At 34.1% G+C, this 72,089-nt stretch overlaps 6 protein-coding genes across 9 annotated transcripts in view; 3 read left to right on the top strand and 3 right to left on the bottom strand.

Moving 5' to 3' along the window:
- The window catches only part of LOC147410310 (uncharacterized), a 5,439-nt gene extending 2,891 nt beyond the window's left edge, over positions 1–2,548 (bottom strand). Inside the window, exons 1-3 of the mRNA XM_086419415.1 lie at positions 2,457–2,548; positions 440–2,357; positions 1–394 (exon numbers count right to left, since the gene is read on the bottom strand). The exon at positions 1–394 is cut by the window's left edge and continues 184 nt beyond it. Coding sequence (XP_086275541.1) covers positions 1–394; positions 440–2,357; positions 2,457–2,548 — 2,404 coding nt within the window. The remainder of the gene's footprint in view (positions 395–439; positions 2,358–2,456) is intronic.
- A 6,800-nt stretch (positions 2,549–9,348) lies between these two features.
- Positions 9,349–23,528, top strand: LOC147410311 (putative disease resistance RPP8-like protein 2). 2 transcript variants are annotated; one of them, XM_086433771.1, is made up of 3 exons: positions 9,349–9,695; positions 20,337–23,176; positions 23,270–23,528. In XM_086433771.1, the coding sequence occupies exons 1-2, from the start codon at positions 9,433–9,435 to the stop codon at positions 23,152–23,154; spliced, it is 3,081 nt and encodes a 1,026-aa protein (XP_086289897.1). In that variant the 5' UTR covers positions 9,349–9,432; the 3' UTR covers positions 23,155–23,176; positions 23,270–23,528. The 2 variants fall into 2 exon arrangements, with proteins under 2 accessions (XP_086289897.1, XP_086289893.1); XM_086433767.1 differs by having other exon boundaries at positions 20,337–23,528.
- A 4,993-nt stretch (positions 23,529–28,521) lies between these two features.
- LOC147410312 (disease resistance protein RPP13-like) lies at positions 28,522–31,686 on the top strand. The gene is made up of 2 exons (XM_086433782.1): positions 28,522–31,356; positions 31,450–31,686. Exon 1 carries the CDS (start codon positions 28,544–28,546, stop codon positions 31,331–31,333), a length of 2,790 nt encoding a protein of 929 aa, XP_086289908.1. The 5' UTR covers positions 28,522–28,543; the 3' UTR covers positions 31,334–31,356; positions 31,450–31,686.
- A 14,424-nt stretch (positions 31,687–46,110) lies between these two features.
- LOC147410313 (retinoblastoma-related protein-like) lies at positions 46,111–47,926 on the bottom strand. Of its 2 annotated transcripts, none has more exons than XM_086433792.1 (5): positions 47,890–47,926; positions 47,136–47,530; positions 46,712–46,874; positions 46,536–46,608; positions 46,111–46,379 (listed from the first exon to the last, which is right to left on the bottom strand). In XM_086433792.1, exons 2-5 carry the CDS (start codon positions 47,227–47,229, stop codon positions 46,287–46,289), a joined length of 423 nt encoding a protein of 140 aa, XP_086289918.1. In that variant the 5' UTR covers positions 47,230–47,530; positions 47,890–47,926; the 3' UTR covers positions 46,111–46,286. The 2 variants fall into 2 exon arrangements, with proteins under 2 accessions (XP_086289918.1, XP_086289924.1); XM_086433798.1 differs by having other exon boundaries at positions 47,126–47,530.
- A 7,107-nt stretch (positions 47,927–55,033) lies between these two features.
- LOC147410314 (beta-galactosidase 15-like) lies at positions 55,034–59,964 on the bottom strand. The gene is made up of 17 exons (XM_086433811.1): positions 59,762–59,964; positions 59,154–59,249; positions 58,912–59,024; positions 58,767–58,833; positions 58,565–58,657; positions 58,322–58,465; positions 58,094–58,182; positions 57,877–57,982; positions 57,710–57,797; positions 57,485–57,603; positions 57,213–57,374; positions 56,899–57,095; positions 56,707–56,810; positions 56,502–56,614; positions 56,176–56,400; positions 55,871–56,082; positions 55,034–55,578 (listed from the first exon to the last, which is right to left on the bottom strand). Exons 1-17 carry the CDS (start codon positions 59,927–59,929, stop codon positions 55,188–55,190), a joined length of 2,487 nt encoding a protein of 828 aa, XP_086289937.1. The 5' UTR covers positions 59,930–59,964; the 3' UTR covers positions 55,034–55,187.
- A 5,593-nt stretch (positions 59,965–65,557) lies between these two features.
- Positions 65,558–70,310, top strand: LOC147410315 (uncharacterized). 2 transcript variants are annotated; one of them, XM_086439912.1, is made up of 3 exons: positions 65,561–65,817; positions 69,081–69,434; positions 69,524–70,310. In XM_086439912.1, exons 2-3 carry the CDS (start codon positions 69,081–69,083, stop codon positions 70,004–70,006), a joined length of 837 nt encoding a protein of 278 aa, XP_086296038.1. In that variant the 5' UTR covers positions 65,561–65,817; the 3' UTR covers positions 70,007–70,310. The 2 variants fall into 2 exon arrangements, 1 of the variants encoding a protein (XP_086296038.1); XR_015177706.1 differs by lacking the exon at positions 69,081–69,434 and having other exon boundaries at positions 65,558–65,817.
- Positions 70,311–72,089: the final 1,779 nt, after the last annotated feature.

Below are 72,089 nucleotides of genomic sequence, written 5' to 3' on the forward strand. Positions count from 1 at the left end.
TGCACACTCTCACCCTTCCATCCTTCTTCGGCACTGCTACTATGTTCGCTATCCATTCTGGGTACTCTACTTCCCTGATAAACCCGGCCTTCAAAAGCTTTTCGATTTCCTCATTCACCCCCTGCCTGAGGCGCGGCGACAGCCTCCGTGGCTTCTGCCTAATAGGTCGGAAGCTTTCATCAACATTTAATCTATGGCACGCCACCGACGGGTCTATCCCAGGCATGTCCTCCAATGACCATGCGAATACATCCTTGTTTGCCCTCAGAAGTTGGAGTAGTGCTGCCCTCTCCTCCTGCAACATCGTGGTACCAACACTAACTATCTGTCCTCCATCGCCCCCGAGATCCACGGCTTCGACTTCCTCAACTGTTACTCGCTGCTCGCGCAGCGGCTGCTTCTGTAGTTGCTACGAAGATTCATTAACAGTTGGAGCTACCTTTCTCTTCTTCGGTGGGACGGCCTCGGGGCCTCGGTCTTGCTTCAAAGCCAGGTGAAAACACCTCTGCGCCATCTCCTGATCTCCCCTGATTTCCATTATTCCTTCCTTACCCGGGAAACGAATAACTTGATGATAGGTTGACGGGACTGCTTTCATCTCGTGTATCCATCTCCGGCCCAAGATCGCGTTATAAGCCGAGTCTGCATCTATCACCACAAATCTTGTCATTACCACTTTAGACCCTGCTGAGATCGGGAGTGTGATTTCTCCCACCGAGCTGCTAGCGGCACCGTTGAACCCATATACGAGGGTCGGCGTTGGCTCCAAACTTCCCGAAACCCCCATTCTCTTGGCTGCGCTTAGGAAGAGAATGTCCACCGCGCTCCCCGGATCCACGAGTATTCTTCGGAGCTCGACGTTTCCCACTGGAAGCGCGATTACTAACGCGTCCTGATGGGGCCCTGCCGTCCCCCTTAGGTCACTCTCTGTGAATACGATTGCCCGGGGATCTGCTCCGTGGTTTGTCGTTCCAACTACCCGTACTCCTGTCGTCACACTGTTAACCCCGACCATATGTCGGATCTTTTTTACCTTCTCCCGAATCTCACGCCTAGACGGCACTTCGGCCCCTAATAATCCTGTGATGGTATGAATTATCCTGCGCTCTTCCGTCTCTCGACGCCCTCCTTTAGCTGGCCTTCTTTGCTCGGGCTTTCGTTCAGCTCTCTCAGTAGTCTCCCCACTTCTCCTTCCTCCCGCGGAAACATAACCTTTGAGCTTCCCTGCTTCGATCATATCCTGGATGATATGGCGCAGCCTGTAGCAGTCCTCAGTAGGGTGATCTTCAGCCTCATGATACTCGCAGAATGGTTTTCCGGGTTTCCCCTTATACCCTCGTGGCGGCTGAACGAAATCGGGCTCCCTCCTTATGTGCCTCAGTATTACGGATAGTTTTTCGTTGAGCGGGGTGTACACCCGGCCTCTTTTCCACCACGACTGCTCGTTCGAATCTCTCCGCCTTTTCTTACTCCCTTCCACTCCGGGGTGGGTCGGTACCTTTGAGGCGTCTACTCCTCCTTCGCTGTTAGCCACTGTCTGGGTGCTTCTTCTTCTGCCCTTCACAGATTCTTCCACCAGGATGTACTTTTCCACCTTCGCATACAAATCTTCTAGACGAGTAGGATCAGACTTGATCAAGGACTCATGCAACCGTGTTCCCGGGATCACCGCAGCGATGCACGCCGCGCATGCTGTGGCCTCGTCCATGCCCTCTACGTCCAGGGCTCTCGTTCGAAAACGGGTTACGAACGACCTAATACTCTCCCCGGGCTCCTGTCGAAGGTTAAATAGAGTGTTAACTCCGACCTTCTTCCTTCGCAGGTGCACGAACTGCCCAACGAACGTTTCTTCCAGCTCGGAAAAATTCGTGATGGACCCAGCTGGTAAGGCCTGGAACCACATCATGGCCCCGAGCCTCAAGGTTGACGGAAACAGCTTGCATAGCAACGGATCATCATTTTGGTACAGCACCATTTGACTTCTGTAGTGCAGTATATGGTCCATGGGATCTCGCGTCCCGTCATAAGTTTCAAACTTTGGCATGTGGAACGACCTGGGTGGTTCTGACTTCATTATCGCCTGCGAGAATGGTGTCCCCTTGAGTTCCCGAATTGCGTTCCGTACCTTTTGCGCGGGATCCTTTCCTCGCGCGAATTCCTCATCCCTCCTTTTGAGCATCTCCTCCACTTCCTTCCTCGTCATGGTTTCTTTAACTTCGGAGCTTCCCTGCTGCGTTTTTACTGCTGCTGAATCTTCAGTCCAATCTACCTCCGTTCTTGCCGCTCGAACAGGATGGTCGCTGCTCTGCTCTGCCCCTGGGCCTTCCTCGGTCTCCGCACGCTCGCCTAACCTTTGCCTGAGCTCTTCGTTTTCCTTTCTTATTTTCACTATCTCATCGTTTTGTTTCTCCAACCCCCTGCGCATTTCCTCTCTCATCTCTGTGAGTAAGTTGTACATTGCTAGCATTGGATCCGGCGCGTTTGGGGGCGAGTCTGCTGGTAGTGGATTTGATGGCTCTCCACGATTTTCGCTTCTAGCTCTTCCCATATTGGTCGTTTTTCTCCTTGTAAGCTTCCCACAGACGGCGCCAAATTGTAGATGCACGAAATGGCTCTACACTTTCCTTCTCTTTAAGCTCGGGGACCTGCAAAACAGCCCACTCCGACGATCAAGTTAGCCAATTGATCAGTGTAATGTGCTTAGAGAAGAAGAATTCCAACCTCTTTTGCTCATAATTTTCTTCCTTATATAGGTGTTCAACTTCATCGTTTTCTGGGCCATCCCTTGAGGTGACCTGGGGTAGTTAGCCCACTCTCTGACATGTCAGCTGCAGGAGTTGTTTCAACTGCCCTATCACTTCTGAGAAATTCAGAGTGGTTTGTTATGACGTGGTTGTCAGAACTGGCTGTCTATTGCAGGCTCATCTGTCAGACCCGTCATACCGACCTACGAGTTGATGGCACACTTCCGAGTTTCGAATACATGCATTCGTCGGGGTTAATAAACCGAGCAAAGAGTCGTTGTTCTCCCTGACCTCGAAATCATTAATCCTGGCCCCTGATCGAGCCACGTGTCCGTGCTCAAGAATTTCCCCCACAAATATATTCAAGTTCTCTTCTTTCTTTTTCTCTCTCTTTTTAAGTAGATTCGTTCTTTTCATTTATTTTTTCTTTGTCTCTCTGTTCTAGGGGATGGGAATTTTTATTTTATTTTTTAATGTTATATTTCAATTCAGATAGAAATTTATGACTTGATGTTGTATTAATTTTGCTAGTTTTATTATAGGCAGATTTACCAAAACATGCACAACTTTTCGTTTATTTATCAAAATAGTACACTGTAACAAATAATTTCGAAAACGGTAAATTTACCGTTTTCGGAATTAATTTTTTTTACCAAAACGGTAAAAACAGTAAAATGTATTTTTTTATACCGAAAATGCCCTTTTTTTTTTTTTTGACTGAAATTACAAAAATAAAATTGATTTCGGTAAAAACAAAATTATAAATACATATGATTGTTGGATTACTGAAAGAGAGTGAATCTTTTTAGTTGGATTTTCATTTTTTTAAGGTTAAAATTGCAAATATATATGTAAAACAAAAAAAGGGTATTTTCGGTATATAAAAAAAATATTTTATTGTTTTCACTGTTTTGGTAAAAAATATTAATTCCGAAAACGGTAAATTTACCGTTTTCGGAATTATTTGCTACAGTGTACTGTTTTCGGAATTAATTTCGAAAACTCTACCATTTTGGTAAATTATTCTTTATTATATAATATTGGTTAAATAATTGACTCACCCGGAAAAGGAAATTATTTTGATTAGTGATAAATCAACATTCTGTTTCAGCTTTATTTCTCTTCATGGGCTTTAAGCCCATCAATTGACATAGTTCAGAAAGCCCATGATGAAGAAAAAACCATAATGACTGTTCTTGAAAGGTAGGTCTCCATGGGTCAATGCACCTGAAAATAGTGCAAGGTGTGTCACACAAGAGAAGCAAGAAATTGACCTGCTCAGATTGAATATTTTTTTTTTACTTGATCAAACTTTTTTAAAATGAATGGCCAGTGAACTCAGGAATTTAGAAATCAAATTTATTTGTGAAAATTATCTTCTTTTTTTAATAATTTATTAAAATTTTGTGGTCTACATCCTTGCGGCATCTCATCATATTTTACTACTTTTTGATGTCACAAGGAGGTGCAGGAACATTCTTGACTAATTTTGGTAGGAAAGTTTTCAATCTGAGTAATTTTAATTTTAAAATGAAGATATTATTTTAACATATATTGACACTAACAAGCATTATAAATAACTTGAGACTTTTATTGGGAGGGCCAAAAGTATGCTTTAATCTCCCCCCATGGGACAAAAACATTTGAGTGGATCTAGGATGCTTGAAAAGATAGGAATATGATTGACATTATGTCCAACTTTATAAATATGGATGAATCTAAGGAAACTATATGGTAGTCAATGATAGAAAAATATTAATAGGGGTGCTATCAATCTTAATTGCAAAAAAAAAAAAAAAGGATTCAATTATGATCTCTAGATGAAGTAGTCAGATTTAAGATGAATCCCGTAAACAAATCACTTGGTATTCTTTTCCTTGTTTCTCTGTAATTTATGTTTTGTATGTATTTAATCATTTGGGATTTGAATTAAATATGAGATTATTGGAGGGATTCAGAAGTTAGACCGACGACCTTCAAAAAAAATATTTCTACAATTTAACATCATTTGCGAGATTGAGCAAGTCATGTTCCTCCAAAGAACATGGGGACTAGCCTAAAGATGTTGCATTAGTCAGAAATTAGAGAATTGAAGATCAACTTGACCTTTAAATCCTATTGTTCTCAATATGCTTATTGCATCATTAGCATTTGTAGTAGATCTATTCTCCTGGGGATTATTACGACATTTTCATCCTTCAATATGGCCTAGTTGATCGTGGTGTGGTGATGCACGGTGGGATTCTTATTAAATGAAATGGGCATAATGGTACAATATCATTCCAATCTTTAAAAAAGAAAAGTAAAATAGGGAAAAAGTTAAAAATTAAAAGTTCCTTGATTATTCGACCAAAATTGAATATGAATATGGTCTTAGTTAGAAAGATCTAAGTCTTGATGAATCAGATTTTAGAAATCTGAATCAGAATATTGATATATTTAAATCCAACCTGGATCCAACCATTTTATGGTCTAGGTTTTGTGCTCCATCATCTCAATTGGTAAAAAGTGAAGAATGGTAAAAGCAAAGGGTAAGGTTATATGATTTTGCTAGAATATGTGGTGACATACACATCAATGTTTGATACATACGCATTGAAATCCTTATTTCTAAAAGAAAAACAAAGGTGAAATTAAAGATAAAAGATTAATGATAAGAGGGGGAATTATCAACAAAAAAAAAATCTAATTAATAATTATTTATAAAAAATATTATTTTTTGTAAAATTACAAAATAAATCAAAATTGGCACTTGAAGTGACGCAATTTAATTTTTCGAATTTTTTAAAAATTTCCATTACTTCAATAGGCACAACTTTTAAAAAAAAAAAAAAAAAAAAACCTTCATCAATTAAAGTGGCACAATTTTTATTAATTTTTTTTTTAAAATTTCGGCACTTAAAGTGGCACAAAAAACGAGATTAATATTGAACGACAAAGGTAAGAGAGAAAGAAAAGGGGATTCAAGAACAATCAATGGAGGCAATGATCCCTGCTACTCAATATAGGGCACGGCCAAATGCAAGGGGGGGAAGAATCTCCATGGGAGGTCCATAAGCAAGGAGAATACTCTAAGCTTTCAAAACCAAATATCGAATTCCCTCATTTTGATGGCATGAACGACAAAGATGCGAGAGCAAAGAAAAGGGATTCAAGAATAGTGAATGGAGGCAATAATCCCTGCTTAATGACAATGAATTTCTTTGGCATTCAAAGCTCTTACAAGTCATGAGATACCTCTTTCTATCTATTTCTTAAGTGGGATCAGAACATTCTAAGCTCTCAAGAGCATGAGAACTTTTGATTCCTGACTTTTAACTATTTCTTAAAAGGAATTGATACATTTCAATCTCATTAATTAGGGATGCTTACAACACCCTGCCAGATTCCTATTCATTTCCTAAGAGGGCTCGAAACATTCTAACCCATCACAAGTTAGAAGAACTTTCGATTCTTGACTTCTATCCATTTTTAAGGGGTCTTGTCAACGTGTGCCCTTAAAATGCAATAAATACACTATAGAATTTAGAATCTTAGGCCATTTTGGTAAAAACTAATGTTTTAAGGGCATTTTTGGTACAAAATCCAATTTCCAAAGTGTATTTATTGCACTTGACACGTTAACAAAATCCTTTTTTAAGAGAGTCGTGATAATCTCATACCCCATTTGGCATACTCCTTCGATGCCCCTAATGTGACATGTGCAAGAATTGTAGATCTGTACTCCTCAGGATACACAATTGCACAACTACAGGGAATACATATCTATGGTTCTAGCACATGTCATGCCAGGGGGACTCGATTGAGTATGCCACGTGGAGTCATTTTATTCCGATTTTTTTAAAAGAGGGATTGAAACATTAAAATTCCTCAGAAATTAGGGAGACTTTTGGCACGCACTGAGTCCTATCAATTTCTTAAGAGAAAATGAAACATTTTGACCTAGGGATTTTGGAGAACTTTCAATTCCTACATCTCCAATCCAAAGTGAAGAAAATAGCAGGTGCCAACTAGCTTAGTTGGTAAAAGTAAATGGGTGATGGTACCATAGACATGTGTTCATTTTCCACAAGCATCGATTTATTGATCCCATTAAAAATAGGTTTTAACGATCTAAGAAAAAAAAAGTGAAGAATTTACAAATGGGAGTTTGTGATAATATACAACCAAAACAAAGATCATTCAATTTCATGAATTGGTGTGTTATGACTAAAATTTGGTGCGGCAATAGAAGTTCTCTCATTCTCTCTGGTTGTCCAATGGCTCAGTAGATGATTGATGAAAAGCCTCATGCAGTTCACGTGAATAATCCCATACCGTGCCTGACCATTTGAACCAAACTCAATTGGTTCTTATAACCATGGGGGGAAACAATGACCAAGTAAATATTGAGATCAGGTGTAATCAATCAACTAGAAGGGTAATAAAGTCTTCCAGTCCAATCCTCTGTTTTGTGGTAAGATCTTGAAAATTACAAAATTTTGAGAAAAAAAAAGAGTGCACAAGTCAAGGAATTTATAATTTTGCTAATTAATAAAAGATTGAAATCAAATTTAGGAACACGCATAACATTATTAAGACATATTTTATTTAAAAGAGTGAAACGTCCAAGGTAGGAAATACCTGTTTATAAAATTTGAAATAGTTTTTTTTTATACTATGATTTTAGTGTGATATGATCATTACTTTTATAAAGCAATGTGATCGTCACTTTTAGAATGGTAACAACAATCTTGATAGTTTTTAGCGAGATCATCAATTTCATAAATCAGCGATATTGTCAGTTTTCAAATTAAAATCAGTGATCTCGCTATCTTTTAATTGTCACTGTGACTGTAACTTTAAAATATCCATGTAATCTTGTTCTTCATGTTTTGGGAATTAAAATGAAAAGTGAGCCGGAGTGGGATTGTCTTCAAAAGTCGAGCACATTTTTGAAATTTTCTCTTTCTCCAATGTAGATGAATCAATTGAATATTTTTCTCGTCGAATTCAATGATGTTGAAGATGAGGATTAGGTATTAGTCGGCTTCAATTTAAAACCCTTGAAGTCTTTCCCAAGTTGTGTAAAAGTTAGGTATTAGTCGTCTTCAATGGTGAAAATATTAAATTTCAATTTAATGCCCTTTAGATCTTTCCCAAATTGAGTAAAAGTTAGGTTTTAGTCGGCTTCAGTTGTTTACAAACAAGTTGAAGTATAAAAGATATTATTGGATGATCACCAAACAACAATTATGTACTATTTAGATTGAGATTATTAATTAGACTCCGAGTCATGGTTTCTAAACTCTGTATGTTTTAAGTTTTATTATTATTAATTATTATTTTTTTTAATTATTATAATTATTTTTTATTTTTTATTTTTTATTATATTTTATTTTCTCATTACTCTAATAAAATAGTAATATATGATTTATTATTATTATTTATTTATTTTATTTATTGTTATTTATTTTATAAAAGTATATATTTATTATTATAATTATTTATTAATTTTATTATTTTCTTTATTTACCTTAATTTTGTGGAATATCATTTAAAGATGTAGGGTGGTTCGGTCATTTTAGTTGGAACTGTCTTTAGCTTTGCATAAGAGCTCCTTCGCGGAGCACCTCAAAGAAGAGTCATTTCAGACTTTAATTTAAAGCTCCATAAGTCTATAAAGTTCAAACGAAAATCAACTTGTGGGTTTTTCCCGCTTAAAAGCTCTAAAGTCAAAGAAACGTAGCGTAGAAGCCCAAACGAACAGGCCCTTAGCTTTTGAGTTCATTTTTTTTTTTTTTCAGTTTAATTGATAAGTAACAAGCGTGAAAATAAATTTGAAAAAAAAAAAAAAAATCATACATTAAAAGGAACAAATGAATTTTTGATTTTTTTTTATAATTTTTTTTGACAAAAAAAAAAAGTATTAGTTACCAAAAGCACTTCTATGTTTGTGAGACCAAATCTATCAAGTGGGTGAAAAGGTTACTAATGTAAAGTAGAAAATTTCTCTTTTGAGATGTTAAATAACATCATAGACCAAATCAAAAATTAAATTTTTTTATATGATCAATCTTACCACTTTAGATAATATCCTTATCTGGTCCAATCGACATAAAAAAAATTTATAAATAGGTCTCTCATGAATATTGTAAAGGCAACCATTAAGTCCTGCAGGAAACCTATCTAAATTAGTTCCGTTCAATTCTGGGACCTAACTACCTCGAAATCCAAATGGAATCCGAGTCCACATGGCTGAGTCTCGAGTCAACTCAGACGAGTTTTAAAACTGGGGATTTTTATTTCTTTATTTTGCATTTTTGTGCACGTTTGTCCAATGAAAAGAAGAGTCGTTCCTCTTCTTCTTTATTACTTTACTGGCATCTTTGTAAATATGTTTGTCGGTGGGCACGATAAGTGATGTCTCAAAAGTCAGTTGTTGATCACAAATACTGGTCTTTTGTGTTTGTCATGCAAATAGTGCCACGGAAGACTAGTATTCAATTCTACACCCAAAAGTCAAAAAGCTATGATTATTAAAAATCAAGTTTTTTTTTTTTTTTTTTATTGGAAGTTAATCAAGTACAAATCCCGGCCCATGATTTCAAATCATCTTCTCTAAACAGATTTTTTTGGGAAAAAAAAAAAGTGTGAACTCTGAACAGTGATGCATAGAAACTATAATTTCTAGAGTCGACAAACTCCGATGGGTACGCCAGAGACTATAATTTCTAGAGTCGTGATATTCTGTCAATCCCACGTGGCAAGTTCAGGAATCATAGATCTGTGCTCATCAGGACACATGATTACCTTTAGATACTCAGTGAATTTAATATTATCTATCATAAACCTTATCTGGAAACCTATAACCATACAAACTCTCACGCTCTCAATACCAATCAAATTCTCTAGATGCAAAATATCCCAATTTGTGAGGAATTTGGAGTTTGAAATTCTCGTTGTTTTCAAGTAAGTCATATTTTCTTCTCCATTAATTTCTTGCATATTATCTTGGTTACATTAATTATTAGTCTTTTAGTTCTTTAAATCATGTAATTAGATTTCTTCACTTAATTACTTTTAAATTTGCATAATTTATTGATATTAGTAGTTTGTACCTAGATTGCATCGAATTTTGATTTTAGAGATTTTTTTTGCTTCTTAAAATAAGCTTCATGCAACCATGATCTACGTTTCCCATCTATGATTCTGTTCGGAATGATATTCATGATGCAATGTCAAACGTTGAATTGTGGAACAAATCCAATTCATAAAAAATGATTTTTATGCCTTCCATGAAATCAGAAATTCATTAAGATTGCAACCCATCGGTTAATGTGAAATGATAGGCTTGCTTTATTGTTTGAGCAACATTGTTTCGATTTTTGACATTGTTACTTCATGCATGATCTGATCTATGCCTTGTTTTCGGCAGATCAATTACAGCCTTATCACCATTTTAATGATATTGGTCATACATGACATCATATATGTGTGTATGTGAATGTGTTTTGAATATTTGAGATTTACAAAATAAGAATTGAGAAAGCTGTGCATTTATTATTATGTTTCTATGTAAAAAGGCTACAATATATACACATATACAGGATCAAATCATGATCTGAACAGCAAAGAAATAAAATAAAATCTCAACTAATTCCCTTGAATGAAGGGATTACAAATTCCTAATTATGTGTAGTAAAGATTATCTCCAAATTTAACGTCAATCAAATCTCAACAAATCTTGACACTCCCCCTCAAGTTGGAGCATGTATATCCAGCATGTTCAACTTGCTTCTTAAGTCTTTAAACACGTTTCCTCCAAGAGCTTCTGTAAAAATGTCTGCCAACTACAAATGGGATAGAACAAATTCTTTAACAATCTGACCTTCTTGTATCTTTTCTCTTACAACATGGAAATCGAGTTCTATGTGCTTGGTGCACTCATGATATACTGGATTTGCTGCTATGTGAAGTGCAGCTTGATTATCACATAATAACTTTGCTAGTCCTGTGGAAATCTACATATCATTAAGCAAAAATTTGAGCCAAGTTAATTCATAAGTTGTAACTGCCATGGACTTGTACTCAGCTTTCGAGGATGATCTTGAGACTGTTTTCTACTTCTTGGCTTTCCATGAAATCAGTGAATTTCCCTAGCACACACAATAACCTGTAGTTGATCTTTGAGTCATAGGACAATTCGCCCAATTTGCATCATAATAAGTCTTCAAGTTGAAAGAATTGCTTAATGAAAATAACAAGCTGAGATTGGACTTCCTTTAAGGTACTTAATAATGCGAGGAGTAGTATCCCAATGAGGCTTTCTTGGTGCATGCATAAATTGGATTAGGATATTAACTGAGTATGTGATGTCTGGTCTTGTGATTGTGAGATAGATTAATTGCCCAACTAATCTCGTATAGCGCTTTGGATCATGTAACAAATCATCTTGAGCATCCGTGAGTTTTAAATTTACTTCCATTGGGAAATTGGAAGGTTGAGCACTCAAGTAACCAATATCATTTATAATCTCTAAGTTATATTTTCGTTGAGAGATTACAACGCCTGTTTTGGACCTTGCAACTTCCAAGCCAAGAAATTTTTTTAGATAACCGAGATCTTTGATATGGAATTGTTGATGCAAAAATTCTTTGAGACTTTGTATAGCAGTTGCATCATTGCTTGTTATCACCATGTCATCTACATAGATGAGCACCATAATTGTAGACGGACCTTTAGTCTTCACAAATAAAGAATAATTTGAATGTGATTAAACAAAATCAACATTTTTGATAGCATGAGAGAATTTTGCAAATTAATTTCGAGGGACTTGTTTAAGCTCATAGAGAGACTTATGCAATCGACATACAAACTTCTCCCCTTATCGACAAAGACTCGGTGGTGGAGTCATAAATACCTCTTCCTCTAAATCACCATAGAGGAAGGCATTGGTCACATCCATTTGATGTAAGGGCCACTGTTTGGCAGTAGCAACAAGAAGAATACATCGAACAGTTGTTAACTTGGCAACAGGTGCAAATGTTTCAGTGTAATTCAAGCCTTCTTGTTGAAAAAATCTTTTAACTAACCTTGCTTTGTAAGGTTCAATCGTGCCATTAGAATTATATTTTATACAATATACCCATTTGTTGCCAATGGGACGATGACTAGTAGGCAAAGGAACCAAAGACCGTGTTTTTAAGAAGTAAGGGCATCAAGTTCACGTTGCATGGCCTCTTGCCATTTCAGATCTAATACAGCTTGTGCATATAAGGTTGGTTTGAGAACACTTGAAATAGGATTGACAAAGTGTTTATGATTAGAAGATAAAGAATCATATGAAATGTAGTTACTTAAAGGGTACGAAGTATCTGACTTACTTGAAAATACCTGGTTGGAGATTGCATTTGATGGCATTTGTTCGATTGTACATTACAGATTTAAAAATGAACAAATACTATAAAACTTTGGTGAGCAAAATTCGTTCCACAGGGACAATAGTGATTCGGATCTTCTTTCGATTCAAAACCAAAACAGATTTTAAAAATCAAATTAAAATTGAGTATAGAGAAATTGCAGCTAAGAGGTAGAATAAAATTAAAGCAAGAATTGAAACTAAAGCAATGTAAAAATTAGAAAAATCAAATCAACCTTTGCAAATTATCTTCAAATTCTTAGCAATTTTAATTCGATCTTAATCCACGCAACAAAACTCTTATTCATGGATCGAAGGACAAGTCGGGTTATTCTTTTAGTTGAATTCAAAATATGTGTGAATCCTAAATCAGGATGGGATTATCAAATTTGTATCTCAAGTTTGTTACTGAGCATCATTAAGCTTGACCTTATCTAAGCATGAATCATTAAATTGAGGACAATGAATATAAATCGAATAATCCCATACTTAATAGTCTTTACATTAACACAGTTAAAACATGTGTAAATAGAATTAATTAACAAGATCAAGATAGACTCGCTCTTACATCATTGACCTCTCTATGGAGAGTCTAGCTGATCATTGAGAGGAACAAATTGCAATAAAGTAAAATAGAGAAAGTATTGTGGAAAAGAGAACGAAAAAATTCTTTACTGCACTTTGATTCCAAGCTTGAAAGTATGATCAACTACAATGGTGTTACAAGAAAGAAGAAAAGGGAAATAGATGATTCTTGAGATCTCACTTCTACAAGGATTTTCTCTCTAAACAAAAATAGAAAATAACGGAGTATAATTAGGAAGAAGAAAAGGGACCCCTTCCTTTGGGACAACCCCTCAATTTATAGCATTTCTTTTCGAGTTTTGGGTCAAATTTTCTTTAGTTGGTTCGAGAAAGATCTACCACTACAATGGCCAAAAGGTCTAGAAACTTCAACTCAAATCTCGAGGCATAATTCATTGAGATCACCGTGGAGTACCACAAGGATGTCCCGGCCCAATGACGTGGTGGAATTGAACTCTGGTCTTTGGTTGGCTGCTCCATTTTGGCTTGAGCATTGTAACAAATTTGTTTCAATATTATTTGTCTCCAAATTTTTTCCTTTTTACCTGTAATTAGTAAGAAATTTTATTAGCTCAATGATTTTGACATTTTTATATAATTTGTTTTTATTTAAGGAGAAATAACAATCACATGTCAATAATCCTTGTGTAATTATGATCCCAAAAATGACTTTATGGGACCTTATTAACATTGTACTCACCTGTTTACAATGAAAATCTTGAAGAAGAATGGATGGTTTCTTGGTGCGTTTACTTCTATGAAGAGTAGGTTCTGGGGATGAGACAAGAGATGAGGAATTTTCTATGGAAGTGGTCTCGGGTAATGGAAAAGTAAAGGGATTTATAAGAAAAGGTGACTCAGTGGGGTATTTAGTTATCTGAGGTTGAGAAATGTTTGTAGCTGGTAAAGGTTCTGTGGTATGAAAAGGAAAATTTTCCTCATGAAAGATGACATATTGGCTTGAGAAAAATTGGTGAGTTTTGAAATCATATAAGCGATAAGCTTTTTGACCAATGGGATAACCAACAAAGATGCATTTTCTGGTGCAAGAGTCAAATTTGTGAGTGGGGTACAAATTTGTTGCATAACAAAGACATCCAAAAACTCGCAAGTTAGCGTAAATGGATGGCTTGTTATACAACATTTCAGAGGGAGATTTGTGTTGTAGCATAAGGGTAAGAAGACGATTAATAAGGTAGGTGGTGGTAAGCAATCTCTCCCCTCAAAACTGCAATAAAAGATTAACATAAATTCTTTAGGCCCTGCCAACCTTTAAGAGATGTCGATGCTTTCGTTCAATTACATCATTTTGTTTAGGTGTAGATGGACAAGAACTTTGAAATGATATACCAAGATTGGAAAATATGATTTCATGGATATGAATTTTGAGCTATTATCACTTCAAATACATTTAACTTGGCAATTAAACTGAATATTGACAAAAGAGATGAAGGTTTTTAGTAACCCTTGTATTTCGGACTTGAATTTAATTAGGAATATCCAGGTGAATCTAGTATAGTCATCAACAATGGTTAAAAAATAATGTGCCCCTGCATGAGTTGCAGTACGAAGGGGTCCTCAAATGTCACGGTGGATAAGATCAAAAGAATGTAAAGTTTGAATAGTACTAGAAAGAAAAGGTAGCCATGTTTACTTAGCCAAATGACAAGTTTCACACGAATGTTGAGAATTAAATACAAATGAAGGAATAACTTGACTCACAAATTGTGAGGGTGCCTTGGAGGAATGTCCTAACTACTAGTGCCCTGGAATTTTTGGAGTGGAATTCACATGAAAAGTGATTGGTTTGGTAGGTGATGCATATTTTATTGATGGCACAAAGTAGTACAAGCCATTAAGTTGCTTCCCCAAACCAATCATCTTCTTCGAAGTTGGGTTCTGAAAAAAGTGAATAAAACAATTTAAGGTAGTTGTGAATTGGCTAATTGATAGTAAATTGACATGGAAAGATGGAGCACAGAGTATGTTTTTAACATGCATATGGTCTGAAAGTTGGGTGGAACCTATACCAGTTATGGCAGAGCAAGCACCATTGGGCAAGGTTACTTGAGAAGAGAGAGGAGGGGTGATTGAAACAGATGTGGCTATGTGATTAGTGGCACCATTGTCAAGGATCCAATGGCTCAAGGTTGTTTTTTGTGTAGTAAAGGAAGAACAGAAAGGAATAGAAATACATGTATAGTTTGCTTGGGCAGATTGTTTACCATTAAAAAAGGCTTTGATTTGAGCAAGTTCCTTAGGGGTGAATTGAGGTGTAAGTTTGATAGAGGGCTTGTGTGAGTCTGAAATTATTTCTGCACTGGCTTGGTGAGCAGGGGGTTTTCTACTTCAATTGGGTGGCTGAACTTCTTTGCCATAAAGTTTGTGATCAATTGAGAAAGTAACATCGATCCACATTGTGTGAGTAGTGCCTTCATAATAAGAGCAATGAAGAGGTTTTCAATTGCCTTGAGGCTTGGAATAAGAGAATGACCACTGTTTTTGTTATCTTGAAGCCACAGGTTGTGACTCCTTGGAATTTCCATAAGTATTGATACTTATGGCATGAATAAGATCACAGTTCTTTGTTTCAGTAAGGCCTCACTGCTTTTCTTCTTCACATAAAAGTGAATATGCCTTTTTGACAGTTGGTAAATGATGCATGGGTATAATCTGTCCTCTTGCAACAAAGTATGTCTCATTGAGTCTCATAAGAAATTGACCAGGCTGAATTCCTTCTTTCTTTTCTTTTAGATCTTTTTGTCCTCTACATGTGCATGTGATTGAAGGGTTGCAAGTAGTTAGCTCATCCTACAACATTTTCATCTTTGTATAGTGAAAGCGCCCTCGATCCGCGGGGTGCGCAGATCCGCTTTTGACCCTTGAGGTTTGGGAGTCGCCACCTAGTTATTGTGGTCTAGGAATCAAACTGACTCTAACATGGATAAAAAGAATTAATCTACCACAAAAAATCTGAATTCGGGGATCATGTTACAGGGTTGGAAGGTGTTAGGCACCAACCCCGCCCGGCCAATGCCGGTCTCTACTTATCCCAAATAAATCTACATCGCTAATGACAAACCTAAAAAAAAAATAATAAAAAAGCTTACCTTTGATCTGCAAAAGTGCTATTCCCTCAGATCTGGTGAGAATGGCTCCTTGTACCGTATTCCTTACTTAGTTCTATCTCCGGATCTGATTTCTGATCTCCGAGGTAAAGTATCTCCTTCTTGGATCTGGGTGCTTCGAATTTGTTGTGGATTTTTGGGATGTTTTTGAGAGGTTTTTGGGTATTTTTTAGGCTAAAATCGGAGTATGGGTGTTAGGGAAGGAGTTGGGACTCCAAAATTAGGGTTTTGGAGGGGTTGTGGAGGCTTCTTCACCTACTTTTTCTAGGGTTTTTTCTTTGATACGAAAATAAGGTGTGGAGGCTCCTATTTATAAAGTTTTTAAAAGCATTAGGGTTTGATTAGGGTTTCTTTTAGGGTTTTGACTTAGTCTTTAGGGTTTTAATTTAGGGTTTTGACTTTAGTCTTATGAGATTGACTTGATTAGTTTATATTAGGGTTTTGATTTAGGGTTTTGACCTTAGTCTTATGAGATTGACTTGATTAGTTTAGATTAGGGCTTTGATTTAGGGTTTTGACCTTAGTCTTATGAGATTGACTCGATTAGTTTAGATTAGGGTTTTAATTTGAAGTTTTGACTTTAGTCTTATGAGATTGACTTTAATACTTGACTCTAGTCTTACTTAATTGACTTTAATTTTGACTTTAGTCTTATTTGATTAACTTTAATATCTTGACTTTAGTCTTTCTTGATTGACTTTAATTTTTTGGAGAACCCCCTCTATTATATCTTTGATTCTTTGGACACCCAATGGAGGGGTCCTTAAAGAAATATCTTGCGAACCATCAACAATTTTTCTTGAAAGCCTGATTGATCAATTTTTTGGTTTAAATTTTATAATTAATTTTATTAATGTTTCACTTTACATTATTTAATGATTTATTTATTAATTTCGAAATTTTTAATTATTAAAATTATGAAATTACCATTTTGCCCTCGGAGAGGATTTTTTACATTTTAAGTCGTTTTTCAATGTTCCAGGATGTTTTGGAATCCGTTTTTCGTAAGGAATTCAATGGGAATGTTGGTTTTTATCATTTATGAAGTTTTTTGTATGAAATGATCGTGAACTTTATGAGGGGTATTTTCGTAATTTTGTCAAATTTTGTGAAAATTGGCGAAATGGTTTACTTGGTTTCGATTTGTTATTTTATGTGTTTGAGTGGGTTTTCCTAAGCGTAATGCAGGCTCTAGGGTTGTTTTGATGTTAGGGGTTTTTTGGTAATTTTAGTGATTTTTATCGTGAAGCTTCTTTTTGGTTTGCAAGATGATGATTTCTATGTTTCTGGGGTCATATTTTCCTAGTGTAGCGTGGTTTCTAAGTTTTGTCAGTTCGAGATACCTCATCCGGATTTCTGAAACATATCTGGTAACAAAATAAAGCATTGGAATAAACATCCATCATTGGGAACCTTTGCGATCGGGTCGACGACTTGATTAATCAGGCGGATGCAAAAATGGGGTGTCTACATATAGTAAAAAAAATGGATTCTTGATTTAGTTTCAGTTCAACAATGGATCATTGAGTTTGATAATGATGAGAAAAATCACCTTGAGAGAATCGTTCTTGAAGATCTATCCAAATTTCTGAGAGAGTTTCAACATAGAGAACACTGTTTGTAAAGTCCTGACTTAGAGAATTGAATATCCAAGAGAGTGTTATATCATTGCAACGCTGCCATAAAGAGTATTTGGGATCCTTTTCATTTGTAGTGGTAACGGTTCCTTTGATGAATCCCAATTTGTTTTTGGCACTAAGGCTGATCAACATCGATCATTTTCACATGGTATAATTTGTTCCATCTAAGACTTTTGGAACAAGGATCATGTCGGGATGATCAGAAGGGTGAAGAAACAGAGGATCTACTGAATCAATCGCAGATGTAGACATGTTTAGTCAATGTATGCGAAAATTTATAGAAGTAATATGACCATTACTCTAATACCATGACAAAATAAGAATTGAGAAAGTTGTGCATTTATTATTACGTTTCTGTGTTAAAAGACTATAATATATATACATACAAGATCAAATCATGATTTGAACATCAAGGAAATAAAATAAAATAAATATGTACAGTAAATATTATCTCCAAAATTAACGTTAATCAAATCTCAACAAAACACCCTTCTATTTTTTGTCAATATTAGAGATATTCCCTCGTATTTTTAAACTTATATATGACGTGCCCCCTTTGACCTATTGCTCTCTCAATGTTTAGGGTGATTTAAACATCTCTCTATTTTTGGTGAACATTTAAGATATCCCTATGTTTTTAAACATGCTCCCTTTAACTTGTTAGTTGTTGCTGGGTGATTTTGACGCCCCTCTATTTTTGTGAATAATTGAGATAGTCCTTTAATTTTCCCCTCAATTTTTTTTGGATAATTTACTTACACTCGTCTAGTTTGGGTGAATTTTTGAGATAACTTGAATCCTCTCTCTCTCTTTTTTTTTTTGTGTGTGTGACATAGGCACCAAAATTTTGGTGAATATTTGAAATATAGTATGTTTTAAAACTAGTGACAAACCATGTTAGACCTTGTTCTTCTTTTTCTACACTAACAAAAATATAATCTAAATAACCTCATTATCACATTGTAACAAAAAAAAAATTAAAAAAGAAAAACTTTAATTTTTGTTGCTAAATCCATATATCTTCAACTTCTATAGTAAATTAATTTTTAATCTATTTAAACTCATATTCAATCCATCATTTTTGAACCTTGGCTTACTACCTTGTAGAAAATCCTAAAATTTCTTTTATATCAATCCATGAATTCTTGTGCTCAAAGTTTGAAGGTTTTGATGTCATGTTGTATTAGTCTATTAGATAAGATGTCAAGGGGGCATGTTGGTTTTTTTCTAAGATATTTGAGATATACTACGTTTCAAACTTCTGACATTATCAATTGACTTAGGTCTTCTCCAATAGACTAGTAAGAAATTGTATAAATGCTTTTTTCTTCATTTTCTAACAAAAGAATCCTTGAATTTTCTCCCCAAAATCAGTCATATTAACTATAGTTTGACCGTTGACTTAGGTTTTCTCTCATATATAGGTTAATAAGAAATGATATAAATGCCCTTTCTCTTCAATTTCTAAAAAAAAAAAAAAAAAAATCCTTGAATTTTCTCCCCAAAACCAGTCTTATTCCAGTTACACAAAAATCCTGCCTCGGCCCCAGTATGTCTGTGTTCTATAAATCCTTCTAAGTAAAAAATCTCTCTCTCTCTCTCTCTCTCAAATAATGAAAGATACATATTTTTTATTAAAAGAAAAGTAATTGGGATAGAAACAGTTTTTTAATAAATAAAGAAGATTAGAGAAGTGTGCTTATTAAAATATTTTTGTTATTTTGAATATTTTTCTTAGTGTTTCTTACCTTGTACAAAATACTTACAGTATAATTTAACAATGAATAAGTATTACATAAAATATGTATTTTTAATATAATACATTTTTTTTTTTTTTGAGTTTCTTAAGTAATAAATTATTTTTTCAATGTTTTCTATTACTTAAAATATCATTTTTAATTAAATTGTATTGAAATTCATGTTTTAAATAAAAAACAACAGACAAAAAATTGACCTATATTTGCTTTTAGGGTGAGTTAGTGGATGCTAGGGGTGCAACTTGGTTCAGTTTGAGGTCAAATTGGAACCGAACTCACATAAGTCAGTTCCCTGAAAGAAGAATAAGAACCAAACCAAATTCCATTGGAACCAAACCAACCCAAATCGAATTAAAGTCAATTTGATTCTACGGATTGCCAATATTCTATAAATTGTACGTAATATTTTTTAATAAAAAAATAAACATAAAATTTCATACAATAAATCTCAAATCTATTCATAAAAAGTCATTAGTTTATCCATAAAAAACTACTAATCTATGTCTTAACTCCTAAAATAATTCATAATAATTATATATATATATATATATATATATATATATATATATATATATATAGAGAGAGAGAGAGAGAGAGAGAGAGAGAGAGAGAGAGAGAGATTTATTTATAATTTTCCCTTTTTCATAAATGGAACCAAAATCTCCACTCACATATAATACCCCAAATCAGGAAAATTATTCTCCTTATATAGACACACATCAAGACTTCATTGACACAGAAGACTGGGAGGTTTGCGAAAGTAGTCCAACCTGACATCATCACTAGATTATCAGAATTTGTATCCTTAGTGGACCATCACATCAATTTGTTTGATCTGGAAATATTTTCATCAGGAATCAGAATTGTAGGTGAAAACATAAGACTCAAATAAATATGTGTTTGAATGTTATTCAAAAAGGTTCTTCGAATTACAATGGATCCCATATACAATGATTTATATTTTCCTGAAAGAGAAGCTTATTAGTGTTATACTATTCCATTACTTTAATAAAGTTCATGGATTATTGATTGGCTTCTTTTCCTTTTAATTAATTGAATTTTTTTTTTTCTAACTTGACTAGGAAGGGGAAGGAGAACAAGAGAGGATCAATGGCTGCTGAGGCTGTTGTTTCTACGGTGGTGCACAAACTCGGTGACTTTTTGATTCAGGAAGCACCCTTCCATCGTGGCGTGAAAGACAAAGCCGAGTGGATCCAAAGAGAACTGAGGAAAATACAGCGCTTCTTACAAGATGCAGAAGAAAAACAAAAAAATGACTTGAATGTGAAGAACTTGGTGGATGATATTAGAGATGTGGCTTTTGATGCAGAGGACGCTTTCGAGATGTACGTCCTTCATAAAACACAACAGAAGGAGAGGAATTTCCTAAAGAAGTGTGTTTTCATCTTCTATGATCTATATACCCGGCGTATGATTGGCATGGAGATCGAACGGATCAAGATTAAGATCACTGACATCTCCAATAGTCGATCCATTTATGGTTTTGAAACAATCGGAGGAGGAAGCAAAGAAGCATCAAGCTCTTCAACTGAACGGTTGCGTGAGAAGAGACGAACTTCTCCTCATCAGGCAGATGATGAAGCCCAGGTTGTTGGTTTAGAGAAGGATATAAATGAATTAAAAGCTCGACTAATTGGGCAATCCCCACAACGATGTGTGATTTCTATCGTAGCAATGGGGGGTCAAGGTAAAACTACACTTGCTAAAAAGGTTTATAACTGTGATGTTGTTAAGAACCATTTTAAAGTTCGTGCTTGGGTTTTTGTATCTCAAGAATACAATACAAAAGACCTTCTGCATGACGTAGCGAAGAAGTTCATGGGTCTCGGGCCACAAGAGATGAATGAAGAAGATCTTAAAGAACATATCAAGGGGTTCTTAAAAGAGAAAAGATATTTAGTAGTCATGGACGATGTTTGGAGAATTGATGTCTGGGATCTTCTTAATGATGTCTTTCCTAACACAAAGAATGGGAGCAGAGTTGTCTTTACCACTCGCAACAAAGAGGTAGCCTTGCACGCAGATCCAGTGAGCATCCCACTTGAACTAGCACCTCTGAGTGAAGATGATAGTTGGGTGTTGTTTACTAAGAAAGTTCTCTTGGTAGATGAAATTACCCTGGAACAATGTTTTCTTCCAAAAGAATTAGAGGAAGTTAAGACAAAAATCGTGAAAAAGTGTGGGGGTTTACCTCTTGCAATCGTAGTATTGGGGGGTTTCTTATCAAGGAAACGCAGAAGCATCGGTGAGTGGACAAAAGTACTTGACCGCATAAACTGGCAGCTTAATCAAGACCAAACACCATGCTCACAAATACTAGCTTTGAGCTATAATGACTTGCCTTTCGACCTGAAACTGTGCTTTCAATATCTTGGCATTTTCCCCGAAGACTATGAAATCTCCACAGGAAATTTGATAAAGTTGTGGATAGCAGAAGGATTTGTACAAAAACGAGGTGAAGAGGTAGCCGAAGACATTGCAGAGGACTACTTAGAAGAGTTGGTGGATAGATGCATGGTTCAGGTAGCAAGAAGGAGTCTTAATGGGAGTATCAAAACATGTCGTGTTCATGATCTTTTGAGAGACCTTGCAATATCAAAAGCCCAGGAAGTAAAGTGTTTTCAAATTCATGGCAGTGGAAATTCTTCTTCTACATCTTATACAGCCTTTAACAAGGTTCGTCGAATCGTTTTTCATTATAATATTGGCAACTTTTCTGTGGAGCAATTTTATGATAAGCATATTCAATCTTTGTTTTCCTTTGACTCAATGAGCCGAATACTTCTCAATAGACATATTCATATGGGTTTTGGAATGCTTAAAGTTCTTCATCTTATTAACCGTGGTTCACCTCATACTGAGTTGCCTAAGACAGTAGGAAAACTTATTCATTTAAGGTACTTACTATTAAGAGGGATTAGAGTGCGAAGGTTTTCATCGACCATAGGCAACCTCCGAAACCTACAAATCCTAAATATAGTTAGTGATGATCTAATCAAATGTGGTCGTGATGCGATGTCGAATATGGTCCACTTGCGACATTTTAAAGTTCGGTACTCTCCAGATTGGAAGGAACTATATAAGAAATTAACATTGCGAATAGATCCGCCAAGATGGAATGGGAATGGCTCTTCTTATTTTTCTTCTATAAGAAATCTTCAGACGCTGTGGGGAATAGAAATAGATAACAAGAGTCTTGTGAAGGATGGGTGGGAAAAGTTTACAAACCTCAGAAAGGTGTCCTTGTACGTAAATGTTGATTTAGAGTCACAAATGGAGGCATTTGCAGGGTGGATTACCAAATTGGACCATGTCGAATCCTTGCGTTTGGATTTTATAGAAAAATACGGAATGGAAAGGGAACCTATAGAAAAGTTAAACATATTTTCGAGGAATCACTTCAATCTCTACAAGCTCTTTTTGAGAGGTATAGTGATAGAAAAGCTCCTGTTCGGCCCTTGTGAATTCCCATCCAACCTCTCCCACCTGACATTGAGTAGATGTATTCTTGGAGAAGAAACATGGTCAATCTTAGGAAATCTGCCAAAACTCAAGTTCCTTTATATGGAGATATCTCATCTTAAAGAAAAGTGTGTGATTTTTCTTTCTGGAGGGTTCCCTCAGCTTGAAAAATTGGATTTGAATTGGCTACTTAGTTTGGAGGAATGGAAGATTGAGGAAGGAGCACTACCTTGTCTTAGAGAGTTGTCAATTAAACATTGTGATAATTTGAAGGCACTTCCAGATGGATTGCAGCGAGTAACCACACTCCAGAAATTAACATTACAGGAGATGACTGTCGAATTCGAGGCACGAGTCAAGCCAAATAAAGGAGAAGATTGGGGAAAGATTGCCCACGTGCCCAACATTCAGTTCTAGCAGATGATCTAACAAATTCAAGGTAAGTCTTTTATCAATAAGTTTATTTTTGGTAATTAAACATTTGTTCATTGTAAGCTTCTCAATTATATTGAATATCTTCTTTTATTTTTAGGTGGGTGTGGGAGTGGTGTTATATTGTACCAGCCATTCTTTTGATCTCCCTTTTTTACTAGATTCTTTCCTTTCATTTGTTTTTTCTTTGTCACTTTGTTCTAGTGGATGGGAAGTTTTTTTTTCTTTTTTTCTTTTTTTCTTTTTTTTTTTCTATGTTATACTTCAATTCAGATACAAATTTATGACTTTATGACTTGATGTTGTATTAGTTTTGCTAGTTTTATTATATAATATTGGGTAAATATGAAATTCAAACATTCTCTCGATCAGAAACATTTTAAACCCTTCATTTCTTTTCAATGACCTATTATTATTTAACTAACTGACTCACCGGAATAGGAAATTATTTTGATTGGTGATAAATCAACATTGTGTTTCAGCTTTATTTCTCTTCATGGGGTTTAAGCCCAACAATTGACATAGTTCAAAAACCCATGATGGAAAAAAAAAAATGACTGGAAATGCTTTAGATCTTCGAAAGGTAGACCTCCATGGGTCAATGCACCTGAAAATAGTGCAAGGTATGTCACACAAGAGAAACAAGAAATTGAGGTAACTACCTTAATTGAAAAGAGTTAGGCTAGTTTGACCAGCTTAGATTGAATTTTTTTTTATTTGATCAAAGGTTTTAAGAATGTATGGCCAGTGAATTCACGAATTTAGAAATCAAATTTAATTGTGAAAATTATCTTCTTTAATAATTTATTAAAATTTTGTGTTCTACATCTGATCGTATTTTACTATATATGTTAGGAAAGTTTTCAATCGAGTAATTTTAATTTTAAAATGAAGACATTATTTTAACATATATTGACACTAACAAGCATTATAAATAACTTGAGACTTTTATTGGGAGGACAAAACATTTGAGTGGATCTAGGATTCTTGAAAAGATAGGAATATGATTGACATTATATCCAACTTTATAAATATGGATGAATCCTAAAAGAACTATTAGGAGACACATCAAAGAGTTTAAGGAAACTGTGTGGTAGTCAAGGATAGAAAAATATTAATAGGGGTGTTATCAATCTTAATGCAAAAAAGGGATTCAATTATGATCACAAGATGAAGTAGTCGGATTTAAGATGAATCCCGTAAACAAATCACTTGGTGTTCTATTTCTTATTTCTCTATAGTTTATGTTTTGTATGTATTTAATCATTTGGGATTTGATTCAAGTATGAGATTGTTGGAAGGATTCAAAAGCTAGAACGACAGCCTTTAGAAAAATATTTCTACAATTTAACATCATTTGTGCGATTGAGCAAGTCATGTTCCTCCGAAGAACATGGGGACTAGTCCAAAGAGGTTGCATTAGTCAAGAAGTAGAGAATTGAAGATCAACTTGACCTTTAAATCCTATTGTTCTCAATATGCTTATTGTATCATTAGCATTTGTAGTAGATCTATTCTCCTGAGGATTATTACGACATTTTCATCCTTCAATATGCCCCAATTGATCGTGGTGTGGGGATGCACAATGAGATTCTTATTAAATGAAATGGGCATAATGGTACAATATCATTCCAGACTTTAAAAAAAAATAAAGTAAAATAAGGAAAAAGTGAAAAATTAAAAGTTCCAAGATTACTCAACCAAAATTGAATATGATTATGATCTTAGTTAGAAAGATCTAAGTCTTGACGAATCATATTTTAAAAATCTTAATCTGAATATTGATATATTTAAATCCAACCATTTTATGGTCTAGGTTTTGTGCTCTATCATCTCAATTGGTAAAAAGTGAAGAATGGTAAAAACAATGGGTAAGGTTATATGGTTTTGCTAGAATAGGTGGTGACATACACATCAATGTTTGATATGTGCACATTGAAATCCTTATTTCTAAAGAAAAACAAAGGTGAAATTAAAGATAAAAGACTAATGACAAATTGGGAAATTATAAAAAAAAAATATAATTAATAATTATTTAGAAAAAAAGTACTATTTTTTGTAAAATTATAAATAAATAAAAAATTCAAAATTAGCACTTGAAGTGGCACAACTTAATTTTTCGAATTTTTTAACAATTTCTATCACTTCAATTAGCACAAGTTTTATTAATTATTTTTAAAATATTTTTGGCATTTAGAGTAGCACAAAAAACTAGATTAATATTGAACGACAAAGGTAAGAAAGACAAAGAAAAAGGGAGTCAAGAACAGTTAATGGAGGCAATGATCCCTACTACTCAATATAGGGCATGACCAAATGTAAGGAAGAAGAATCTGCATGGGAGGTCCATGAGCAAGGAGAATACTCTATACTTTCCAAAACCAAAGATCAAATTCCCTCATTTTGATGGCATGAACGACAAAGATAAGAGTGATAAAGAAAAGGGTATTAAAAAACAGTCAATAGAGGCAATGATCCCTGCTACTCAATATAGGGCACAACCAAATGTAAAGGAAGAAGAATCTCCATGGGAGGTCCATGAGAAGGGAGAATACTCTAAGCTTCCAAAATCAAAGATTGAATTCCCTCATTTTGATGGCATGAATCCCCGCTCATGGATTAAAAAATGTAAGAAATATTTTCAGCTCCATTGCTTAACAGAGGAAATGAAGGTGGTGATGGCTTCCCTCTATTCTGAAGGTAAGGTTCATGTCTAGTTCCAAGACTATCAAGAGATTGTTTGTTAAACTGGAAAAAAAAGTGTTGAATGACTTTAAATGCTGAAACTTATAAGCGTTGAATTTAAGTACTGAAAAAGTTATTTGTTTAAATGCAGAATCATGTTTGTTATATATTACTAAAATAGGTAGTTATATTCTTTACCCTTACAATCATATTATACATTGTTTGCATGTTTCAAATGCCTATTTCTTATCAAACACAATAAAATATATTATTTTTTATAAAATTAAAATACAATTCATTTTTAAATAATAAGTGATAATCAAAATTTTAATTTCTAAATAATAATTTTACTTCTCAAGCCCCACAAATTTCAAATTAAAAATAATAATGTCATACAAATCACCAAAATTTGAAATTAACATTGAAAGAACTTAATTTTGGATGAATAATTTTCAATGGAAATAAAGGATGTGTAATTATAAAAACACCACATGAATTAATAAGGGCAAATCACACCATAGCCAAAAATTTTTTTTGTTTCATATGGGTTAAAGTTTTTGGAATGAGCCAATTTTTAGTGAGGAAGATCTATATGGTCTGAAGATCTTTCTCACAAAAAATCAGCCTATTCCGAAACTTCTAACAACATCAAAACTGGTTTCCAAAAAAAATGGATGATTTACGGTTCTTGAACTTTTTTTTATAGGGTTAGAAGTTTCGGGATGGGCTGATTTTACATGAGGATGATCTCCTCATTGTAGAGATTATCCTCACTAAAAATCAACTCATTCCAAAACTTCTAACCCCATCAAAATTGATTTACAAAAAATGGACGGTCCACGATTTTTCAACGTGTAAACATGGGGCTAAACATTTCGGAATGGGCTGATTTTTGGGGAAGATGATCTTCTAATCATAGAGATCATCCTCACCAAAAATCAGCCCATTCCAAAACTTCTAACCCATATATATATATATATATGGGAAAGGGAAATGTTCAGCACCCTAAGTTTTACCACACACTTTAACAAACGTTTTTTGTCCTACATGGGTTAGAAGTTTTGGAATGGGCTGATTTTTGGTGAGAATGATCTCTATGATTAGAAGATCATCCTCCCCAAAAATCAGCCCATTCCGAAATGTTTAGCCCTATGTTTACACGTTAAAAAATTTTGGACCGTCCATTTTTTGTAAACCATTTTTGATGGGGTTAGAAGTTTTGGAATGAGCTGATTTTTGGTGAGGATGATCTCCTCACCATAGAGATCATCCTCACCAAAAATCAGCTCATTCCGAAACTTCTAACCCATGTAAGACAAAACGCGTTTGTTAAAGTGTGTGGTAAAACTTAGGGTGCCGAACGGGACCCTATGGGAAATGTTCAGCACCCTAAGTTAACAAACGTTTTTTGTCCTACATGGGTTAGAAGTTTTGGAATGGGCTGATTTTTGGTGAGGATGATCTCTATGATTAGAAGATCATCCTCCCCAAAAATCAGCCCATTCCGAAATGTTTAGCCCCATGTTTACACGTTGAAAAATCTTGGACCGTCCATTTTTTGTAAACCATTTTTGATGGGGTTAGAAGTTTTGGAATGAGCTGATTTTTGGTGAGGATGATCTCCTCACCATAGAGATCATCCTCACCAAAAATCAGCCCATTCCAAAACTTCTAACCCATGTAAGACAAAACACGTTTGTTAAAATGTGTGGTAAAGCTTAGGGTGCTGAACGGGACCCTATATATATATATATATATATGAACAGCGTTCCTAAGACTCATATTGGGACTCACATTGCGACACACCGTTTTGTCTTATATGGGCAAAAATATTTGGAATGGGCTGATTTTTTGTGAGGATTATCTCTATGGTGAGGAGATCATCCTTGCCAAAAATCAGCTCATTATGAAACTTTTAGACCGTCCAATTTTTGTTGAAAAATTATAGACCGTCCAATTTTTGTAAATCAATTTTGATGGGGTTAGAAGTTTTGGAATGGGATGATTTTTTGCCAGGATGATCCCCTCATCACAGAGATCATCCTCACAAAAAATCAGCTCATTCCAAACATTTTTGCCTATATAAGACAAAACGGTGTGTCGCAATGTGAGTCTCAATATGAGTCTTAGGAACGTGACCCTATATATATATATATATATAGAGAGAGAGAGAGAGAGAGAGAGAGAGAGAGAGAGAGATTGATTTATAATTTTCCCTTTTTCATAAATGGAACCAAAATCTCCACTCACATATAATACCCCAAATCAGAAAAATTATTCTCCTTATATAGACACACATCAAGACTTCATTGACACAGAAGACTGGGAGGTTTGCGAAAGTAGTCCAAACTGACATCATCACTAGATTATCAGAATTTGTATCCTTAGTGGACCTTCACATCAATATGTTTGATCTGAAAATATTTTCATCAGGAATCAGAATTGTAGGTGAAAACATAAGACTCAAATAAATATGTGTTTGAATGTTATTCAAAAAGGTTCTTCGAATTACAATGGATCCCATATATAATGATTTATATTTTCCTGAAAGAGAAGCTTATTAGTGTTATACTATTCCATTACTTTAATAAAGTTCATGAATTATTAATTGGCTTCTTTTCCTTTTAATTACTAGAAATTTTTTTTTTCTAACTTGACTAGGAAGGGGAAGGAGAACAAGAGAGGATCAATGGCTGCTGAGGCTGTTGTTTCTACGGTGGTGGGGAAACTCGGTGACTTTTTGATTCAGGAAGCACCCTTCCATCGTGGTGTGAAAGACAAAGCCGAGTGGATCCAAAGAGAACTGAGGAAAATACAGCGCTTCTTACAAGATGCAGAAGAAAAACAAAAAAATGACTTGAATGTGAAGAACTTGGTGGATGATATTAGAGATGTGGCTTTTGATGCAGAGGACGCTTTCGAGATGTACGTCCTTCATAAAACACAACAGAAGGAGAGGAATTTCCTAAAGAAGTGTGTTTTCATCTTCTATGACCTATATACTCGGCGTATGATTGGCATGGAGATCGAACGGATCAAGATTAAGATCACTGACATCTCCAATAGTCGATCCATTTATGGTTTTGAAACAGTCGGAGGAGGAAGCAAAGAAGCATCAAGCTCTTCAACTGAACGGTTGCATGAGAAGAGACGAACTTCTCCTCATCAGGCAGATGATGAAGCCCAGGTTGTTGGTTTAGAGAAGGATATAAATGAATTAAAAGCTCGACTAATTGGGCAATCCCCACGACGATGTGTGATTTCTATCGTAGCAATGGGGGGTCAAGGTAAAACAACACTTGCTAAAAAGGTTTATAACTGTGATGCTGTTAAGAACCATTTTAAAGTTTGTGCTTGGGTTTTTGTATCTCAAGAATACAATACAAAAGACCTTCTGCATAACGTAGCGAAGAAGTTCAAAGGTCTGGGGCCACAAGAGATGAATGAAGAAGATCTTAAAGAACATATCAAAGGGTTCTTAAAAGAGAAAAGATATTTAGTAGTCATGGACGATGTTTGGAGGATTGATGTCTGGGATCTTCTAAACGATGTCTTTCCTGACACTAAGAATGGAAGCAGAGTTCTCTTTACCACTCGTAATAAAGAGGTAGCCTTGCATGCAGATCCAGTGAGCATCCCACTTGAACTAGCACCTTTGAGTGAAGATGATAGTTGGTTGTTGTTTACTAAAAAAGTTCTCTTGGTAGATGAAATTACCCTGGAACAATGTTTTCTTCCAAAAGAATTAGAGGAAGTTAAGATAAAAATAGTGAAAAAGTGTGGGGGTTTACCTCTTGCAATTGTAGTACTGGGAGGTTTCTTATCAAGAAAACGCAGAAGCATCGGTGAGTGGACAAAAGTGCTTGATCGCATAAACTGGCAGCTCAATCAAGACCAAACACCGTGCTCACAAATACTAGCTTTGAGCTATGATGACTTGCCTTTCGACCTGAAATTGTGCTTTCAATATCTTGGCATTTTCCCCGAAGACTATGAAATCTCCACAGGAAATTTGATAAAGTTGTGGATAGCAGAAGGATTTGTACAAAAACGAGGTGATGAGGTAGCCGAAGACATTGCAGAGGACTACTTAGAAGAGTTGGTGGATAGATGCATGGTTCAAGTAGCAAGAAGGAGTCTTAATGGGAATATCAAAACATGTCGTGTTCATGATCTTTTGAGAGACCTTGCAATATCAAAAGCCGAGGAAGTAAAGTGTTTTCAAATTCATGGCAGTGGAAATTCTTCTTCTACATCTTATTCAGCCTTTAACAAGGTTCGTCGAATCGTTTTTCATTATAATATTGGCAACTTTTCTGTGGAGCAATTTTATGATAAGCATATTCGATCTTTGTTTTCCTTTGACTCAATGAATCACGAACTTCTTAATAGACGTGTTCATATGGGTTTTGGAATGCTTAAAGTTCTTCATCTTATTAACCTTGGTTCACCTCATATTGAGTTGCCTAAGACAGTAGGAAAACTTATTCATTTAAGGTACTTACTATTAAGAGGGATTAGAGTGCGAAGGTTTTCATCGACCATAGGCAACCTCCGAAACCTACAAATCCTAAATATAGTTAGTGATGATCTAATCAAATGTGGTCGTGATGCGATGTCGAATATGGTCCACTTGCGACATTTTAAAGTTCAGTACTCTCCAGATTGGAAGGAACTATATAAGAAATTAACATTGCGAATAGATCCGCCAAGATGGAATGGGAATGGCTCTTCTTATTTTTCTTCTATAAGAAATCTTCAGACGCTGTGGGGAATAGAAATAGATAACAAGAGTCTTGTGAAGGATGGGTGGGACAAGTTTACAAACCTCAGAAAGGTGTCCTTGTACGTAAATGTTGATTTAGAGTCACAAATGGAGGCATTTGCAGGGTGGATTACCAAATTGGACCATGTCGAATCCTTGCGTTTGGATTTTATAGAAAAATACGGAATGGAAAGGGAACCTATAGAAAAGTTAAACATATTTTCGAGGAATCACTTCAATCTCTACAAGCTCTTTTTGAGAGGTATAGTGATAGAAAAGCTCCTGTTCGGCCCTTGTGAATTCCCATCCAACCTCTCCCACCTGACATTGAGTAGATGTATTCTTGGAGAAGAAACATGGTCAATCTTAGGAAATCTGCCAAAACTCAAGTTCCTTTATATGGAGATATCTCATCTTAAAGGAAAGTGTGTGATTTTTCTTTCTGGAGGGTTCCCTCAGCTTGAAAAATTGGATTTGAATTGGCTACTTAGTTTGGAGGAATGGAAGATTGAGGAAGGAGCACTACCTTGTCTTAGAGAGTTGTCAATTAAACATTGTGATAATTTGAAGGCACTTCCAGATGGATTGCAGCGAGTAACCACGCTCCAGAAATTAACATTATGGGAGATGACTGTCGAATTCGAGGCACGAGTCAAGCCAAATGAAGGAGAAGATTGGGGAAAGATTGCGCACGTGCCCAACATTCAGATCTAGCAGATGATCTAACAAAATTCAAGGTAAGTCTTTTATCAATAAGTTTATTTTTGGTAATTAAACATTTGTTCATTGTAATCTTCTCAATTATATTGAATATCTTCTTTTATTTTTAGGTGGGTGTGGGAGTGGTGTTATATTGTACCAGCCATTCTTTTGATCTCTCTTTTTTAGTAGATTCTTTCATTTCATTTGTTTTTCTTTGTCACTCTGTTCTAGTGGATGGAAAGTTTTTTTTTTTTTTTTCTATGTTATATTTCAATTCAGATAGAAATTTATGACTTTATGACTTGATGTTGTATTAGTTTTGGTAGTTTTATTATATAATATTGGGTAAATATGAAATTCAAACATTCTCTCGATCAGAAACATTTTAAACCCTTCATTTCTTTTGCATTCTAAACCATTTTAATTTGAGATGTTCTTTCAGATCTAATGACCTATTATTATTTAACTGACTCACCGTAAAAGGAAATTATTTTGATTAGTGATAAATCAACATTGTATTTCAGCTTTATTTCTCTTCATGGGCTTTAAGCCCATCAATTGACATAGTTCAAAAAGCCCATGATGTAAACAAAAAATGACGAGAGATGTTTTAGATCTTTGAAAGGTAGACCCTCCATGGGTCAGTGCACCTGAAAATTGTGCAACGTGTCACACAAGAGAAACAAGAAATTGAGGTAACTACCTTAATTGAAAAGAGTTAGGCTAGTTTGACCAGCTTAGATTGAATTTTTATTTTATTTGATCAAAGGTTTTAAGAATGTATGGCCAGTGAATTCACGAATTTAGAAATCAAATTTAATTGTGAAAATTATCTTCTTGAATAATTTATTAAAATTTTGTGTTCTACATCCTTGCAGCATCTGATCGTATTTTACTATGTTAGGAAAGTTTTCAATCGAGTAATTTTAATTTTAAAATGAAGACATTATTTTAACATATATTGACACTAACAAGCATTATAGATAACTTGAGACTTTTATTGGGAGTACAAAACATTTGAGTGGATCTAGGATTCTTGAAAAGATAGGAATATGATTGACATTATATCCAACTTTAAAAATATGGCTGAATCCTTAAAATACTATTAGGAGACACATCAAAGAGTTTAAGGAAACTATATGGTAGTCAAGGATAGAAAAATATTAATAGGGGTGTTATCAATCTTAATGCAAAAAGGGATTCAATTATGATCACAAGATGAAGTAGTCGGATTTAAGATGAATCCCGTAAACAAATCACTTGGTGTTCTATTTCTTGTTTCTCTATAGTTTATGTTTTGTATGTATTTAATCATTTGGGATTTGATTCAAGTATGAGATTGTTGGAAGAATTCAAAAGTTAGACGGACAGCCTTCAGAAAAATATTTTTACAATTTAACATCGTTTGTGAGATTGAGCAAGTCATTTTCCTCCGAAAAACATGGGACCTAGTCCAAAGAGGTTGCATTAGTCAAGAAGTAGAGATTTGTAGATCAACTTGACCTTTAAATCCTATTGTTCTCGATATGCTTATTGTATCATTAGCATTTGTAGTAGATCTATTCTCCTAAGGATTATTACGACATTTTCATCCTTCAATATGCCCCAATTGATCGTGATGTGGGGATGTACAGTGAGATTCTTATTAAATGAAATGGGCATAATGGTACAATATCATTCCAAACTTAAAAGAAGTAAAGTAAAATAAGGAAAAAGTGAAAAATTGAAAAATTAAAAGTTCCAAGATTACTCAACCAAAATTGAATATGATTATGATCTTAGTTAGAAAGATCTATGTCTCGACGAATCATATTTTAAAAATCTTAATCTGAATATTGATATATTTAAATCCAACCCAGATCCAACCATTTTATGGTCTAGGTTTTGTGCTCTATCATCTCAATTGGTAAAAAGTGAAGAATGGTAAAAACAATGGGTAAGGTTATATGGTTTTTCTAGTATAGGTGGTGACATACACATCAATGTTTGATATGTGCGCATTGAAATCCTTATTTCTAAAAGAAAACAAAGGTGAAATTAAAGATAAAAGACTAACGACAAATTGGGAAATTATCAAAAACAATATAATTAATAATTATTTATAAAAAAAATACTATTTGTTGTAAAATTATAAATAAATAAATTCAAAATTAGCACTTGAAGTGGCACAATTTAATTTTTCAAATTTTTTTAACAATTTCTACCACTTCAACTGGCACAAATTTTATTAATTGTTTTTTTAAAATATTTTTGACACTTAGAGTGACACAAAAAACTAGATTAATATTGAACGACAAAGGTAAGAAAGACAAAGAAAAAGGGATTCAAGAACAGTCAATGGAGGCAATGATTCCTACTACTCAATATAGGGCACGTCCAAATGTAAGGAAGAAGAATCTCCATGGGAGGTCCATGAGCAAGGAGAATACTCTAATCTTTCCAAAACCAAAGATCAAATTCCCTCATTTTGATGGCATGAACGAAAAAGATAAAAGAGATAAAGAAAAGGGGATTCAAGAACAGTCAATAGAGGTAATGATCCCAGCTACTCAATATAGGGCACAACCAAATATAAGGGAGGAAGAATCTCCATGGGAGGTCTATGAGAAAGGAGAATACTCTAAGCTTCCAAAATCAAATATTGAATTCCCTCATTTTGATGGCATGAATCCCCACTCATAAATTCACAAACGTAAGAAATATTTTCAGCTCCATTCCTTAGTAGAGGAAATGAAGGTGGTGATGGCTTCCCTCTATTTTGAAGGTAAGGGTGACGTCTGGATCCAAGACTATCAAGAGACTGAGGTGTTGTTTGTTAAATTGAAAAAAATAAAATAAGTGTTGAATGACTATAAGTGCTGAAACTTATAAGCGATGAATTTAAGTACTGAAAAGATTATTTGTTTAGATGCAAAATCATGTTTGTTATATATTGCTAAAACAAGTAGTTATCTTTTTTACCCTTACAATTATATTATACAGTGTTTGCATGTTTCAAATGCTTATTTCTTATCAAACACAAAAAAATATATTATTTCTTATAAAATTAAAATACAATTCATTTTTAAATAATAAGTAATAATCAAAATTTTAATTTCGAAATAATAATTTTACTTCTAAAGCCCCACAAATTTCAAATTAAAAATAATAATTTCATACAAGTCACCAAAATTTGAAATCAACATTGAAAAAAATAAATTTTGGATGAATAATTTTCAATGGAAATGAAGGATGTGTAATTATAAAAGCACCCCACGAATTAATAAGGGCAAACCACGCTATAGCCAATTGTTTTTGTCTTATATGGGTTAAAATTTTTGGAATGAGTCAATTTTTGGTTAGGAAGATCTATATGGTCTGGAGATCTTCCTCACAAAAAATCAGCCTATTCCAAAACTTCTAACAACATCAAAACTGGTTTTTTTTTTAAAAAGACGATTTACGATTCTTAAACTTTTTTGATAAGGTTAGAAGTTTCGGGATGGGCTGATTTTGGATGAGAATGATCTCCTCATTGTAGAGATTATCCTCACCAAAAATCAATTCATTCCAAAACTTTTAACCCATATAAGACAAAACAATTCGGCCATGGTATGGGTTTATTAATTTTTTGGTACTTAAACAATTATCCATGGGATATAAGAGGTATATCCTTTGAAGTATAAGGGCATACTTGTCCATGCCAAAAAAGAGAAGTGCTTACCGCTTTAGTGCCTAAATTAAGCATCAAAATGGTTTTAAATTTTTTTCTCTCATTTTCAGTTATAAACACTAAAAATATGGAGTAACAAACGCTCTAATTGACAAAAAGTGCTGAATTTTTTTTTTTTTTTTCAGCATTAAGTGCTGAAAAATATCGCAAAAAAAAACAGCCTCTAAGCCTTGTATTACTTGGGATGAGCTAATAGACAAAATTTGTGTGTGATTCCAAGAGTTTGGTCGTGATAACATCGTGGGAGAATTCAACAAACTTCGCCAAAAAGACTCTATTGGAATACTAAGAGCAGCTTGAGGAGCTCAAGACTCTAATGGTGGCACGAAACAGAGAACTTACGGAGGACTACTTTGTCTTGAGTTTTCTTAATGGATTGAAAGACGAAATCAGGACCACTGTCCAGATGTTTACTCTATCTTCCCTCAACCAGGTGATATCCTTGGCTCGACAGCAAGAAGCTCACCTAGCTTCCAACCATAACTCCAGAAAATATACCTTACTTACCAAGCCTATTCCCCACCCATTAAGTTTTGCTTCTTACACCAAAAACAACCATAACCCCACCCATTACCATTCCTTATTTGCTACCTTTCCTCTCACAAACTCTCAACTTAGTCAGAGGAGATCTGCTTATACACCCTCAATTAAAAGATTGATTTATGCTGAAATGAGGGCTAGACGAAAGAAGGGATTGTGTTATAATTGTGATGAGGTTTTTAAACCAGATCATAAATGCCTCACTCAACAACTCTACATGCTCATCCAAGAGGAGGACTACGTGACTCAAATAGTGGTGGAAATTGAGGAAAAAGAGACCCAATTACAGGAAACTGAGTCTGACATTGACATTTATGTCCATGCTTTAGCTGGAAACATAGTTCACAACACCATTAAGGTAAGAGGCAAGGTGAAGAAGAGGCCCCTAACTATCCTTATTAATAGTGGAAGCACCCACAGTTTTCTAGATCCCGAGGCTGCCCAACTCAGCGGTAGTTTGATTAAGCCCACTACCCACCTCCTAGTGACTATTGCAGGGGATTGACTTCAGCAACTGAAACTCACTTTTCACAGGGATGGTAAGAAGGTTGACTAATAGGGTCGGGAAGAAAAGGCCACACTAAAGCTTATGACTGGGCATACCTTTCAACGGTTCTTTAAAAAAAACGAACACATGGGTTGATGGGTCATCTCTTCTCAGTAGCTGCTGACCCCACACCCGAAGTAACAATACATCCCTCCATTTCCGATGTGCTTCACAACTTTTCTAAGATCTTTCAAGAACCAAAAAACCTACCCCCTCCCAGATAGCAGGACCTCTCCATTCATTTCAAGCTTGGCGCCCAACCTACAAACCAGAGACCTTATAGAGTTCCTTATATCCACAAATCTGCCATTAAGAAGCTGGTCCACAAGATGTTACTTTCATGTATCATCCAACCCAGTCAAAGCCCCTTCTCCTTACCAGTTCTCTTAGTTAAAAAGAAGGGTGGTGATTGGCAATTCTGTGTCGATTATAGAAAACTAAATGACCTCACAAAAAAAAAAAAAGTTCCCTATGCCTGTCATAGAAGAGCTTCTCGCGTCATGGGGTTCAGATTTTTTTCAAAATTGACCTCAGAGCAAGGTACTACCAAATTAGAGTACATCCCTTTGATACATACAAAATAGCCTTTAGAACCCACCATGATCACTATGAGTTTAGGGTCATGCATTTTGGCCTGACCAATGCCCTCGCTTCCTTCCAATCTCTAATGAACCATATTTTTGAACCCTACCTTAGGAAATTTGTATTAATTTTTTTTTTATGACATTTTAATCTACAGCCCTTCCTTGGAAACCCATTTACAACACCTAGAAACAGCCCTCTCAACCCTAAAACAATACACTCTTTTTGCTAAGCTTTCCAAGTGCTCATTCGGCCAATCACAAATAGATTATTTGAGGTATATTATCTTCGGTAATGGTGTAATTGCTGACCCCGCTAGGATTCAATCCATGTTGAATTGGCCAAGACCCAAGTACCTCAAAAACCTCAGGGGTTTCCTTGGGCTTACAAGTTACTACAAATGATTTGTCCACAACTATGGCCTAATTAACAAACCTATTGATTATGTCTTCTATTCTTGTATGTGGAGGGTTGTTGTGGATTCAACCCGGATCTTTTGAGATCCATTAACGACTCGCATGACCTGTTTAATTGGTAATGTGTGGGGTTTCCCCACCATTATCGAGGGTCTAGAGGCGAAGCCCCCGGGCAAAATATTGGGCCCATTTGATTTGATTTTGGATCCGACTCATTTAACCTCTTTGTAACCCTAAGTATATAAAGGGTAAGAAATGAAACCCTAAAGGGGGAGAGAGACAAAAAGAAATTGTAATCGTGTTCTTCTTTGGTTAATATAGTGAAATAGCCGTTTTCGCCCGTGGACGTAGGTCGATTCTTTGACTGAACCACGTATATTTTGTGTCGTGTGAGATTCTTGTGTTCTTGCTTGATTTATACTTCGGATCATAGGGTTTAGTCTAACAAACTGGTATTAGAGCTATGGCTGCGAAGTATGATGTTGAGAAGTTCGATGGAAGGAACGATTTTAATCTATGGTTGGTTCGGATGAAAACTTTGCTTGTTCAGCAAGGTTTATCGAAGATGTTGTTGGGAAGTGATAATTTACCTGAATCGTTGAAACCAGAATAGAAGAAGGAGATCATGGAGAAAGCACACAGTGCGATTATGTTGTCTTTGGGGAATGAGGTCCTGCGAGAGGTCGGTGATTCAGACACAACATATCTACTATGGACAAAGTTGGAAACTCGGTACATGAAAAAATCTCTTACAAATCGGTGGTATCTAAAGAAATAATTTTACACCCTGCGGATGCGAGAAGGTACTTCTATCCCTGATCATCTTGATGAATATAATAGTATTTTTATGGATTTAAAGAATGTTGGTGTTAAAATTGATGAAGAAGATCAGGCCATACTTTTGATTTGTTCCTTACCACCCTCATATGAAAATTTTGTTGATACCTTAATGTATAGACAAACTACTGTTTCGGTTGAGGAAATTAAATCTGCTTTAAATTCTAAAGAATTGAAAAAGAAAGTAGATAGAATTATAGAAAGCTCAAGTGAAGATTTGTTTGTTAGGGGGAGATCAAATCATAAAGGGAACCATAATGGAAAAGGACGATTTAGATCAAAATCAAATACTAGAAAGTTAAAGTGTTTCAATTGTCATCAAGAAGAACACTTTAAAAGAGATTGTCCAGAGCGTAAAGGGAAGGGAAAACAAAATTATAATGACTATGATGATGGCAATGCAGCAATGGCAAATGAAAATAGTGATAACGGTGATGTACTCTCAGTTTCTAGCAATTTCTCCGATGAGGAGTGGATTCTTGATTAGGCGTGCATTTATCATATATGTCCCAATAAGGACTGATTCACAACCTATCGGCCTTTTGATGGGGGTGAAGTTCTTATGAGAAATAATGTTGCTTGTAAGGTAGTGAGGATAGACACAATTCGGGTGAAGATGTTTGACGGTATTGTAAGAACATTATCAGATGTCAGACACGTTCTAGATTTGAAAAAAAATTTGATTTCCTTAGGTATGCTAGTCTCTAATAGCTGTTGTTCCAAGGCAGGGGATGGAGTAATTCAGATTTCTAAGGGTTCTCTTGTGGTAATGAAAGGGCTCAAGAAGAATGGGTTGCATACATTGCAAGGGCAAATAATTACAGGTACAGTGTCTGTATCAGCAGCAGATTTAGACACCACCAGATTGTGGCACATGCGCCTCGGACATATAAGTGAAAGAGGGATGACAATATTGAGCAAACAAGGTTTGCTTAATGAAAAGAAAATTGGAAATTTTGACTTTTGTGAGCATTGTGTGTTCGAGAATCAATGCAAAATAAAGTTTAGTACAAGTATTCACAGAACCAAGGGTACTGTGAATTATATCCATTCTGATTTATGGGGTCCATCTCCGATTGCATCACACGGTGGAGGCAAATATATGTTGACTTTCATAGATGATTTTTCGAAGAAAGTCTGAATATTTATTTTGAAAAGCAAAGATGAAGTTTTTGTCAAATTCAAGTAATGGAAGACATTGATAAAAAAAACAAACTGGAAAATAGATCAAGAGATTGAGAACTGATAACGGTTTGGAATTTTGCTTTGGAGAATTCGATGAGTTCTGTAAAAATGAGGGTATTGTGCGACATCACACAGTACGGAAGACACCACAATAGAACGGGATTGTAGAACGAATGATCAATACTTTATTGGAAAGAGCGCGGTACATGCAATCAAATTTTGATTTGCCAAAGCAATTTTGGGCTGAAGCTGTTAACACAGCTTGTTATCTGGTGAATAGGTCTCCTAACAGTGCTATTGAGTTCAAAACCCCAGAGGAGGTGTGGTCGGGGTTTCCTGCTACATATTATAAGTTGAGGATATTTGGGTATCCAACATATGCTCACGTAAATGATGGTAAGCTTGAACCGAAGGCAAAGAAATGCATATTTCTTGGATATCAGACTGGAGTGAAAAGTTACAGATTGTGGTGCCCAGATGCGACAAGAAAAAAGTTTCTTATCAGTAAGGATGTGACATTCGATGAGTCTGCTATGTTTAGTGCAAATGAGGTACTCGATAATGAAAGACCTCTTGGTGTCATTAAACAGGTGGAGTTAGAGGCTCCTGTTTAATTTGGAAAATACTGATACAGATGACCTAGGTCAAAAAGATGAAGAATCACGACAAGATCCTACTATCATGGATGAGGTTCAAGTACAATAGTACAGCTTGGCTAGAGATAGATAAAGGAAGCAGGTTAAGCCACCTCAGATATTTGCTCATGCAAATTTGGTGGCTTATGCACTTAATATAGCAGAGACTATGAATGATGAGGAGCCATGTACCTATCAGGAGGTCATCACATGTAAGTAGTCAAAACAGTGATGTGTTGCCATGAGTGAAGAGATCGAGTCTCTTCACAAGAATCAAATATGGGAGATTTTTGAGAAGCCAAAGGGTCAGAAGATTGTGGGATGCAAATGGGTCTTTAAGAAAAAGGAAGGAATTCTAGGTGTTGAAGATGCTAGGTTCAAAGCACGATTGGTGACAAAGGGGTATATGCAACTGGAAGATGTGGATTTCATCGAGGTTTTCTCGCCTGTGGTAAAACATACTTCTATTAGGGTGTTTCTTGCCATGGTTGCCTTATACAATTTAGAGCTTGAAAAACTTGATGTGAAAACTGCTTTTCTACATGGTGAGTTAGAAGAATAGATTTATATGCATCAGCCAGAGGGATTCATTATTCAAGGGAAAGAAAATCATGAGTGTTTGTTGAAAAAATCTTTATATGGCCTAAAGCAGTCTCCTAGACAGTGGTATAAGAGGTTTGATACTTTTATGGTAGGAAACAACTATACCAGGAGTAAGTATGACGGTTGTATTTACCATCGGAGGCTCACAGATGGTTCATTTATGTACTTGCTATTATATGTAGATGACATGTTGATTGCATGCAGAGATACATATGAGATTAGGAGGTTGAAGGCTCAACTCAGTAGTGAGTTTGATATGAAAGACTAAAGGGCTGCAAAGAAGATTTTGGGTATGAAGATTCATAGGGATAGAAGAGCAAGTAGCTTGTATGTATCACAAAGGAAATACATTGAGAGGGTGTTGGATCGCTTTGAGATGTAAGAGTCTAAGTCTGTGAATACCCCTCTAGCAGTTCACTTTAGACTTTCAGCTCAGATGTCTCCGCAGACAGAAGAGGAGATGGAGCACATGTCTCATGTTCTTTATACTAGTATTGTTGGCAATCTTATGTATGCCATGGTTTGTACTAGACCTGACATTTCACATACAGTTAGTGTAGTCAGCAGATACATGGATAAACCTGAGAAGATCCATTGGCAAGCAGTTAAATGGATATTGAGGTACTTAAAGGGTACTGGAGGAGTTGGTTTGTTATATGATAGAAGCAGTGATACTTCTAATAGTGTTGTTGGGTATGTCGATTCGGATTATGCTGGTGATTTAAACATGAGGAGATCTTTGACGGGTTATGTTTTTACTATTTGAGGTAGTACTATCAGTTGGAAGGCAACTTTGCAGTCAACAGTCGCATTGTCTACCACAGAGGCAGAGTATATGGTAGCTACAGAGGCAGTGAAGGAGACAATATGGTTGCAGGGCTTGGTTACTGATTTGGGTTTGGAACAAAGTGTTACTACAGTATTTTGTGACAACCAAAGTGTCATACATCTAACCAAAAATCAGATGTATCACGAAAGGACCAAGCATATTGATGTTAGACTGCACTTCATTCGAGATGTGGTTACTCAAGGTGCTATTGTAGTGAAAAAGATTGATACAACGAAGAATCCAGCAAATTTAATGACTAAGGTCATCCCAAGTATTAAGTTTAGGGGTAGCTTGAACTTCATCGGTGTTTGTAGTTCTTGAGGCCCTAGTGGGGCAAAGTGAAAGTGATTTCTTTATTTTTTATAATTGAAGTCAAGGTGGGTTGGTTATGTCTTCTATTCTTGTATGTGGAGGGTTGTTGTAACCCGGATCTTTTAAGATCTATTAACGACTCGCATGACCTGTTTAATTGGTAATGTGTGGGGTTTCCCCACCATTATCAAGGGTTCACCCGGGCAAAATATTGGGCCCATTTGGTTTGATTTTGGATCTGATCCGTTTAATCTCTTTATAACCCTAAGTATATAAAGGGTAAGAGATGAAACCCTAAAGGGGGAGAGAGACATACGAGAGATAGAGATAAATTGTAACCGTGTTCTTCTTTGGTTAATATAGTGAAATCACCGTTTTCGCTAGTGGACGTAGGTCGATTCTTTGACCAAACCACGTATATTTTGTGTCGTGTGAAATTCTTGTGTTCTTGCTTGATTTATACTTCGGATCATAGGGTATAGTCTACCAAAACTCCTCATTGATTTATTAAAAAAAAAATTCTTTGCTTGGGGAGGCTAAGGTTGAATTAGCTTTCCAATAGCTCCAATTAGCAATAACCATTACACCAGTCCTATCCTTTCTTGATTTCAATAAAGAGTTCGAGCTTGAAGCAGTTGTTTGGTCTACAGGGGTAGGAACGGTTTTAATGTAAGAATAGCGGGCTATTGCCTATTTCAGTAAGGCCTTAAGACCTCAATTTCTTGGGTTGTCCACCTACGAGAAAGAGTTACTAGCCATTATGATGGCAGTCACAAAGTGGAGGTCTTACCTTATCGGTACCATTTTATCATCTACACAGACCACTAAAGCATCAAATATTTTCTAGAACAAAGGATTTACACCTTGTTACAGCAAAAATGGTTATCTAAACTCTTTGGGTACGATTCTGAGCTGAGTTATAAGAAAGGGAGTGAGAACAAGGTAGCTGATGCCTTGTCCAGAATGGCTACAGATCAAGCCCATTGCAACTTGATTACTACTGTCCAATCAACTTGGATAAAGGAAGTCATTGACAGTTACATGGGGTGATCCTTTGCTCAAAAGTGGATTCCATACCTTCCTATTTCCCCTACATCGAATTCTAACCATACCTATCAGCAAGGTATATTCCGATTCAAATGAAGGACTTATGTTGGGAAAGCCACTTATCTACGGGATAAACTCATGACTGCTATGCATGCCTCTTCGATATACCAAAGCCTACTTCTACTAGCTCAAATTAAAGAAAGCAACTGCAAACTTCGTGCAAACTTGTGATGTCTGTCAACAACATAAATCAGAAGCAAAGAAGACTAGTAGCTGAGTTTGTGCTGTCCCAATGGATCATTTCTTACAATTTAATATTGTTAATAGGTTAAAAGCTAGTTAAAGGTTGTTTTATTCTCTAATCGTGCAGCAGTTGAGGTGTTATTAGTTTGTTATCTGATAGGCTAAACATACCTATTAAAATCAATCTTGTAAGGATGCAAAAGGTAATGAGAATCATTCTATAATCCCTTGAGAATTAGGCTTTATTGTTGAGTTAGCACAAAGTCTCCATCGTTGAGCTTGTAGAGCAAGTTCAAGTCTTATAGAGCAAGGCAACAAGCTTGAAGATAAAGGGTTTTTGTTTTGAAGAAATAAAATCAAGGGTGTGTATAAGGGGTAATGGGGAGATATGGCCAATTTGAATCGTCCATCACATTAACTCATCCAAGACTTGAGTTGGCTCATCCAATAATATTTTGAAAATATCACTCAACTAGATTGTAGTTTTGAATTAAAATAATTAATATTTTATTAATTTAAAATTTTCTCATCTATATAAAATGTAGTTTTTGTCATTGGGCATATATATTATTGTATCATATAAATAGAAATAATATAATAATTTAAATCTAAATATATATATATATATATATATATAGAGTAGCGTTCAATGGCCAACAGTTTGGCAAACATTTTGGCAAACACATTTTTCAAAACATGGGTTAGAGGTCTTGGAATGGGCTGATTTTTGGTGAGGATGATCTCTATGGTGAGGAGATCATCATCACCAAAAATCAGCCCATTCCAAAACTTCTAACCTCATCAAAAATGGTTTACAAAAAATGGACGGTTCACGATTGTTCAACTTGTAAAATGGGGCTAGAATGCTCTATAGAGCATTCTTATGATCAGCATATCTGATCTGCATTTTTGTTTGGCTCAATATTGAACCATGAACCTTTTAATAAATAAATTTCAAATGCTTTAGAGTGCTTCATCTGAGTAACAATGGCGAAAAAGCTCTTGCCACACGGTAGGAAAATTTATTCATTTAAGTTATTTACAATTAGGAAATATTAGAGTAAAGATTTTCATCGACCATAGGCAACCTTTGGAACCTACAAATCTTACAACTAGAAAAAGGTTCCAATAAATTATGGATGTTGATTATCGTAGATCTGTATGCCTTGAGATACACAATTACACTTCCCCATAAAAAAAAGTATCCCAAAAGAACCGTGTATCCCGAGGATTACAGATCTATGGTTCCCAAACATGTCATGTCATGTCAGGGGTGTCGATGATTGAGTATGCCATGTGAGTAATTCAGATGATCATGACCCATAAATATTTGATTAAGAAAAATGGGTGTTAAGCCGATGAACCAATAGTACAATGCCATGTGTATTGAAAAATGGAAAAGATGATTGGCATGTGCTGCGAAAATTGGGGAGATAATTGAGCAAATATGAAATTCTTGATGTTAGTGAATTGGAGCAAGGTTTATTGGTAATTTCTTGGCATTCTAAACCCTCTAATTTGTGCTCCTTGTGAGGTGTGCAGTTAGCTACAAAAGTGTTCATCCATTTTACACTACATTTGACATTCTCTTTCAGACCCAATGACCCATGATTGTTGAACTCACCTTGAAAAGGAAGTTATTTTAAATAGGCATTGTGTTTCAGCTTTATTTCTCTTCACGAAGTTTGTTGTTACTCTTCATGGGCTTTTAGCCAATCTATTGGTATTGATCAAAAAGCCCATGATCAAAAACAAAAATGACTTGGGATGTAGGAATCCTTCAGAAGGTTGGCCAAACATTCATGTGTGAGGCCTAAGATAATCAAGAAATTGAGGAAACTACTTTAATTAACAAGAGTTAGAAAGAAAAAAAAAAAAGTAAGTAAATCAGATGGATGCCTTGGCCAACAGAGTTTGCTCTGTTGCGTCGGAACAAGAATTGGGTTCGAGCAATTGTAGCAAAACTCGACATTTTGGCATCACAATATTTCTCCTTTCAGTCTTCACGCTAAATATATTGTTACATCAATTGTGGCCTATGGCGACCCAATGTTTTTGGATTTCAATCTACTCGTTCTCTTACACACTTCTAGGCTTATTGGCACTTAGAAATTAAAAAGAGAAAATTATCAAAAGGGTACATGAAAATTAAAAAATTCTCAAAATGGTGCACTATTCATCTTAATTAATATGAAAATTATAATTTACAATTTTCGAAAATAAGTTATTTTATCTATTTTTTTTAATTAATATATATGTATATTCCCTCTTTAGATAAACAGATAGAAATATAACTATTTTAATACAATGATGTTTTCTTTCAAGATTTAGGAAGATGATGATTTCTGAATTTCAAATCTTTGTTGACATCAAAAATTGCCCACAAGGCCGTCAAGTGTTAAGATAAATGAAACGAAACAGGGGATATGTATATTATTATATAAAAAGATGCTAAAAGAACATTTTTTATTTCAAAACACAGTTCATTTCAAAATTTACAGTTTTGGTCAAATAACTTATTTTTTAAAATGGTTCATTACTGTTTTCAAAATTAAGATGAAAAGTTTATTGTTTCGACAATTTTTCAAATTTTGATGCATGCTTTGGTAAATTATCCAATCAAAAATTCATCACCAATGAACAAGTTCTTTTAGGCGATTGAATTCATCAAACTCATGGTGGCTAACAGGGCATTAGAATGTAATACATTGTGGTAAGTTGTATTGTGATACATGTGTGGATAAAATCATCTATCATCTGGATCATTCATTGGCATCATTAACACGTACTCGAGATAAATACATGACATTATTTGAAAATTACTCTATCTTATTAAGGAAGAATCTCAATTAAGAAGATTTTGCCCTTTTATATAATTATTAATTTGGATAAGGGGATCACTACAACAAATATTGCAATTAGGAACGGTTTATTACCGTTCCTAAGCCGCTATGAAACGGCTTGCAGACCGTCTTTAATCGAGGCGTCGTTAATGAGGTTAAACGGCTGAAAGCCGTTCTATATTTGATGATTTGGAACGGTTAAAAACCGTTCCAGATCTCTGAATTTGGAACGGCTGAAAACCCTTCCTAATCTGCATCTTTATACAACAGCACACAGTACCCCCAAAAAGATTTGAGACATCGGATTTTATAGAACTGATGTCCTAGGTCTGAGGCTTTAGACATTGGTTATTAACTGATATCTAAAATTATTATAAATTGATATCTAAATTTTTTTTTTTCTATTTGCCTATTACCCACAGTTAAAATAGATCCAAATAAAGAACATCGAAGTTCTCTATCACATTAATTTATACACAAAAAAAGTTGCAATGAGTCATAACTTACAAATCCAAAATTACAATGCATCGATAAACCATTCACAATCATTACACAAGCACAAGTGCTTACAAGGAAGCAATGCCAGCACTCCCATCCCTCTCTATCTTCTTTAAGATCCCTACAATGTCCGCAACTACCAATAAAAGAATTCTTTCGTGTCACCACATTGCCTACTCTCACAATGAACTTCCGCACCTTCAAAGGAGTATCCGAGAAGCAAGTGCTCCTGATTAACCAAAAATGGATATCAAAGATATTAGACACAATAAGTTTCTACATCTGAAAATATAGATAAGGATCCAAAGGGTAGACTACAATTTTAATTGTCACAGAAATGTTTGTGAAGCAGATTTTCCAATTTAATAAAATTCACTTGTTATACCTTACTAAAAAATATATTGATCCTTGTCTCGGCGCATGTTTCCCCTCCTCCTCCAGGATTTGGTCGTGTTGGGCTGAAAATGTTCACCCAAATGCAGATGTTATCATGGCAGAACAAAGAATATAGTAACATTGGCAAATGGATAGCTTTATTTCCATACAAAATTATCAAAGTACCTGGAAAAGGCAGACCGCATAGTAGGTGGTGGTAACTTTGGTTTCGGACTGTTAAAGGCCACTAGGCGATCCTTCACCGGCGATGCAAAGGAATTACGTTCTATCAATACACTTCTATAATCACCACACACTCTCTTTGGAGACCAGATATCTCCATTCTGACCTAAAGTTGAATTGAAGGATTGAAAAAATTTTAAATTAGAATACTTGAAGTCTGAATAGAAAAAGCAACATCCAAGATCTACAATCAACTGCCATACATGCTTTAATAAAATGCAATAATAAAGGTTGAAAATCAATGCTAAATTGAGCTCGGAAAACTTGGAAAATCGAATTGAAGATTATTATGCTCTGCACAATCATGTACATTAACTTAGAATCATATTTCAGTAACTTTAGCTGGAAATAGACAACCATTCATAACCTGATGAAGTCTCTTGCTTGTGCAAAGTGGGCAAAGGTGGAAAGCCTCCATAGGAAATGTTATTATGATTTTCAATGGAATCCAACGATGGCATTGGTTCCGCTAAAGACAAGGCCAATCAGTGTTTCCAAGGAAGTTCTCACAGATGCCATAAAACAAAATTTGATTTCAGTGGAACCTATGCACAATCACTTATTTGAAAACATTGGTACAACTTCCATGACAACTATATCCATGCAATAACAGCAAAAAATATCCCTACAAAGCAAGAAGAAAGACAAATGAATACAGACCCCCAGCATATAAAATGTTTACATCAGTTAGAGATTGCAAAACTAATAAACATATGTATATATATAATTCTCACGAAGAAAATATATAAATAAGCACCTGCCCTGGCCCTAGGAGGTTGAAGTGCATACAGACCCCCAGCATCACCATAACAGACTGTTGCACAAAACAAACAGAAAGAGACACAGATACTTTAGCAGAGAAGGTCTGAGGAACAAACATTAAAATGATAACCCATAAAGCTTGTAAAGAAAGAAAAAAAGGTTGATGATGAGAACTGCATAGAAAACTTGGGAAATACAATGAAACAAGGGAACATACATACTTGTGATTATGGACTCGCTGGTAATTTAATAAAAGGTTCACTCTTATTGATTATGGACCTTGTTTCTAAGTGCTTATTTGCTTCTAGCTGAAGAATTGGCATTCGATTGATACCCACACCTGGATTTTCGTTTGTTGCGATGGGAGTGGTTGAACTCACAATACCTTTTTCCTCTGAATTAAAATTCAGATCGAAGAAGAATCTGAATTAAAATAAATATACCTGACTTTAAAATTAAATTAAAATTCAGATCAAATAATAGCATTACATACCTTTCAATTTGAATAATCCCAAATGTTGTTAAAGAGAGATCGAAAGAGATGTTTCAGATTTTTGGGGAGTTCTTCTCCGATTGATAGAGAGAGAGAGAGAAGTTTCAGATTTTGGGGGTTTTCGAGTTCTCCGACTGAGAGAGAGAGAGAGAGAGAGAGATATATATATATATATGAAGCCAACGAATTAAAGAGGGAAGATATTGAGAGGTCGTTCGAGGGAGCGACTGAGAGAGAGAGAGAGAGATGAGATCTAAGAGAGCGACTGGGAGATCGAGAGATGAGATCGAGAGAGAGAGAGAGCTCGATCGAGGGAGCTACTGAGAGAGAGAGAGAGAGAGAGCTCGATCGAGGGAGCTACTAAGAGAGAGAGAGATAAGATCGAGAGAGAGAGAGAGCTCGATCGAGGGAGCTGCTGAGAGAGAGAGAATGAGACTGTGAGAGATGTTCGTTCCAATACGGTGATTGGGGCGTTTAAACTACGAATAAAACGGTTTTATAAAGTAAAACGGTTTAGTACCGTTTTTAAAAAAAAACGGCTTAATACCGTTTTAGACGTCTGTTCCTATTTGGCAATTTTTTTGTAGTGGATAATATGATCAATTATAATTTAATTACAATTATGATTCTTTTTAAGGTTTTTCTATTTAAAGGTCTTGAAACCATTGGAAAAGAGGGAGGAGAAAGGGGGGAGGGCAAGGTGAGGAGATCGTGTAAAAAACTAATATTTATAGTGAAACGGTTCCTCGAATTCGTGGACGTAGATACGTGTTTGTCGAACCATGTAAAAAATCTTTGTGTTCTCTCTTTTTCATGTTTTTAATATTATTTTATGAATTTAATGATGAAATTGTGATGAAGGTCGATTTATCACAAAATCGACCTCCACAATACACAATATCAAATTCATTAAAAGTAGAATATATTTTGAAAGTTGTTATTGCCACACCAACTTTTACTAACGCCACACCAATTGTGTACAATTCTTTGATGATTTATATAAGAATTGGTGTGGTATAGTTGATCAATGTAAAAAACTTGTGTAGATTGTAAATGAACAAATATTTAAAATGAAACTTGGGTAAGTCGAATTCGTTCCACGGGAACAATGAAAATTCAAATGTTTATTCGAATTAAATATCAAAACAGAGTTTGAAAACAAATTAGTTTAAAAATAAAACAAATTTGTAACACAATAGAAAATGGTAATTAGCAATAGAAAAGAGAGATTAAAAATAAAGTAAAAAAAGGCTTAGAGAGCTCAATTCAATCATTGCAATTCATCTGTACTGTCGATTAATTTTAATTATAACTCGATCCACATAACAAGTCATTACTCATGGATCGGAAGATAAATCGATTTAAACATTGATTGTAACCAAATGAAATCCATGTAAATCTTGAACTTAAATGAGATCACCCAACTTATATCTCGATTCATCACGAAGCATAACTGTTCTTGAACTTATCTAACCAATAGTTATCAAGGCTTGAATCAAAGGTATAAATCGAATGTTCTCATCATAAGAGGCTTCACAATATTACAATTTAAAGTAGAGATATAGAATTAAAACAACAACATTAGGATAAACTTGTTCCGACATCCTGAATCTCTCCAAGGAGAGTCTAGCCGATCATCGCAAGGATCATATTGCAGCAATTAATAAAAAAAATAAGATAATAGATGTAAAACAATGCTACACTTTGATTCTTTCTTTGATGGTCTCTCAAGAGAATTACAATAAGACTAAAGAAGATGAAAAAAATACTCTTGATGCTCTCACTACAATAAAAATCTCTCTCTAAAAAAAAAACCAAAAGAATTACAAAGAATTTTAGGAAGAAGAAGAGGGCTCAAGAGGGCCCAAGAGGGACCCCTTCTCTTAAGGATGACCCTTCAATTAATAACATTCGTAATCGGGTTGTTGGGTCAAGTTTTTGATTGATTCGTTTCGAGAAGAGCCTTCTGTTACAATGGTCGAAGCATCTAGAAATTACAACTCGAATCTCTAGACATGATTCCTCGAGATTACCAAGGAACACTAAGGGGTTATCGCGACGCAGTGACGTGGCGACGAATTACTTTGAGATTTGGTTGGATGCTCCTTCTTTGCTCGCACATTGTAACAAAAGTTATTACAGGATTTGTTGATTTTTCGAATGCACCTTATTTACCTGCAATTAACAAGAAATTCTCATTAGCATCATTAATTTGGAATTTTAATAAAATTCACTATTGTTTAAGGAAACTAACACTCATACGTTGATAATCTTTGTGGAATTACAGTCCCAAAATCAACTTATTGGGATCTTATCAATAGCAGTCATTTATATTTTTTATAAGATTAAATTACTCATCTAGGGTTTGTTTCTGCTTTGGATTTTGCTAGACATATATGTAATGGATTTCAGATATGGACTATGAAATCGAAATATGACCCATTATAGGATCCAAAAAATCAGATATAGATCAACTCTTGGATCAAAAGCCAAGACCAAACCCAATCCATTACAGCCAACAAAAAGCCCAATATTTGAAATTGGTCAATTTTTTATTCATAGATTTACCAAGGCAGATCTAACTGTTGCATTACTATTTTAAAATCTCCCTTTAATTTCCGACAACTCCAAGAGAACATTACTTTATAAAGTTTGTTACCCACTAAACCTTACTTTATCAAGTTTGTTATCCAGCAAAACTGGGAGTGGGGATCCACAGCATAAAATTTAAATTTTAAATTGATGACTTAATTTGTTACTTAAGATACCTTGGAGTGAATCCTCACCACATCAATTTGTGGTGACATAGGATTATAAAGGACAAAGTTCTAAAAACTTTTAAAAAATATATTGAAAACCAAGTTAATTTTCACCTTTGAATGTTAGTTTTTAATTTGAGAGTTTAGCTGCCATCCATTTTCAACACCATATATCAAGCTCAAAATTTATTTTTATTTTTTTTTAATTTGAGTTTTTCCATAAAATCTAAAAGAGTCGTACTATTGGTGCCCACCAAAAACTCTCTCCGCGACCAATTAAGTTTAGGAAGGAAAAAAAATAAAAAATAAAAATAAAAAATAAAATTACACTAATATCCTCATTGAAATTACTCTACACACCCATCATTTTCTCCATTTATCTATCCACCGAATGAAAGTAATCCCAACCATCTCACTATCTTTGCTATCCATTTTGTCCTTCTTCTCCACCTTCTTTCTATCTCTCTTTCATATTCATCTCCAATTTAAGTTTTGTGAGAGGTTGACTCAATGTAGATTGGGTTGTAGGACTTATTTTTCTTTTAAAATCTTATATTTAATTTTCTTTTACTTTTTTACATTTAATCATCAAAGAAGATAGAAAAAATTACTATTAAAACTTTAAAAAGACAATTTTGAATCGAAGAATTCAGAATTTTTTGATAGATTTTGTTCGGTAGATTTAGATCAAACTAGTATTAGCCAATTTAGCAAGTATTCTACCGAATATAACTTCCTATTGAACATTAAAAAACCGATTCAATGGGAACCTACCGAAGCACTCATAAATTTTTTTTATAGCTATTGTTCAGTAGGTTCAAACCAAACTTGTTTTAGAAGATTCGATAAGTATCTTACCAGATGTAACTTTCTATCGACCATTAGAAAGTTTTGTTTGGTAGACGAACACCGAATCGATTTTGTAATGTTTGTAGGTATCTATCAAATTTGCTAAAACAAGTTCGATTTAAACCTACTATAGATAATTGTAAAAAAATCTGAGCTTTCAATTCAAAATCGTCGTTTTTCAGGTTTTAATAGTGATTTTCTATCTTCCCTAATTATTAAATGCAAAAAAAGTAAAGAAATAAGATAACTCTAAAAAAAAATCTAAGAAGAAGAAGATTGAGGAAGATGGTGGAGAAGAATGGGATAATGGATAAAGAAGATAGTTCAGATTTTTTGATCGATGGAGAAGATGATGGGTGTATGGAGAAGTGTAAAAATATAATTTTCTTTAGAAAAAAAACTTAGGTGGGCAAGTAGAGCGTATATGGTAGGCGCCAATAGCATGACTTAGTCTAAAAGGTAGCGATGTTGGATTGTCAATTGATAATCGATGTGGGCCCAATGACCCTTGGTATGATTCGAAATCTTACTAAGGGCATGTTTGATTGCATGCAAAACCCTAAGGAAACTAGTTTGCCATGGAAAATGTGAAATTAATGGTGTTCAAGGGCCAAGAAAATACAAAATGCGGGAAAATCTATTTTTCGGGCATATGAGATTTTGTCACTTGAGGCGGCAAATCTTTTCTCACCCCTCCTCTCTAAGAAATTTATATGTGACACACAAGGAACTTGGATCTCATAAACACCCCAATTTTTAGGATTAAATTTGATATAAACATGTTCATTTTGGAAAAAATAAATAAAATTGAAACTAATGACAATATAATCAAGGAAGTTAGTTTTCTAAACTTAAAAAATATCTTTTTTATAATTATTTATTTAATATTTAAAAATCCTTTAATTAGTATTTTAAATTATAAATAAACTTTTTTATGCAAGTCGGATTTCTAAAACCACCTACTAAACTAATTAAAAAAAGAGACACTTTCTTTGTAATTTAGTAAGATTTCAAATCTTGCTAAGGATCATTGAGCTCAAATGGATTACCAAATTGGCAATCAAACATTAGAGCCTCTAGATTTCATCTAATGACTCAGATCCATAAAAATTCGAAAAAAAAAATAATAATAATAATTGTTTGGACTTGATCATGATTTTGTTGAACTCCAATTGAGATCCCAAATTTAAAATTAAAATGTAGAAGTGAAAAATAATCTATCATATATATATATATATAGGGGCAGTTCAAGGGACATATGTAAAAACAATGGTTTTTCAAAATATGAGTTAGAGGTTCTAGATTGAGCTGATTTTTCGTGAGGATGGTCACTATGATGAGAAGATCATTCTCACAAAAAATCAGCTCAATCTGAAACTTCTAAATCCATCAAAAGTAATTTACAAATTATTGACAAAAAATCAAGGGTTCACATTCTAAATCACTTTTAATGGGGTTAGAAGTTTCAGATTTGACAGATTTTTTTTTTTTTTCGGATGATCTTCCCATCATAGAGATCATCCTCACAAAAAATCAGCTCAATCCGAAACTTCTAACCCATATTTTGAAATTTATAAATGTTACATTGTTTTTAAAAACATATGTAAAAACAATGTAACATTTATAAATTTTCAAAATATGGGTTAGAAGTTTCGGATTGAGCTGATTTTTTGTGAGGATGATCTCTATGATGGGAAGATCATCCGGAAAAAAAAATCAGTCCAATATGAAACTTCTAACCCCATTAAAAGTGATTTAGAATGTGGACCGTCGATTTTTTGTCAATTTTTGTAAATAATTTGTAAATCACTTTTGATGGATTTAGAAGTCTCAGATTGAGCTGATTTTTTGTGAGGATGATCTTCTCATCATAGTGACCGTCCTTGCAAAAAATCAGCTCAATCCAAAACCTCTAACCCATATTTTGAAAAACCATTGTTTTTACATATGTCCCTTATATATATATTGTTCGTTCATAGAATTTTGTCATCTACATCCCTATGACACTAGATCATGTTTTTCGATGCCACAAGGTGAACTCAACGACCTTTGTAAGATTTAAAACCTTACCAAGTTAGTAAGACTAGGCTTACTAAAAAAAAATTATGACCCAATTTAAATAAAAGAGATTTTCCTTGTGTTTTTTACATGATGTCTTAAATAATGAAAAAAAGATTTGCCTGGCAAATCAAGCAAATGTTTTGCTAGATAAATATTTTATCAACAATCAAACATGCCCTAAGATTATTTTCACTGCTACAATCAAACATTATTCATGCTAGTGTGATTCACAAACATTATAAAGTACTGGAGTTCTTGTAATAAAATTTCAACAGATATGTCTACCCGCTAAATCTCTCTATTTTATTTTAGGGAGAGCAAACGCATGAAAATTAGAAAATTCTACAGGCTTGTTGAATTTTTTTTTATCACTACAAGAAAATTATGAATTAGGAACAAGTATTCAAAACGGTTTTAGTTCTATGCCGCTTGAGTAGTTAAAGCCGTATTAAAAAATGCTTTTGTGTAAGAGGACCTATCTTGGATTGAGAGAAGTGGAGGGATGAGAAACTCGTCAAGAGAAAAGAAACTCGCATGTTTGGATTGAGAGAAATTGAGACAAATTTGAAATTTTAAAATGTCTTGTAAGAGGCCTAGAGGTGGAGTTGAAATTATAAAATATTTTTAAAAAGTTTCTCTCCTCTTCTCTCCACTTTTGGAGAGAAAGAAAACTCACCATTCTTCCCTTCTATTCTCTCCAATTCTTTTCTCTTCTCTCCCCCAACTTAACAATCCAAACAAGAAATCGAGTCCATTTCTCTCAATGCAAACATAGCCTAAGAGTACAATATATTTTTTATGAGATCAAATTGAGTTTTCTGCTTTGGATTATTAGACATCTTGTATATATGTAATGGATTTCAGATATGGACTTTGAACTCCAAATATGACCCATAATAAGGTCCAAAAGAAAACCAGACTAACTGACCAGTTGTTGTAACCTCATCGGATATGGATCAACTCTTGGATCCAAAATTCTGGATCTGCCTGATCCACTCCAAACCCAAGCCCAATCTATTACAACCAACAAAAAGCCCAATATTTGATATTGGTTGAATTTTTTTTTTTTTTTCGTTTTAAGCAGCAGATGGGGTGTAACGGACTAGGTATCAAGATTATCAAATCGATGGCCAAAAATTACCAATCAGAATGGACTTTGGTATGTGGGTCTAGTCTAGAGTGGGCCACACATTAACTTATTTGAAAACTGGAAAAAGGGTTCCCATGTCAGGTTGGGGCCCAATTATATTATAACCATGTCATCTCTGGAAGTTCTCTTCTAGTAATATTCAACAAATTAATAAAATTAAGAGAAGGTAAAGGAAACTAAACAAAGATATATTTCAAGAAGAAAAGTAGAGCTCTACCATTTTATTATTATGAAACTGTATGTATAAAATATGTAAAAGAATGTTTCTAATGAAAGAAAACCTATGCTAATTAGTGATAATATCTACTTTCTAAGAAATTAATATCTAGAATATGAAAAAGAATCCTAACAAACTGCCTCAACTGCAAGCTGCTTTGTGAAATTGCCACCACAATTGCTCGAACCCAATGCTTCCTCGGATACATCAATTGAACAACTCTCTTGGCCTAGACATGCTGACTCCACCATAGATAGAACATTCTCGGCTTCACAAGTTCCTTTGGCGAATGATCCACAAATTCCTTCAGGATCACCAAAGCTAGCAAAATTTATTGTTGAGATGGTTCGACCATTGCCTTGGCACGATAGTTCCAATGTGTGTCCCTCGTAAGCCTTGGCACAGACCAAATCAACTGTAATAGTCTGGAAGTTAACTAGGGATGGGTTGCCACCCATTTCCTCGAACAAGACCAGTGTGTTCATGTCATCACGAAGGAAAGATCGTGGTACATGGTACCTATCATAGTACATAAAAAAAAATTAATACTAAATACTTGTACAAATTATAGTATATAAAATTTTTTAATATCAGATATACAAAATAGTCATGAATTAATCAAGGGAACTTATAATACCAATCAATTCCCCAATTAATGGAATGAAATACAACAAACCAACAAAAGAATATGGATACACTAAGAAAAGGGTATCTAAAACAAAGGGAAAGAAAATAGCTGGTCAAGAGGTGCACCGAATTAAGTGTGACATTATAAGCTATCTTAATCAAACTGGAAATAGATTAATCTTACCATCTCTGAGAAGATCCACCACAGTTGGTAACACATTTTTTATCATCGTAAGGACCGCGATAATCACAAGTGTTGCTGCAACCATTCTCATCGGCAAGGAAGGATGGCCAATAACGCCCGATACTCTTCCCGTTGACCCAAGCATGACCCTTACCCAAACCCTGCAAATCCACTACAACTGGCTCTTTTCCTAGAGGAGCCTTGAAAGTAGTCTGCAAACAAAAACCAATTCAAAATCAGATTTTATTTCTACATTTAAGAGGTGTTTTTGGAATTTATAATCCAAATTTTGCTCATAATATTACCTTATACCAAGTCATCATCTTCTTTGTAGGAAGATTATCTGAAGACCATCTAGAGGAATGGGGTGATTCAACACTATATAGTTGTTTCTCCTCACCATGCAACCCAACCTTATATCCCCAATTACTTGACGACAAGTCCTTAATAATATATTCATCGTTCAGCTTTCGAATCAATTGAACACCAGCTATTCCAGTTGGAATCGAATCAAACTTTGGGCCGTAATTCTACAACATAGAAGAGTTTAGAGTGAAAAATATGTTAAGTGAAATAATTTAATTTAATTAAAACAAAAATCTGAGAAACAATAATTTTTAAGTATATGTACCCTTAGTCCAACTGTGACACTAAGCAAAGTGATTTGATTCTTCCCTGGATTCATCTTAATTTTCTGATCGAACACGAAATTAAAGACGACGTCATCTAAAGCCCATTGAGAACCTGTAATTCAATCAAATTATGTTAATATATATATTCATTAAATAGATTTTCTAAAAAAATGAATTACGAGTGCTCTAAATAATCTCTTATACCTATGTGCTCGCCATTAACAAAGGCATGAAGTACATGACCCGTGGAATTCACTCGTAAAGTCATGTTGTCACCCAAAACAAGATCATTTTCATCAAGATCAACACTACAAAAGAAAATGGTAATTAATAATTAATGATTAACAAATATAAACTAGTTATAGAAAAAAAAAAAAAAGAATTTCATAAAATTACCTTGTCATGTACCACAAGTAATCACTTGCATCATTGGTTGCAGCCTTCTGCTCGATAAGTTGGTGAGCAGAAAATGAGCTCACACCATTAACTATAGTGTCCTTAATGTGTTCAGGCCTCCATACCCAGTTGAGAACATCAGGTTCATCTTCAGCTCTATTTGGTTTCTTTACCAACACAGTAGTCTGTGTGTTCACCTATAAATATTCAAATAATACTTAATTAATTAAAAAATGTAAATTTTGACATACTTCATGTATGAGGGAAAATTAATTAAAAATAAAAAGAAATAGAATCATAAGATATATATGTACCTTTGCAGTATTGTAGGCTTCACTCTTACAATCAGGAAGAATGCTGACAGACCAAGCTGGCACTGTGTATTGGGTGCCTTGGAAGGTGATGGTAGCATCAGAAGTCTCATTTGCATTGGAAATAAAGCAACTTGAAGTACCATTGAAAGTGTAAATTGTTGCCTAAAAAAGCACATTAATTAAAAAAATCACAACTTAAACATTAGCAAATGTTCATAAATTAGAAATCAGAGATAAAATAAATATAAAAAACAAAAATAATGAAAACCCACCGAAACCAAATTGCCGTAGTCAGTGGTCGACACATCTCCGTAAGTAAGAACCTTCTCCATTGATTTCAGAAGAAGATGAAGCTCCTTCAAATGTCCCCATTTAGGTTGATTCAAGTTTCCTATAGAATTTTTAATTTGTGATCAATTTTTATATAAATTTGATTAAAATATGAAACTCTAATTGTAATCAATAAAAAAAAAGATTTAATTAAATAAACTAATTACCGTATTCATCGAGGGGTGCATCATAATCATATGAAGTAGAAATGTATGGGCCTCCGGCTGTACGACCAAAATTAGTCCCACCGTGGTACTAAATTCATAAAAAAAAATCCATTAATACAAAAACAAACATTAAATTAACTATTTACTTTGCAAATGAAGATACTAACCATATAGTAATTTTGGAAAGTACCACCAAGTTGAAAGAAACGTGCAACAGAGTAGGCAAGATCTTCTGCTGTTCTATGAGGGTCTTTACCACCCCAATTCTTAAACCTAGAAATAAATAAAAAATACCCATATTAAAAAACTAGTTTATAATAAATAATAGAAATTAAGAAAAAAAATTTAACAATTATAATAATAATACTCATGAGAGTAACTCACCAGCCAGTCCAGTTCTCAGTCCACATCTTAGGACTGTTGGGGTTATTAGGTTCGAACTGATCACAATACCAACCATTGCAGGTGTTGATCTGTAATTAATACAAGATTATCATGAAAAAAATCAAATAATACTATAATTATATTAAGTTAAAAATAATAATTTTAATTTAACTATAATGGTGGCAACTAGGGTAATTTATGCAACAACTAAATACAAAAAATTAATACCATAGGCTGTGGTGCATCACTTTCTTGGCACATAATCCATGGGACACCAATGTTGAACGATTCCGCTAAGTTAGCACACCAATTGAGATATTGTTTCCCAGCATCACCATAAGATGCTATTACATTTCCGTATTCGTTCTCAATCTATAATATAAATTATATAAGATAAAAAATACAAAATTAATTGATTATTATCGAAAACAAAAAATATTAATGTTAATGAAAGCAAGCGAAACGACATACCTGAGCAATGATAATATTGCCTCCTTGTGAAGCAAAGAGCTTTTCTTTACTCATCATGTCTACTATCAAAGTTGTGAAATTTTGCATCTCATTCTAAAATAAAATAAAAGATTGAAAATATTAAGTGATTTTAAATTGAAAAATATTAATATGATGTTTTTAAATTTAAAATAAAATAAGAAAATGGATTTATTATATTTACCTTGTAAACATCATTATTAGTCCTAATTTCAACCCCTGGAAGATTGTACAACCACACTGGATATCCTCTGATAAAAAGAAGGATAATAAGTAAAAACTACATAAATTATTAACTTAATATTTTCATATAAAAAAATTAAAATTACCCATAGTTCCACTCGGCGCAAACGTAAGGTCCAATACGTAGAACAACATATAACCCAGCATCTTGTACAGTCTTGAGAAACCTAATAAGGTCTAGGTTTCCAGAAAAATCATACTGAGAAGAAAATAAACACAATTAGGGGGAAAAAAAAAAGGTTGTAATCAATAATTGATCATTTTATCTTATAGATAAAAAATAAGAATTGAATTAGAAATAAAAATAAATAAAAAGAACAAAAGAAACCTGTCGACGATGAGGCTCATGAGCATTCCAAAAGACATATGTCTCAATGGCATCAAGACCACCTTCTTTCGCTTTCTCGATCAAATCCGGCCACATCTAAAAAACACCCCCCCAAAAAAAAAAATTTATCAAATATTTCTATATTTCAACATTAAAAATATTAAAAATAAAGTAACAAAAAAGAAGGCCTCTTTTTACTTAAGTCTACTTTAAGTAGAATTGCTTCTATACAATTAGATTGCAATGTGATTGTTTGGTAACAATGTTTAAGGAAGTGATTTTTTAGGGCCTAGAAGCACGTTTAGAATCCATAGTTTATTTGGTTCAAAACAGCTTCTGTAGATATTTGGTCATTAATTTAAAATCCTAGAAACACAATTGTTTGGTAATCATAACGAAGTTCTTGCATGCTTTTGAATTCTGGCTTCCGAAGTCCAAAAAGCTCTTTTTAAGGTCTAGAAACTAAAAACCACCCTCACAAATACTACAAAAAATTAAGAATAATGTTTTAAAAATTAATTAAATTCATATATCACCTTATTTTATAAATTAATACAAAAAATTAACGAAACCAAGATTAACCATAACTAAAGGTAAATAATTAGTACCTCCGGTGTGCTTCGGGGATAATGAATCGAGCCCGATAACAGAACTTTACGTTCTCCATTAATGGTTATAGCTCTTCCATCATGAGAAACATCAATGGCAGAAGAAAAACAAAAAGAAAACAAGAGAATTAGACTCAAATCAATGAAAATATTTCTTAAAGCACCCATTGTGCTCCTCTTCGATCTCTTCTTCTCTCACTCTAAATTAAAGATATGTTTCACCAATGTGGATGGAGCCTCTTATTTATAGAAAAAAAAAAAAATTGGTAATTTTTGGATAAATTAAATTAAAGATAAGTTTCACATGCAATAGAATTTGTAATTGATAGAATTTGCTTTTTCGACGTTCCTCTGTTGGCAAAAAAAAAAAGACTTTGAACGTAAATGACGAAATTAACCTTTGTTTTTATCTTTTTGAACCCATCAGGATTTTATTTATTTATTTGTATTTAAGGGACTTATTTATTAATTTTTTAAATTATACGTTCGGTAAAAGTCATGTATAATATATCAATTGGTATATTAAAAAATGGGATTTATACATGATTAAAATTTTATATAATTATTTTAAAATTTTAAATAAATCATTTAATTTTATATCATATTTTATGGTTCGATCTTTTGTAATTTACAAAATTATCTAAGATGGATTTTTAAATAGGTATCCCGTTCGGAAATACGGTATCCCGTTCATATAAAATAGGTTATTTGTCTACGTGTCACGTTTTAGTTGGAGTTTAAAACACGTAGTCTAATGTGTTTATTTCCTAATCAAATTGTGACATGTAGATACCGTTCGTATCTATGTACACGAGACACCGTATGGGATCTGGACTCATAAAAAAAAACGTATTCGTATAGGTAACGTTATTGGAGAAAGAGAATCTAAAGGAAAATTAGGATTCAAATTGTAGATTCTATAACTAGGATAAGATTTACTTATATCTCATGGGTGTTTTGTTAACACCGAAATTTGAAATACCATGAATGCCCCCACTTTCACGTTTAATCATACAATTATAAAGGTCATTAACGTCAAAACGTCCAAATACCTATACTGTTGGGTTTATAAGAAGATACTCAATGCACAGAACATAGATTTTCTACGCAGTGCCACGTCATTTGAGTATGTTTGATTATGTTTTTTAGTCAGTTTATCACGATTTATTATTAAATAATTTATTATTAATTAAATTTAAAAATATTTGTAAAATAAGTTAAACACAAAGATTATAAGAAGGAAGGAATCACAGATCTTGTGAGATCATAACACCTTGAAAGAGAGATGGGATAACAGAGATTCAATTGATCTGGTTGTAAAAGGGAACGAAATGTGATTACAAGGGTTATCCAACAAAAGTTTAGATTAATGCTGGAGTGAACGGGGGGACACAAGGGCACATCTTGACGTGGAGGCAAGCGCATGCCCATAGATGTATTTTCTCTGAGATACGAGTAAAATCATCTAAGGACATGCACGCACCACCACGTCAAGGTGTCCCCCGCTAAGGTCACTCTAGTACCACTCGAAAGTTTATAGTAACAACACCCACAGACTTTAAAAACTAATCTATCCTATATATATTCCAAAAAATTTGGTGTTGCGACCAGGTAATGTTAGACGAAAATCAATTTATCACATTGAATCAATGATCATAGTAATGTGGAAAAAAACCAAGGATAATTACAAACTCAATGAAAAATGTGAGATTCATTGGGACACATCAAACCATAGGTTTAACAAGTAATCCTATTTTTATTGGGTTAGGATCCCTTGATTCATGAAGAATGACTCATGGAAATAGTTGAGATTTATCATTGGGATAAGTTACTTTGAGATATGTATTAACAAGATAGACATAAATCAACCAACAAGCATTGGGCACAATGACCAAGGAATCCCTCCAAAAAGAGTGAGATCTTGAGTTCAAACCCCCTTATCGGCCACCCATAGTAATTTATCCATGGTATGTGTGGTTTGTGAGGTATTGTATATACCTGGGGAATTTAAGCAAGATATGATGCTTTATGAGGCTAGTTGCCTTGCCCTTGCTAGTTAGGCTTACAGGTCTGGAACCCATCATAAAAAAAGAAGAAGAACATAGCTATAAGCCTCAACTGTTGGATCAAAATAGTTGGGGTCATGTAATTTCTCATGAGTCAACAGATTCCAACCCATTTTTAATATGAGTGATTCATGGCAGGTTTCGAACTTTGGGCAGGTTTCAATCTCATAAAATTTTCATTTAAACTTGATCTAAGCAAGGATATTTTGGTAAAAACCAATAAAATTGCAAACAAGGGATCGTTAAACATGGTGATTAGATTTTAAAACTAAAAAAATATCAATTCTTTTATTATATAATCTTTAAAACCCCTTTAATAATGATTTTAAATTACAAATAAACCTTTTTGATACATGTAAGTTTTTTCTCTCACTACCTTCTAATTTAGTTTTAAAAAAACAAAGAAACTCATTTCCAACACCATAGCCCTCTAAATTTCATGTAAAAACTCATTTCTAAAATAAAAAATAATTCAACAAAATAACTTTTTGGACTTGATCCATGATTTTGAAGGCTATTGAACTTCAACTGAACTCCCAAATTTAAAATTAAAATTTAATGGTGAAAATATCTATATATATTTAAGTTCATAGTTAGGATTCAAATTGTAGATTCTATAACTAGGATAAGATTTACTTATATCTCATGGGTGTTTTGTTAACACCGAAATTTGAAATACCATGAATGCCCCCACTTTCTCGTTTAATCATACAATTATCAAGGTCATTAACGTCAAAACGAATCCAAATACCTATACGGTTGGGTTTATAAGAAGATACTCAATGCACAGAACCATAGATTTTCTACGTAGTGCCACGTCATTTGAGTATGTTTGATTATGTTTTTTAGTCAGTTTATCACGATTTATTATTAAATAATTTATTATTAATTAAATTTAAAAATATTTGTAAAAGAAGTTAAACACAAAGATTATAAGAAGGAAGGAATCACAGATCTTGTGAGATCATAACACCTTGAAAGAGACATGGGATGATAGAGATTCAATTGATATGGTTGTAAAAGGGAACGAAATCCGAATACAATGGTGATCCAACAAAAGTTTAGATTAATGCTGGAGTGACCTCAGTGCAGGCGGGACACAAGGGCACATCTTGACGTGGAGGCATGCACATGCCCATAGATGCATTTTTTCGGAGATATGAGTAAAATCATCTATGGACATGCACGCGCCACCACATCAAGGTGTCCTCTGCTGAGGTCACTTTAACACCCACAGATTTTACAAACTAATCTATCCTATATATATATTCCAAAAAATTTGGTGTTGCGACCAAGTAATGTTAGACGAAAATCAATTTATCATAGGTTTAACAAGTAATCCTATTTTCATTGGGTTAAGATCCCTTGACTCATGAAGAATGACTAATGAAAATGGTTGAGATTTATCATTGGGATAAGTATCTATGAGATATGTGTTATCAAGATAGACATAAGTCAGCCAACAAGCGTTAGGCACTATGACCAAGGAATCCTTTCAAAAAAGGTGATTTCTTAAATTCAAGCCCCTTCATTAGCCACCCATAGTGATTTATCCTTGCTTACCTGGTATGTGTGGTTTGTGGGGTATTGCATGTACCCAGAGAATTTGAGCAAGATATGATGCTCTATGAGGCTAGTTGCCTCACCCCTGCTAGTTAGGCTTAAGAGTTTGGAACCCATCATAAAAAAAGAAGAAGAGGATAGGTATAAGCCTACTCTGTTGGATCAAAACGGTTGGGGTCATGTACTTTCTCACGAGTCAACGGATCCCAACCCATTTTTAATATGAGTGATTTATGGCATGTTTCGAACTTAGGGTGGGTTTCAATCTCATAAAATTTTCATTTAAACTTGATCTAAGCAAGGTTATTTTGGTAAAAACCAATAAAATTGCAATCAAGGGCCCTTTAATCATGGTGATTAGTTTTTTTATTATATAATCTTTAAAACCCCTTTAATAATGATTTTAAATTACAAATAAACCTTTTTGATACATCTAAGTTTTTTCTCATACTACCTTTTAATTTAGTTTTAAAAAAACAGAGAAACTCATTTCCAGCACCATGGCCCTCAAGATTTCATGTAAAAACTAATTTCTAAAAGAAGAAAAAAAAAAATTCAACAAAACAACTTTTTGGACTTGATCCATGATTTTGTAAATGGATGGCTATTGAACTTCAGCTGAACTCCCAAATTTAAAATTAAATTTTAATAGTGAAAATATCTATTTTTAAGCTATTTTATTTTTTTCAAGTTCATAATTTTTAGATTTTTTGTTTTTTTGAAAGGTAAATTCATAAATTTTGTCCTCTACATCCGTATGGCATTGGATCATGTTTCCTGATGCCATAAGATGAGGTTGAGGACCTTTATAAGATTTGAAATCTTACCAAGTTAACAAGGCTAGACTTACTCAAAAAAGAAAAAGAACAAATCTAGACAAAAATACCTAAATGTTCCAATTGAGATCTTATGCGTGATTTTCCATGATGTGCTCAAATAGAGGAAAATGATTTGCCAGTAAATCATTTACTCGATTTGCAAGGTAAATATTTTCCCTGACATCAAACACTTCTTTAGATCTATGAGTTGATACATTGGGGAATTTTTGGTGTTGTCAACAAGTAAGCTTATCGGGTGGTTGAGATAAGAAGTAAAAAACAAGTTTCCTAGAGATTAAGGCTAGAAAGTTCTGAAAATTTCCTGGGAATTATATTCTCTTATCCAAATAGGTCATATGATAGAGTGTCTTGAAAGATCGAGAATTATACGACATCATAGTTTTTGAGGTGGTGTGCCCAATATCATACATGTTGGTACTATAAAAATAAAAACAAAACAAAACAGTGAAGGGATCAAAGAATCACACAAATACAAGAATTTACGTGGTTAAACAATGAGCCTTCTTTTTTATAAACAAGCAAAAGAATTTTATTAAGAGAAAAGAGAATTTACACATGCCTTATGTTTGGGAGACCCATTTTGATCTCCAACAAACACCTTATGGGCTAAAACAAGCTACAGACTCAAACTTTACTAGACAAAGTGAAAGTAACAAAATTTGCAAGGGCATCTGCGACTTCGCTTGCTTCCTTGAATACATGTCGAATATCCCATTCAATCTTATTCAAAATAAAATGGCTCTTATTTAGAACGAATTCTAAATGCCATGAAATCTTATTGCATTACCCCAAAGACTGAAGTCGAGATTGAGAAAAGAATCATAAATTGAAGAGAGAGAAAATGATGAGAAAAAGAATAATTTGGAAAGAGAATGCAACAAACGACCTCAAAATTTTGCCAACTTCAACACACATTGAACTAGAAAACCCTAGAATCAAAGAATATAAGTCACATACCCGAAAACTCTTGAATTATCAAAAAAGAGATAAATGAGTAAGTTTGGAGAAAAAAATGATAATTTGCAGAGAATGCTATGAAAAGAAATTCAAAATGCGATCAAATTCCACACAACTCAATAATTCACAATATAGGATTGAAAAACATAGGGCCTGTTTGGATTGACTTCTCAAAGTGCTTCTGACTCTTACAGGGAGTCAGAAGCATTTACTTTGTCGTTTGGGTATTTGATGCTTTGAAAAAATACTTTTTAAAAGAGGTAAAATAGTGCTTTTATGAGAAGTACCGAAATTGGTACTTCTCAATTTCGTTTTTGCGGAGAACAATTTTCCCGTCAAATTTTTTCACAATTTTCCAAGTTTACCCCCTCGTTTTATTTTATCGGTATTTTATCCTAAATTAACGAAACGTAAAACAGGTTAACTCTGTCTTCTCCGCACTACATATTGAAGCAGATCGTGAGACTCGTTCGACAGAGCCGAGTCATCTCTCTCCCTCCGACTGTCTTCTTCCTTTGACTGGCTTCTCCCTCCGGCGATTACGGTGGCTAACCCCATCAACGGAAACCCTCAACGGCACTCTCAACGGTGGCGAGATCGTTCTCAGCCTTGAAACCCTCGACAGAGAGAGGTAATTTTTCTACTTTTTTAATCCCACTTTGAAGTTCTCGATTGAAAACACAACCGTGAGGTATAACCTTCGTCTGTTCTTCAATGGATTGTTCTTCTATAGCTGATTTGTCAACTGAACCTCGACAGAGAGAGGTAACTCTCATTTAAAACTCTTTGAAATTTCGACTAAACCTCGACTGAACCTCGCTTTCTTCTCAAAATCTGTTTAGAAACTCAATTTTGATTTTTTTTCAAATGGTTTTAAAAAAAAAAAAAAAATCAAAATTGAGAGTTACCTCTCTCTGTCGAGGTTCAGTCGACAAATCTGTTTAGAAACTCAATTTTGATTTTTTTTCAAATGGTTTTTATAAAAAAAAAATCAAAATCAAAATTGAGAGTTACCTCTCTCTGTCGAGGTTCAGTCGACAAATCTGTTTAGAAACTCAATTTTGATTTTTTTTCAAATGGTTTTTATAAATAAATAAAAAAAATCAAAATTGAGAGTTACCTCTCTCTGTCGAGGTTCAGTCGACAAATCTGTTTAGAAACTCAATTTTGATTTTTTTTTTAGAACGGCCTTTTTGTTCTTTAGAAAAAATAAAATAAAAATAAAGTTAATTGTTAATGTTGGTGTTTCGTTTTCGCCAATGTTTACGTTTAGGAACATTTGCTAAAAACTTATTCTAATAGGTTGAAGAGGAAGGGTATGTAGGACTATAGCCTATGGTTTCAGTTTTTATTTTTTATTAGTTTAATCTGACCTTCAACACAATCTGTAAATCATTGATTCCTTCGAATTCCATTATTGTAATAAGAGGAATGGATTTGTTTGGATCGGATTTTTTTACTAAATATTATAATGGTGGTCTCGCTATTGTAATTGTATAAGCTCAAAGTGGGGATTAACCCAAAATTATCATCAAGATGCTTAGGTCTCATTTCTTGTGAAGTGTTTTTTTTTTTTTTTCAAATGTTTTGAGGTGAAGTATGTTCATGCTTTGTACTTCATTACTTGCATGTTTGAGCTGATATATTTGATATATTGTGTAACTAATTAGAGTGGATGAATATTGCTTGCTCATGGATGAGATTGAATTTACTTATTTATTTATTTATTTTTTGGTTGAGTTGAGTCAATCTGAAGCCTCCGTTGGGAATTTCAGCAAAGTTTTGATTTTAAAACTGAAATGCGAACATCTATTTTGAGTGATTTGAATCTTGTAAGAGCATGTTGTTCAATTACAGCCTCTCAAATATCTACAACTTTCAAATATAATTTTGGGTGATTTTTAATGTTTTTATTTATCTATTTAATAGCTAAAATACCCCATACTTATAGAAGAATCTCGAAATTAAATTTTGTGAGCAATGCTGGAGTTCTATATAAGACTCGTGAGATCGGAGTTGTCCTTCCAAGTCCATAACCATTGCAAATGCCCTTCAAATAAGAAATCTTGGTTATGGAGACTTTTAAATCATATAGATTTAGAAGTTTTCCAATGATTCTCGATTTAATCTAAACCCTAATTGTCCTAAATGAAGATTGTTTGATGAATTGGGTCAGGATTCAATACCAAGCAATGGTTAGAATGCACTAAATTTAACTCTTGATCTCAAGGTTGCATTGCGATATATCAACAAACCAAGCTATGACTCTAAGCCTATTATTATGGGTCCCGTTCCCCACCCTAAGCTTTACCCTACACTTTAACAAACGTGTTTTGTCCTACATGGGTTAGAAGTTTTGGAATAGGCTGATCTCTATGGTGAGGATGATCTCTATGGTGAGGAGATCATCTTCACCAAAAATCAGCCCATTCCAAAAACTTCTAACCCCATAAAAAATGGACGGTCCACGATTTTTCAACTTGTAAACATGGGCTAAAATTTTTGGAATGGGCTGATTTTTGGTGAGGATGATCTTCTAATCATAGAGATCATCCTCATCAAAAATCAGCCTATTTCAAAACTTCTAACCCATGTAGGACAAAACACGTTTATTAAAGTGTAGGGTAAAGCTTAGGGTGTTGAGCATTTCCCTATTATTATTTAGCCAAAGATTAGTGAAAAACAAACCAAAAATATATATAAAATGGAGAAAAACTTTTTAAACTGTAATCTACTAGCATTGATATATAATCTCAGGTGCATAACTATGACATGAGATCCTATAATGGATGCATTCACCTCTATCATATATGCAAATAAAGCTAGTTCAAATGCAACTTGGTAATCATTGATTGGAAGTCCAAGTGCCTAAACATAGTATTATTGAATTTCTTTAAGAGAGTTACGATTGCAACACTAACTTTTACTAACGCCACACCAACTGTGTGTAGTTCTTTTGGTGTTATATACGAATTGGTGAGGTTTTAGTAAAAGTTGTTTGTTAGCATGTTTGGGTGATGTAGATTATTAACTCTTTTTTTTTTTTTTTTAAAAATCTATGGGTGATGTATAAAATCTTGAAGTTTTTTTTGTTTCTTGCAATTATAATTTCTATTGTAGTATGTGGTGGATTGGGTTATCACAGAATCTATTTTTTACTAGTTTCCTCATCCCTAGATGTGTTCGATTTTTTTTGTTGTGGCTTTTGAAGATAAAATTTCATGATTTGCTAATGTTTTGGGATGAATTTATGTTAGAATTAGTCTCATGTTCATTCGAGGTCGTGTTTTCGGCTTTGATGACATATTGGGGTGCTTGAATTGATAATATTTATATGAACTGTTACATGGATGTTAGATTGTGTATTATGCAGGTATTTTTTTATCAGAAAATTTTCATACGTCCATTTTTAAGAGGAAATGCTGCCAAAATTTCGTTAGAATTATAAAATTTATAAATTTATTTAAATTAAAAATAATTATTTTTATAATTTTTTAATATAATTTTATTATATTTATATATATATTTAGTGTAATTATATATTTTTTAAGGTATTCTGATAATTTTTTGTGCATTCTGGGTGCATTATCAACAGTAAGGGTATTCTTTATCTCTCTCTGTCTATTATATTTCTATTTGCTAGATTTAGGATTTTATATGAGCCTTATCCTAATTGTAAACAATCTTAAGAGTACGTAATACAAGTCCTACATTAGACATACATTGTCTTATCTCTTCTATTGGTTTTAAATCCTATCAGAATCAGTTTGTTGTGATTAATTTTTCTCTAACACATGATTTATTTATGTTTTTTTCTAACACATAATTATTTTTTTTCTTTTAAATATTTATTATTATTTTTTTTTTCACATATTTGTTTGTTTTCATTTTAAGATGCCTTCTGAAACAACAAATATGAATAAGGACAAACAAGTTGCAACACAAAATGACAAGGGTAAAGCAAATTGGAGTCCGTATTTACACAAGACCTTTGTTGAACTATTTGTTGAAGCAGTCGCGCAAGGTCATAGAAATGGGCCAACTTTAGATAGGTTAGGATGGAAGTTTGTTCGAAATGAATTTTTCAAGAAAACAGGATTTAAATTCGAACAAAAACAATTCAAAAATCATTGGAACAAAACAAAATTAGATTGGAAGGCTTGGTCCAATCCAATGAGTGTAACTGGAATCGGTTGGAACGGTTATTCTATAATCATGAGCGATGAATGGTGGATTGAACGAGAAATGGTAATGCATATTTTTTAATATATTTAATTTCACTTATTTATAAAGATGTCAATAAATATCTATTAATAATATTTATCATTTTTTTATAGCAACATTCTGGAGATAATAAGTTTCGTTATAAGGCATTGGAGCATAGAGATGAGTTGGACAAGTTATTTGGTTGTACCACAGCTACCGGATCTCGTGTTCGATATTCTACAACGACAAACATGACGAATGAGTCAATTGCTGATGATGGTGATGATGATGATGATGATACTCCTGAATACATTCCAGCGACACAAGAAAATATACTCCCAACTCACCCTGATGATGATATTGATGAGTCACCAAGTTCAAGACCATCACAGAGAAGGTCATCAATAAGTGGGGATTCTAGATCAAAACGCAAAAAGGGAAGAAAATCTGATTTATTCGAGGTTGAATTCAGTCGTTTGGTGGATCTTTTCCAATCAAAAATTCATAAAGATGAACTTCCAAACGAGCAAAAAAAGCTTACTCCCGGTGAATGCTTGCCACTTCTTACTGAATTAGTGGATCAGATTCCTATAGGTAGCAATCGATATTCTTAGGTGGTATCCAAGTTCGTGGAGAGTGTAGATTTTAGGAATGCCTTTTATAACTTGCCGACAAATGATGCTCGTCTATCGTACATTGATTTTGAATACCGTCGTTATTGTGGTGATCACTAGAAGGTAGCATAGTTTTTTTTATGGGTCGGTCTTTTATGAATCCTTTTTTTTTGTGAACTATGTGGTTAATAAAAGAAAATTTGTTTCATGGATTATGGCTTGGATTTATTCTGTATGGATTAAGTTTCTATTTATTTCTGGTTTGTGGATTGTTGATTATGTCTCATGGATTATGAATTATGGATTATGGTTTGATTGTTAAAAATGTTTGTTTTAATATTTTATATGATTATTTATAGATTGAATATATTTATATGATTATTAATATGGAATATTAAATGATATATTTTTTTTATTAATAATGTAAACAGAAACAAGATGGATTATTCAGATTCAGACGATGAGATTATATGTATGGCTGCACTTGCTGCAGCAAATCATTATCGCACGGCTCGTAAAAATAAATTAGTTCGACAACCAAAGACTAATTGTAATTTTACTGGACAAAATTATATGAATTATGTTTTGTCTGGGAATAATGCAATATGTCACGAACAATTTCGAATGGAGAAACATGTATTTGAGAAATTATGCAATACTTTACACGAAGAGGTGGGTCTTGAAAGAACAAGGAACATTTCTTTGGAAGTATCCTTAGGAATGTTCTTGAAGATATTGGGACAAAATGAGGGCATGCGAAGTGTTGGTGATCGATTTCAACGTTCTGAAGAAACCGGGAGTAGACACTTTCATAGAATCTTGAAAGCTGTCCTTGAATTGTGCAAAACTCTCATTGTGCCTCGTTCTTTGGATGAGATCCCTCATCAAATTTGCACAAATCGAAGATTCTGGCCTTTCTTTAAGGTAATTTTAAAGTTAAATTCAAAAAAATTATAATGTTTAATCTTTAAAATAAAATTTCTTTTTATATGAAGGATTGTGTGGGAGCGATTGACGGTACTCATATTGGGACACGAGTTCCAATAGCAGATCAACTTCGATATTTAGGTCGAAAAGGTATAACACAAAATGTAATGGTTGTATGCTCTTTCGATATGTTCTTCACATATGTAGTTGCTGGTTGGGAGGGACAAGCAAATGACGCGAACGTGTTCTTAAAATCCATAAATAATCCTAATTCGGGATTTTCTCACCCTCCGTCAGGTTGGTATTCAAAATTTTACTTAAAAGTACATTCAATTATATGTTATATATATAAAATAATGAAATTATTATTCATTTGTAGGTAAATATTACTTGGTTGACTCTGGCTATCCATTGATGGATGGGTACATGACACCATATAGGGGTGTTTGTTACCATTTACAAGACTTTCGACGGGGTGCATGGCAGAAGGAAAAGAAGGAGTTATTTAACCATCTTCATTCCTCATTGCGTAATGTTATAGAGAGGTGTTTTGGGGTATTAAATGCAAGATGGGCAATTCTTAGGGACATGCACACATACTCCATTAATACTCAAAGGGATATCGTCATTGCTTGCATGGGACTGCACAATTTCATTCGAAATGAAGCTTTGGTAAATGTTGAATTTGCTATATACGAAGAATTAGATTATATAGATGAAGCCGTCCCTAGGAGTGTAGATCAGTCTGGACCCTCGAGACGTTCACAACGGGAAAGACATAGAGAAATGGAACGTAGGAGAGAAGTCATAGCTGAAGCTATAAAAGAAGCTTATGATCGACGTGATATAATTATATAATTTTATGATTTAAAAATTACTATTAACTAAATAAATTATATTTTTGGATAAATTTAATATTTTTCTACTATATGAACATCTTTGTTTATTGGTATGACGATCACATATAAATTTTGTTTCTGAATATTTTTTTTTCATTTTACATATGTTGGTATGATTATCACATATGATTTTATATATGATGATACATGTTTTATTATATGATAGTTGTTATGTTTTTATACATATTTTATTTTTTATATGTCCAATATTTAGGGGAGGTTCTGTCGAATTAAAAAAAAGAAGAAAAGAATAAGTA

Source organism: Akebia trifoliata, chromosome 1, assembly GCF_017979445.1.
Source record: "Akebia trifoliata isolate Shusen 1 chromosome 1, ASM1797944v1, whole genome shotgun sequence".
NCBI lineage: Eukaryota > Viridiplantae > Streptophyta > Magnoliopsida > Ranunculales > Lardizabalaceae > Akebia > Akebia trifoliata.

Coding starts and splice junctions, on each gene's coding strand:
- LOC147410311 (XM_086433767.1), top strand. CDS start 9,433: ATGGGTACGCCAGAGACTATAATTTCTAGAGTCGTGATATTCTGTCAA. Junction 9,696..20,336: donor GAAATTCTCGTTGTTTTCAA/GTAAGTCATATT, acceptor TAACTTGACTAG/GAAGGGGAAGGAGAACAAGA.
- LOC147410312 (XM_086433782.1), top strand. CDS start 28,544: ATGGCTGCTGAGGCTGTTGTTTCTACGGTGGTGGGGAAACTCGGTGAC.
- LOC147410313 (XM_086433792.1), bottom strand. CDS start 47,229: ATGCCATCGTTGGATTCCATTGAAAATCATAATAACATTTCCTATGGA. Junction 46,875..47,135: donor CAAGCAAGAGACTTCATCAG/GTTATGAATGGT, acceptor ATTCAACTTTAG/GTCAGAATGGAGATATCTGG. Junction 46,380..46,535: donor TCAATATATTTTTTAGTAAG/GTATAACAAGTG, acceptor TTGGTTAATCAG/GAGCACTTGCTTCTCGGATA.
- LOC147410314 (XM_086433811.1), bottom strand. CDS start 59,929: ATGGGTGCTTTAAGAAATATTTTCATTGATTTGAGTCTAATTCTCTTG. Junction 57,604..57,709: donor TGCACCCCTCGATGAATACG/GTAATTAGTTTA, acceptor AAAATTCTATAG/GAAACTTGAATCAACCTAAA. Junction 56,401..56,501: donor GTGTCACAGTTGGACTAAGG/GTACATATACTT, acceptor TCTATGTTGTAG/AATTACGGCCCAAAGTTTGA.
- LOC147410315 (XM_086439912.1), top strand. CDS start 69,081: ATGCCTTCTGAAACAACAAATATGAATAAGGACAAACAAGTTGCAACA. Junction 69,435..69,523: donor GGTGGATTGAACGAGAAATG/GTAATGCATATT, acceptor ATTTTTTTATAG/CAACATTCTGGAGATAATAA.